The sequence below is a fragment of the Glycine max genome, chromosome 9 (assembly GCF_000004515.6).
Source record: "Glycine max cultivar Williams 82 chromosome 9, Glycine_max_v4.0, whole genome shotgun sequence".
Lineage (NCBI taxonomy): Eukaryota > Viridiplantae > Streptophyta > Magnoliopsida > Fabales > Fabaceae > Glycine > Glycine max.
In genome coordinates this window covers 39,637,831-39,700,752 of record NC_038245.2, presented here as the reverse complement: position 1 = coordinate 39,700,752, position 62,922 = coordinate 39,637,831, and the positions used below count along the sequence as shown (strand labels likewise).

The following is a 62,922-nucleotide window of genomic DNA, read 5'->3' as shown; positions in this document are numbered from 1 at the left end:
GTGAAATTAGTTATTAATATAATATTTAATAAAATTAGAAATTAACCTATTAAAACATATTTACCATAATAATTCTGCAAATACTTACAATTTTCAAATTAAAAATATATGGTTAAGAATTATATTATCATCACATACACAGGTTACACTCAAATATGCAATTTTCAAATCACTGCTTTACACATACACAACAACCTGAAAAGGAAAAAAAAAAAAAACCATTATGTAAAGGCAAAATTACCCCAAGATATACTAAACCTCTTTGGATTTGATGGTTAAACAATTGTTTCTAGAATTATCTTAAAGTTATAGAGATCTCCTGAACCTGAAACGAACATAGGAAAAATAAATTAAAAAATAGCATGGAATACATTAAAATTTGAAAGAATCTCGAAGGCATGAATGAGTTGAATCTAAAAAAGTTAGCAAAGAAAAAAATATAAAGTTAAAAACAAAAATAAAAACATTACTAATTTAAGCAACAATAATATCAAAATATTAGTAATGTTGCGATAAGCGAAAGAAGACAATGATTGTCTGAAAAAGAAAAAAAGGTAGAAGCAAAATAACAAAAGTTCGAGGAGTCGAACATTTACTGGAATGATTTGAGAGAAATTAAGACATAGTCAGGAAAGTGTGAGAGAAGTAGTAGTCATACCTCGAGGATATATAAAATAAAATATGGTGAGAGTGGTGGTAGTAATTAACGTATTTATGGGAGATGTAGGAGTTATATTCTAATAAAAGTAAGATATTTAAATAAAATTAAACAATAAATAACATAATTATAATAATTTTATTTTCGTTCAAGTTATATAATCCGTCAAATATCCTTTTGAATAATCACCAATGCATTTGTTTCAATTTTATAGTTTTGGTTTTGTAATTATTAGGTGTTTAATATTTATAGTTAGGTATATTGAAGGTTTTACTAAAATAACTTTGAAATTTTATTTAATATTCAAATATTACAAATTTTAGTGATTTTTAACTTTGAAAATTTAACTTTATAGTTTATACAGCTACTTCAAATTTAAATGTTATTTAAATTTATCAGTATTAATATTATAACTATTACTATTCAAACCATAATTATATTATGATTATTTTGTTAATTTTTAAATTTATTTATCAAAAAGGATTATAATATCATTTTAATTATTTGTTTAATTTAAGTGTATAAATGGAATCATTTTTAAATTCTTGAACCCATATAGCTACTTTATGCTTTTAGTTTTGATAATTAAGTTCATTGATGGTTTCAATAAAATAATTTTTGAAAAATTATTTAACACTTGAATATTACATATTGAGTTCTGGCTTTGAAAAAATAATCTTGAAAATTTATTTAACATTTAATTGTTACATATTGAAGTAATTTTTAAATTTGAAACTTAACTTCGGAAATTGATTATTAAAAGAAATTTGAAAGTTAAAATTTATGTAGCTACTTGAAATTCATTTAACACTTGACTGTTACATATTATATTCTGGTTCTAAATAAAAATAAATTTGATAATTTATTCAATACTTTTTGTTTTGAGAAAAAAACTGTTTATTTTGAGTACTTAACAGTTTCAAATTTAAATAATTTTAGTTTTAAAACTTTTTAACGTTGAAAAATTTGACTTATTAACACTTGCAGACTGTTACATATTATATTCTGTTTTACATAAAAATAAATTTGAGAATTTATATAATTTTTTTTTGAGAAAAAACTGTATTAAATCCTTAACAGTTATAAGTTTAAGTAATTTTTAATTTTAAAACTTTTTACGTTAAAATTTTGACTTATTAACACTTGACTGTTACATATTATATTCTTTTTAAATAATAAAAAATAAATTCGATAATTTATTCAATAATTTTTTTATTAAGTACTTAACAGTTAAAATTTTAAGTAATTTTTAATTTTAAAACTGTTTAACGTTAAAAAAAATTGACTTTATATAGCTACTTCAAATTTAAATGCTATTATTATTATTATTATTATTTGAACAATATTTATATTATCCTTCGTTGTTAATTTTAAATTAATATAACAAAAAGAATTATAATTTTATTTTAATATAATTAGGTTCGTTTATTCAAAATAATATATTTGTGCATAAATTATTAATGTACATATATATTAAATTTAATATATTAAATAATATTTAAATTATTAATTTTAAAATGAAATAATTATTATAATTATAAAATTTTTAGTTTTTAAACCTGATTACATTATCGCTTAATTTATTAGTTTTATTTAATTTTGAAATAATAATAATAATAATAATAATAATAATAATAATAATAAATAAGATGAAAAATAGTAACAAAATAATATATAAAATTAATTTAAATATGACCTATCGTTTAAAAAAAAAAACTACAAATGTTGAAATAATAGATAGATATATAGATAGATTTGCATGTCAAGATGTGAGGATTCGGCGTTTTATTTAGTAACTCTCAGTTTGAGAACGAAAGGCTCGTCCGGCTAGTATATTTTCATTAATGGAGCAATAACCATTTTATGTTAATGTTAGGGGGGTTCTTTATATTGGCAAACTGTGAAAGACATGTGGCTTTGTTCTACTTTGTGTTGTTATCAAATTTGACAGAATTCTTAAATGGTAATCAGGATTGGCCCCGAGTCCTGTTCGAAAGTGTGTCATGAAAAGGGCTCAATTTTATTTTATTTTTAGTTATGTAATATTTTTTATATTGTTTAGGTTATTTTTATAACTAAATTAAAATATTTTTTTTTATATTTTATGTCCTTTTAGTTCAAATTAGGATGTGATATTTGATTAAAAAGTATCGTTATATTGATTGTTAGTTTTTTATTTTATTTGTATGTATTATCTTCATAAATCCATACTGAATGAATTTTCAGTTTAATGTGATATATATCAATAGGTAATTGATATATGATAATAAACTAAAAATATTTTTATTTTTATCAACATAAGAAACAAATAAAAACTTAAATTATAAATGAAAATAACTAAATATTATTATATTAGTAAAAAATAATAATATGAAATAATATTTTGCTGACGATAATAGACAATAACGATCGAAATGAAATATTTCCTCCGACAGATAAAATACAAATCTATCAATATATACGTAAATTAAAGTTATAAAAAATATGATGAGTTCTTCAACATTTTACCCAAATCTGGAAAACTAAACCGAAGTGGAGATGAATTTAAATGTTAATCTATCATGCCTTGTGCAAGGGTGAGGACGGGGGAGTCAAACTTGTCATTATGTTTCATTGTATGTCTACTTTATGTATAGATTGTTGGAATTTTTTATTCCGATAATTAACGTGGACTAATATTATAAGATAATTATATTAACTATTTATCATTAGTGGATTTAATTTTATGTGATAAAATAAAATGAATCCATTAGACAATTAAATCAAATCATATGGACTTAGATGTCAGTGTTGGTCTATCAGGGGATAATGAAAACCTTATTAGGTTAACACACTATAAAAAAGTTATGGTCCCCAATATACTGATTTGTCACATATAATTTCTCTTATTCTCATCTGAAGAGTTACGAATGTTCTATTGAAGAATAAAGAGGTTCTAGTTGAGGAAGAACCATGAAGCCACCGGTTATGCAGTTAGTCGGTTATCCGTTGTCTTTACAACATTCCGTAAAAGATTCTAAGAAGAGCACACAGATCAAAAATCACCTACGGATTCAAATTCCACTACATTTGTTTGGTCAATCATTATGAATCCAAGCATTCCTAAAACTCTTATTGATAATCTAACGTAATGTGTTCCTGGTGGTTATTGGTATTTTATAAGAATCCCCTAAAATTCCAACAAGTGGTATGAGATCCACCATTACTGTTAGATTATTAGGATTTAAAGTTCTTTTATTTGTTATGCTTGAATCGCTTTGATTATACGAATCCTAATTTTATTGTGGGGATATTATTATGATTGATATTTGCACCCAAATATAAACACTAGATTTGTATATGTCAAAAGAGAGAAGCAATTTTATAATCAATCTCGAAGGTTTCTTATAATGACAGTAGTAACTTTGAAGGTTTTTCTTATAATAAATTTTGAGTATCAACTAAAGCATGAAACATGAGAAGCAAACTTGCTAAAGCCATATTGGAAATTCATTCTGTATTCTTCATTCTCCTTAACCTGTTTAATTTCTCAAAAGTTGTGAGAATGACCTTCCATTCCAATCACAAAAGAAAATTGCAAGAGCATGTAGCCCTAGGAGCAAAACTGATTGGAAAAAGAGAGAGAAATTGATTTAAAAAAAAAATCCCAAATTAATATGTTTTTTGTTATGGTTTGTTTCATTGGATTCAAATATACCTTGTGGCATTATTGGATATATCCTTTTATGTTGTCTATATGGATCTAGTGTTATTTACGGATAAATATAATTTAAAGATATAATATTTACTTGTTATAATTAATGTTTTATATTTTTCTACTATCATGGTTGGGTGTAAATTTAACAGTAATAAATCCTTCCCATTTTACATGTCTAGTGATTTTTTAATTAAATTGATTGATACAATATATTGCTAAAGTAATTCTTATTGCAAAAATTGATTTGATTAAAATTACATAGATTTTTATATGAAATTATTTATGCAAATTGTATTCGGCCCAAAGGAATTGAAGACGTAATTTGGCCAAATAATATTGTACTTGTGATGTTAAATGTGTGACAATTATAATATATTTTTCATATGAATAATAGTCTGTTCAAAAAAAAAAACTATTATTTGAGGATTTATTGTCAATATTTAATCATTGCGTCGAGAGTACCAATTACAAATTAATTTCTTTGTCCAAAGACTAGGAATTAATGTTATACTAGGTATCTTGTGATGGGTCTGTTATGCAAAATATTTGCACGTTTTATTTTTATTTAACTTAATTATATGTGAAAGTTGTGTAATTTTAAGACCCCTCATTTATTATATTAAATTTTCTTGTATTTTTTGGTTAAATTAATTGAAACAACATGTTGCTAAAATAACCTCTGTTACTTAAGTTGATTTGATTGAATTTACATAGATGTTGCATGAAATTATTCATGCGAATTGTGTTCGATCCAAAGGAAGACACAATTTGGCAGAATAATTATATAATTATGATGGTAAACATGTGGTGATTATAAATAGTGTGGTCTTCCATCCGAATAATCAAATTTCCAAAGACAATCATTATTTGATCGGAGTAATTATCATATAAGTTTTCCATGTGAGCAATTGAGTGTCCAAAGATAACCTTTGCTTGACATGATTTATCACCAATGTTTGATCAATGCATTGAGAGTATCACTTGCAGTTAGTCCTTTTCAATACAAAGATTGACGATTAATGGAGCGCTAGGTATTTTGTTTGAGTCTTGAAATTTACCATAAAGATTATTTGTGCATTGTATGTTTATTGTCCTCTTCTTTAATTGTTGTTGTTGTTGTTACTACTACAGTTTAAATTACTCATATTATTTGAACTCCAAAACTGCATGTATCAAAAAACTGCATGTATAAAATTTAGAGTTTGAAGGGAGTCAGTTGAGAGTTGAGGATATTGCATAATTTTTATTTTTATTTTTTTTCACAAGAAGAAACAAGAGAACAAGATAAGGAATTTCCTTGTTGCTTTTGTAGGATGAGACATAAAAAATGTCTCAATTACACTATTTAGTGTGTGAAGAATGGTAAACTTCTCAATTAAACTAAAATTAAATGAGAATTTCGTCACTTTAGAACATAAATACTTAAATCATATCTCTTAATAGAGAATTTGGATGCTTGTGTTATAGGAAATTTTGGATCCTTTATATTGGTTGGACCTTATAGTCAACATTGAGTATATAAAGGAAAAATAAACAAACAAAATGGAATTAAAGTGCTGAAAGAACTAAGAATGTCTTAGAACTAATACATACATATATTAGTATTCTATTCCTTATGGATTCATGGAATGAAAAGAATGTATTTTATTATGTTCATAGAAGATTCCTCTTTATTTAAATTATGAGAAGTTTTGACCTCTAGACATTTAGTCTTTCAAAGCTGAAGTTAAACTTTAATTAGAAAAGAAAATTAAGGTTGTCAAATCTGACCGTGAGAAATACTATGATAGATATGACATAAGGTGCAACATTTGGAGTCCCTCATGTGTTTTCTTCAATAATTGTAAAATTGTTTTACAACATATAATGTTAGACAAACTTAGTATGAACAAAGTTGCAAAATGATGAAACTAGACATGTGTAGATATGGTAAGAAGTTTGATTCTTCTCCATCAAATCCGTTTTGGGAAAAGACATTAAAGAATGTAATTTATATATTTTTAGGGTACTAATTAAAGTAGTCACTAATAATCCTTTTGTCCAGCCGAAGGAATGCCTTATAGGCTGCATGAATGTGAGTTGGACATAAAGATAATTAGTTACAATATTTTTGTTATATTTAAAGCTCTCGCATGTATAAGTTTTACAATCCCACTTTAGGATCATGTTTGAGACGTGCAAGACTCCGTGAGGAAATTAAGTTTGGAGGGGAAGGAAACATAAGGAGTGTTGTCTTTGAAGAATACCTTGTTATTGATGATAGATAAGTCTTTGTATTTATCATTATTAAAGAAATGAATATGGTAATTAAATAACGATGTTACTCCTAACATTGTTAAAAGACAAGACAACACTGACATTTCCGTTCAAGCACCACCTAAAATTCAAACTCAATAGTCTCTAGAAGTGTCATTAAGAAGAACCTCTAGACAAAGAAAAAAAACTATAATTTGAATGATTAGGTTATATTTCTTTAAGAACATGAATATGACATTAGGTTGACTAAGAATGTCTAATCGACTTTAGTCAGGTCATGTTGTGCTATAACTTTCAAGTGGATTGATGTCATAAATGATGTAGTAAAATCGATGGTTGAATATGACATTTGGGATATTGTTAAATTGCCTAAAAGTGAGAAACCCATAAGTTGTAGATAAATATCTATAGTCGAAACAAATTCAATGGTAATATTGAGATATATAAAGATTGTCTTGTCGTCAAAAGTTTTACAAGAAGGAAGACATTGATCACAAAGAAACTTTCTTTTTGATTTCTTAGAAAGACTCTTTTAGGACTATAATAATGACATTGTAGATCATTTTGACCATTGTTTTGCATAGATGGATGTAAAAATTACGTTTCTAAGTGAAAACATTGGTGCAAAAATTTATACGGTGCAACCATAAAACCTAGTTTAAGATGATCCAAAGTCTATGGTATGCAAACTAAAGAAATCCAGTTATGCTTTTAAAAAAGTCTCTCGTCTATGGTATTACAAAATTCATTAAGATTATCTCTTATGGTGTTGAGGTAAATTTGGTTAATGATTGTGTATGCTAAAAGTTCAGTAGAAGTAAATTTATTATTTTGGTATTATATGTTGATGAAATCCTATTATCATTATACAGTTTATTGTTGCAAAACAGTTATATTGCAATTTATCATGTATGCTTAAGTTTATTTCTTTTATTATTTTTATTATTGTCCTAAAATAATTTTTAGTGGGAGTCCTAAGGTGATATATGAGTAATCTTGTTATGCAACACTAGAAAGTAGTAAAGCGCATGATGTGCTAATTGAAGAGAAAAAGAAACTACATGTTTTCATATCGAAAGTCTATAAGTTTAGAGATCATTGGATATGCTGACTTCAATTTTTTTTCCAGAATATCTTAATTGCAATCACTCTACATAAGGATCCACATTTAACCATATTGGCGAAGTTAATATTTTTTGTTATAAGACATGATACTAGAATTTATGACTGCTAAATTATTATAACTAGCTTGCCTGTTGTTGTCAACATTGAGAAGTCATCAGGTGTTTATTAGAACAATATCTTAGTGGTCTTATTAAGGATTCAACCAAGTTAAAGTTTGTTGACATACAATATTTGGTTGTTAAATAAAAAGTTCAGAAAATACAGATTTGTATAGAACGTATAGGGACTCATTCCATGCTAGTTGATCCACTTACTAAAGGTCTGACACTTAATTTTTTTTTCACGAGCCCATAGCTTATATGAGTGTAATTCCTGATAGTACCTTAGTTTAGTGGGAGTCTTGCTTATGTTCTATATCTTATGGTTTACAAATATTTTGTTTGGAATTTTTGCAGAAATAAAGTTGAAGTTTATCATTTCATTATAAGCTTGTTTTGTTTGCAATATTTATGTTGTGTTTGGATTGATAAAGAATTAAGTTTGGACCAATTGGAAATAGACATGACTGAGATCACATTGCATGTAATTTCCATATTGCTTATCCATATTGACCTATGTCATTGAGTGTATTGATGTGGTGGTCATTGATATCTAGTTACATTTGTTGTAGTAACGAAAGCCGTAGTGATTCCATTATTGATACATGAGATGAACCAGAATGTTAAGGTGAAAGTCTAAAGGTAAATAGCGTACGGATGCACGCTTACAGATTTTGATATAATCGTTACAATATGTAGCTCAAGTGGAGGATTATTGGAATTTTCTATTCCAATAATTAATGTGGGTTAATATTTTAAGACAATTATATTAGTTATTTATCATTAGTGAGTTTTATTTTATGTGATCAAATTAAGTGAGCCCGTTAAACAACTAAATCAAATGATATGAACTTAAATGAGCAGATATCAGTATTGACCCATCAGGGGATAATATGAACCTTATTAGGTTAACACACTATAAGAAGACTATGATCCCCAATATACCGAGCCGTGACATATAGTTTCTCTTATCTCCATCTAAAGAGTTACGAAAGTCTTATTGAAGAATAAAAATGTTCTAGTTGAGGAAGAACCATGAAGCCACCCGTTATGTTGTTAGCCAGTTATCCGTTGTCTTTACAACATTCCGTAAAAGATCCTAAGAATAGCGCATAGATCAGAAATCACCTAGGGATTCAGATTCCGCTGCGTTCGTTTGATCAATCATTATGGATCCATGTATTCCTAAAACTCTTATTGATAATTTAACATAATGTACTCCTGGTAATTATTGGTATTTTATAATGTTCCCCTAAAATTTCAACATAGATATTTATATTATGTAATTATTTTAGGAATAAATTGAGTGATAGATAATAACATAAGAGTAAATTGAATAAAATGTGATATATTATTTTGAGATTTATTAAAGCTACATTTTTAGTTTAATGTAAGAAAACATATAATTTTTAATGAAAATATGTGTTTATTTTTTATATAATAATATTTATATTAATTTAATTAAATACTTAAATATAAAAGGATTCAAATTAATTTTTCGTCATGGGCCGATAAAATCTTAGGATCGACCCTGACGATTGATAGTGTTCCTCCATGAATGGTTGTGGAATGTATATGCGAAGATACTCTGATGCCAAGTTAGCGGCACAGAGATAAAAATAAGTATCTTATAGGAGGTTGGATTAGAGTTGATTTACCTAAACCTTGATAACCCCTTTTATAGAGATAAAATTGGATATGGGATCTCAATTTCTCTCGTCAGATAATGTAAATAAGAAAATATATTATTTTGTCTTATATTTCGTTTAATAATAGATAATATATGATTTTAGGGAATATCTATCTTTTTGGTAGATAATGTAAATAAAAAAATGTGTTTTATGTTATTTTTCTCTAATAATAGATAACATTTAGTTTTACAAAATATCTTTATCTTCTTTTAGAAGATAAAGTTTCTTTTTTATCTTATATATGTTAGATTCTTTGTATTTCATGTAGGCTACTCGGTTGACCACCGATTATGAAGACTTGTTGAGTCCGAATAGAACACTTTTTTAATTTCTTTTCGTTACATAGGTACTCTCATACGTAGAGGATGTTTTAATAAATTTAGCTTATAAAAAGAACATAACATGCATGTAAATCAAACTTGAGAACAACAATAGTTGGTGTGAGTGATATTATACTCAGTCTCTTTAAGTAAAGTTTCAGGTTCAAATTTTATGAATAAAAAAAAACATGATTGAGTAACGAGAATCTCACTAAAAATAACCAATTATGTTTGCCAACAAAAATTAGTCAATAGTAAAGCAATTAGATAGTCCATACCAATATATAACATGGTCAAAAAAAAATTCAAACTTCACAGAAACTCAACATATAAAGACTGAATTAACACGAATGCTATAAAGAAAACCAACTAATTAGTTACCTATACATTATGGGAAGGAAAATGCTACACAGTACAAATTCATGTGACGAATTTTGTATATAGATCGAGTATCCACACCCTCGTCAAGTACCTTATATTTTATTTTTTAAAGATGAACTTCTATCAAATCATATTTTAACATTCGATTTTCCTACGATTTCGTGTAGCATTTGCTTTGTACCACACATTTCATTCATGCACTTATTGCAAAGGAGTTTAATTTGATCAGGCTCGCTGGAACATGACTTTGTATGGAACATCGCTAAGAGCCAAACGCCTACAGCCATTCTCATCCACAAACACACCAACATCTTTGCAGAAATGCTTGAAATAAAGGTACACGCTGGGCCAAAAAACAATCTTATAAGCATCATCAACCAGTTGTGTATGGTTTTCCATCCCGGGTAGCCAATGGCATGAAAGTGATCCAATTTCCACACTGGCGAATACTCAGCACAAATAGTACGACCAATAGAGAAAATGAAGTTCAAATCAGTGGACATAGGAATAACAACACCTTCATCAGGGTTAACGGGTGAAAATGACAACGGCAAGCCAAAAGATCTTTGCACAACCACAACATCAAGAGGGCATGATTCACCAATGCTGGCAAGTGGAAGGCCTTCAGCATTCAAGCATTCGTACTTTCCACATTTTGTGATGGTTTGCATAGCTGGAACAGTGTAGTAACTGAGACCAGTTTGGAGCTTCTTGCCTGATGTGATAGCAGCAGGAATACCTCACCTGAAGCCCATACAGAAAGGCCCAAAAGGATCGTGGCACGACCTAGGTATCTGGATGATTATGCTTAGTGCCCGAAGAAGCAGAAATCATTTGCAACCACTCACCAATTCTAAACGAATGATTGTTAGAATTCTGTTTAGTGCTAATTGTTAGAATTCTGTTATTTCGCAATACCAGTAGTGTATTTAAACAAGGTTGCAAGAAATGAAAAGCAAGAAGAAAATTATCCAATTAGTCTTAACTAGGAGGTACCTTGTCCTCGAAATCAAGGCCAAATCCCTCTGCTCGTATCATGATATGTCAAATACTGGCTCGGGGTGATACATTAGCTGCTCCAAGTAGGGGTTGTGTGCTCAAGCTCAAGGAAAAGAGAAGCAACAATGCTAGCAACATGTACTTCATTATTGATTTGTATGTAATTCAGGTGGATTCTTTGTATTTGGTTAATGATGGATGGAGCATAAGGGAAATGATGCGATGTTTGAATTTATAGAACACATCAATTAATCTATGACTTCTTCCCCGTTTCATTACAGTTATTGTGTAAGAAATATTTTTATCCTAATATAATTATTATTTTAAATTTTTAATATAATATTAATTATTTTTTTTCATTTATATTTCTTATTTATTTAACGATGAACTATAAAATTTAAAAATAAATTAATAATATATAAAGTTAATTTTATAAAATTATTATTTTTCATGCAATTATTATTATTGTCATTATATTTTTGAACAATGTACTATTGGTCATATTAACTAAGTTAATAATAAACTGATCTGAAAGCATGTAGCTATGTATCTGTTTCGCATACTATGAACACAGGGTTAGCTGGTATCAATGTCGTTCTTTGTGGTGTTGGCCTTTTATTTTGCAACTAGCAGGATTGATTTTGCATCTCTTCTCTCTAGGTGATGAATCCTCCTCTTCATAAAAGTAGGTTTTGAAGACCGATAAGTTATCTTGTTGATTCTATGGTCTGTTCGCTCATTTAAATATTTGATTAATTGATTATATTAAAAGGAGTAGGTAGTCCAATTGGGCTAACATGAACATAGCAATGGATTTTTTAAAACTTTAATCCTCGTTTGTCTTAATAAATGAAAAATATTCATTTTTTCCACATTCTTATAGTTAGACGATTTCAAATAATTTAATGCTAGTAACGGCCATTCTTAATTACTGGACTTTATCCCTTTTTTCGCAGGAAGAGTTCGTAAATTCAATTATAGTAATTAAGTACTAGTAAATTAAAGATTTCCTTTACTTGGTTTTGCTTGGTTAATCAAATATTATTATTATTTTAGTTCATTGCATTTGTTAATTAGTTATAATGAGCTATTTTAAAACCATTTTTTTTATTAGAAATCTAATCTTCAGAACATAAATGTCTTGTTAGGTATATGATCGGATGGAAATAATTTTGATTAGATCGGAATAAATTATGGTGTTTGATTGAACAAATTTAGAGTGAAATATAATTTTAAAAACTAATGAAACTCAATATATTATTTCTCTCCTATTTTCAATCATCTCTTCTCTATTTTTCTTCAACTAACTTTTAGTTTTGACTTTATTTTTCACATGTTTTTACTTTTTCTTTTTAGTCTTTTCATTATAACATTATTTATGATATAATGTTATTAAACAACGGTTGTTTATATAAACAAAGGTGCTTATAAGCAATTTCATGTCATATACTTCATTAGAAAAAAAAACTTAAGTAACATTACTTAAAGTTAAGTAACTCATGTAAGCCCTCTCATTGAAAATATTCTTAGAAGATTTCATGAGTCCATTTAATTGAGGAAAAAATGACCCAAAATTAGTTAAAGTGATTTGAATATACATAAATAAAGTCATCGAATGCACCACCAGTAAAAAAAAAAATAGATTATATGATTTTTAATTCTCTAAAAAAGAGGGAACAAGGACTAAAAGAGACAATGAAAAAAGTTGTTAAAAAAAATCTCATGTGAATAATAAATCTAAAGATTGATATTTAATTGAGCTAAAAATATCATATTTTGGTATCATGTACATCAACGTGGACAATAATGATATCATCTCAACTTTAGCTTATTACCATCTCACTTTCAACATTCAGTTTACCATCTCAATGAGTTTTCACCGAGTCACTGATCAAATTATATAAATAATTTGATGTTGATGGATTGACAAGTGCACCAATTTGTTCTTAGTAAAATTAAAACAAAAGTCCGAGTGTCGAATCCACAGAGACTTTGTTTGTACTTAGGTAGATGAATATTTAATTAAGAAAAAGATTTGAAAAGATTGTAGAAAATAGTAAATTAAATTGATAAAAATTAAATCAAACAAGAAAAAGAATTAAACATGAATTTAAATTAATTAATTAAAGATAGAAAAGATGAGAAAATCCAATAATATTGTACAAGAAAATTCAGAATATGAGAATGTTGGGAACTTAACTTACTAGAGTTACTCTTTGATGTAATGTTAATGATTTTTCTCTATTTATAATTATTTCAATTTACACTTGCATCTATTAGTATACTCTAATTTTGGACCCCCGCACGAAAGAGCCTAATTTATCTATTTTCTGTCCCAAATTTTTTTTGCAGAGCTAAAATAGTAAATTGCATTAAGAATAGAGATACATAACAGGTTAAACAAATATCAATTTATCCCTTGTGATGACTTTATTTAGATACCCTTTCCTAATTTTATTAGAAAATTACGTTTCCCAACACTATCCCTAAAACTTACCATGCAAATGAGTGATAGCCACAAATAATAATATATTAAGCACAAGAAAAGATAATGCAAATGTAATATTCATAAATAGATAGAAAGAGAAATTACATAAAAAGTAGTTAGCTGCCAAGTTCCTAACAAAAAGGGTTTTAGCCCCTCATTATCATGGAGACTTTACAATTGCAAGAGGAGAATATTTATTAAAGGGGAAAAAGATTAGAAAGAGAATAGAGAGAAGGATTGACTTCCATTGCTTGCTTCTCCTTCTTTAAGAAATTGTATTCTCTTGAAATTTCTTTGTATCTTCTCCTTCTCTCTTCATGCAGATTAGCGGGCCTATGATGATTTTCTTAATTAGTTTTTTTTCCTTAATTATTTTACTTTCATTAATTAGTCATTCTTTTCTCAATTATCATACTTTCCTTAATTAGTTTTGATTTCCTTAATTATTCTTGTTTTTGTGGACTTTATTTTACTTACTAATTTTCATAAATTCATCACTTTTAATATTCTCTTCATAAAAATTTAAATGATATTAATTTAATAATTATTTACTCAAAAACAAAAAATTAGAAGAAAAGAATTACAACTTTTTCTATAATTTAACCCCTAAAACATACTCATAATTAATTGTTATGACAATATATTTTAATTTAAAATCTTAAAGTTTAAATTTGTATTTTCTTTAATTATATGATACTTAATTTACTTATTTATATCTAATGTAAGATTTTCTTTCATACTTACTCTAACAAAGATCAACCGCGCAAATTTATTAGCCCATAACTATAGGTATCAGTTAATGTAAAGGGAAAAAAATTGAAGGGGCCGAACTGAATTGGGAAAGATCAACCATTGAGATAAAATGTATTTAAATAACTATACAACGAGAAGATATTTCTTCACTTTATTCATTTTTTTTAACAAAACATACATGTAAATACAACTTGAGAGAAACTTAATAAATGCCGAATTAACATCGGTGCTATAAAGAAAACACACTTATTAGTTATTAGTTTCTTATACATTATTGAAAATTAAGGAGCTTAATTTGATCAGGCCCTCTGGAACTTGACTTTGAAAGGAACATTGCTTAGAGCCAAACGCCTAAAGCCATTCTCATCCACAAACACACCAATATCCTTGCACATGTGCTTGGAAGAAGAGGAAGGGAACACGCTGGGACAATAAACAATCTTATAAGCACCATCGCACTTCTCAATCTTGAACCAGTTGCGTATAGTTTCCCAACTGGGGTTTCCCATAGAGCCACCAGTGGAGACAAACCACTTTCCTTTAGAGACATCAAAGTGATCCAATTTCCACACTGGGGAGTACTCAGCACAACTGGTATGATCAGTGGAAAACATGATGTTCAAATCAGTGGAAACACGAACAACACCTTTCTTAGGGTCAACGGGTGAAAATTGCAATGGCAAGCCATGAGATCTTGGCACAACCACAACATCAAGAGGGCATGATTCACCAATGCTGGCAAGTGAAAGGCCTCCACCACCCATGCATCTTTCATACCTTCCACATCTTGTTAAGGGCACCGCCGGAACGATATAGTAACTGAGACCAGCTCGGAGCTTCTTCCCTGATGTGTCAACCACTTGCTCAGGTGATGCATCAGCTACTCCAAGTAGTGGTTGTGAGCTCAATGCAAAGAGAAGCACAAATGCTAGCAATATGTTCTTCATTATTAATTTGTTTAAAATGCAGGTGTATATATAGGTACTTTGTATTTTTGTTACTGAAAGGATGAACTGATGAAGCTTAAGGGAGATGAGAAGTATGAATTTATAGATATCTTCAATTATGGGTAACTCTACCTTTGGATACTTAGTAGTTAGTATATAATAGATATAATATATATTTTCCTTGTAGTATTTGAACATACAATTGGCCATATTTAGTTAATAAATTGATCTGAAATGATGAGGCTATGCTACGTATCTAGCATCTCTCTAGGTGTTTGAATTCTCTTCATAGAAGTAGGTTTTGAAGGACAACACATGTTATCTTGCTGATTCTATGGTCTTCTTGCTCATGAAATTTGATTGATTGACTTTTACAAAAGGTGTAGATAATCCAAACTGTGGGCTAATATTTAAGCATAGTATTGGATTTTTAAATTTTTGTTAAGTTCATGTTTATCTTAATAAATGAAGAACCTTTATTTTTCTACTACTCTTATAGTTAGACGTACGAAGATTTCGAATAGTTTAATGCTAGTGAATTCTATTTTTATTGTACTTTATCACCATTTTATCGCTGAAAGAATTCATCAGTTCATGTATGTATATATAGACTTAGTTTCCCCCTATTATATATTATATATAAATTAGTATTTAGTACTAAAGGTTATCTCTACTTGATTGGTTGGTTAATAATGATGATGGAAAAGAATTCATGCGTTATTGACTCTAGCTAGCATGTTCAAAAACAGAAGTCCATCTCAGCAAGAAGTCCATTGGTGCTGACTAATCACGTATATAGACCTCATAGATTTAGATATAGAGAAACTTGATTTGAGAACAACCACTACTATATATTATATTAATTATTACATTACTCTTCTGAAAAGAATACCGGTAGAAAATATGTATATATATTTTTTTTGGAAAAGGAAAAATATATTAATTGTTGGAGTACAAGGATACCTCTCGTGTCCTACATCTTAAACTTGTACGTTCAAGCGATTACAAAAACAGGCCATACATTAAACAGGATTAGACTAACCGGAAGAAAATATTGAAATAATAGCAGAAACAATTAAACTTATCACCCATTTTTAGTTAAAGTGAATTTCTTATATTGATGAAAATATGGACCCAACTGTATTGTGCAAATCAATGACCTTATCCGGGAATATGTTTATCCTGAATCCCATAGATAACAATCCTCCTAGCAACCTATATATAATATTGACACAAACATTCTCCCTTAAACTCCATCCAAATATATAACCAAAACACAAATTACTTATCGAAGAAATAATACAAAACAATGAAGACCGCATCGTTAGCATCATTGGTTCTTATTCTCTTAGCCTTGAGCTCACAATCACTACTTGGAGAAGCTGAAACTTCACCTGAGCAAGTGCTTGACACATCAGGCAAAGTTCTCCGGGAAGGTGTCAATTACAACATTCTCATATCCATGCCCTACACAAGTTGTAGAAGTCCACAAGGCCTTGGCCTCTCAAAGATTGGTAACTCATGCCCTCTTGATGTCGTGGTTGTGGATATAAACCATCGCTTGCCACTTAGGTTTATACCTGTTAACCCTAAAAAAGGCGTTATTCGTGTGGCTACTGATCTCAACATCATGTTCCCTGATCGTAACGTGACTTGTCCTCACCATTCCACAGTGTGGAAGGTTGATAATTTTCATGTTTCTAAGGGACATAGGTTGGTGACCACTGGAGGTGTTGTTGGATACCCTGGTAGGGAAACTATTGGCAATTGGTTCAAGATTGAGAAGTATGATGGTGCTTATAATTATAAACTAGTGTATTGTCCCAGCGTATGCCCTTCATGCAAGCACGAGTGCAAGAATGTTGGGATGGTTGTGGATCAGAATGGGAACCAGCGTTTGGCACTAAGTGATGTTCCCTACCAATTTAGATTCTTCAAGGCATAACCAAAGCTCCTCTATCTTGTTATGCACAAACAACTATTTATATGTACTTCCTAATAATGATGTGTTCGTTCAAAGTTTAATTTATCTGGACATACCTATGATGGGTTTCCTTGCTAAGAAATAAATAATAAATAAGTATTTGGATAAAATAAAAAAAGTGTTTTTTCTAATATTGTACTTTTAATTCTATGTTTCTCTAGCTAGGCATATGATCGAACCACAGAACTAACATGTCTTTAATTTCATGCAAGTGTTGGTAATTTTTAATAAACTTTATAAAATATCAAATGAGCACCAAAACACATTACGTCAGATTATTCAGAAGTTTTAAAGAATACCTGGACTATAGAGCTTGATCAACACGTAGCAGAATCTTGCAGCGGTCACAAACAATTGGTTTAATGACCTTCCTCAACCAAATAACCTTCTTCCTTATGAGACCTTCGTTTTCTCGTCAGATGGGGAGAGGAGAAACTATTTCTTGATTTGGTGTCTTGGAGACCATAATCATGCCTTAGGTTTTAACCTATTAGGGTTCCCATTATCCCCTAACGGACCAAACTAGTTTCCGCTCATTAAACCCATATCAATTTTGTGTTGGTAGTCTAATGGACTTACTGAATTAGATTACTTTATATTGAATCCATCTAAATGTAAATAACTAATATAAATGTTATAATATAATATGTAGCCCATATTAATTAATTAGGAATTATAAAATTCCTAACAATCTTCCACTTGGATTTCATATTAACTTTAGACATTTATATCACAAAATTCTTTAGGCGCGCAACTGTATGTTATTTACTTTTAGACTCTTTTTATACAATCTAGTTCATCTCATATAGCAATAGGAAATCACTGTAGTTTTCATCATAATTTAGCGTGACTAAGCCACAATGATTACCACTGTTACTCATACTCGATGACATAGATCAAATATGGATAAGCGGCATGGAAATTACATACAATGTGATCTTAATCATGCATATTTCCAACTAGTCCAAACTTTATTCTTTATAGAGATCAATCCAAAATGCAATACAAATATTGCACACAGAGCAAACTTATAATGAAATGATAAATTTTAACTTTATTTCTGTAGAAAATCCAAACAACAAAATATTTGTAAACCATAAGATATAGAACATAAGTAAGACTCACACTAAATTAAGGTACTATCAGGAATTACACTCATATGAGCAATGTGCTTGTGAAAAACTTTAGTGTCATACCTTTAGTAAGTGGATCAGCTAGTGTGTAATAAATTCCTATATATTCTATACAAATATGTATTTTCTAAATTCTTTATTTAATAGCCAAATACTTTATGTCAACAAAATTTTACTTGGTTGAATTCTTAATAATACCGCTAAGATATTGTCTCAATAAACGTCCGATGGCTACTTAATGTTGGCGACAACAGGCAAGCCGATTACAATGATTTAATAATCATAAATTCTAGTATGATGTCTCATAGCAAAATATTAACTCCACCAACATGGTTAAAGGTGATTGCTTATGTGGAGTGGTTTCTATTAAAACATTCTGAAAAAATCAAAGTCAGAATATCCAATGATCTCTAAACTTCTAGACTTTCGATATGAAAACACATAGTTTCTTGTTCTCTTCAATTAACACATAATACGCTTTATTACTTCTAGTGTTGCATACCAAGATTACTCATATATCACCTTAGGACTCCCTTTTCAAACTCTAAATTTTATACATGCAGATTTGGGATTCACATAATATGAGTAATTTAAACCATAGTAGTAACAACAATAACAATTAAAGAAGAGAACAACAAGCATGCAATGCACAAATAATCTTTATGGTAAATTTCAAGACCTAAACAAGATACCTAGTGCACCATTAATCCTCAATCTTTGGATTGAAAAAGACTAACTGCAATTGGTACTCTCAACGCATTGATCAAGTATTGGTGATAAGTCCTGTCAAACAAGGTTGTCTTTGGACACTTCATTGCTCACATGGAAAACTTATATGATGATTATTCCGGTCAAATAATGATTATCTTTGAACATTTCATTATTCACATGGAAAAATACACTATTTATAATCATCACATGTTTACCATTGCAAGCATGTAATTATTCTGTCAAATAGTGTCTTCCTTTGGGCCGAACACACTTCACATGAATAATTCCATGCAACATCCATATAAATTCAATCAAATTAACTTACACAATAGAGATTACTTTGGTAACATGTTGTTTCAATCAATTTAACCAAAAAAATACAAGACAATTTAATATAATAAATGGGGGGGTCTTAAAATTACACAAATTTTCTTAAAATTACATAATTTAACCAAAAGAATCCTTTGAAGATACTGGAGAAAAGGTTTCTTTATAGTTAATGCCTTCCTTCTGAGTAAAGCTTTTAGCACTAGACAAGCCTTATATCTCTCGATATTACCCTTTGAATCCTTCTTGGTTTTAAATATCCATTTACAACCAATAGGTTTCACACGTTCAGGAAATTTGACTAGATCCCAAACTTCATTGTCATTCATAGACTTCATCTCATCCTTTATGGCGTCAATCCAATTTTGAGAGTTAGAACTGCATGTAGCTTGATAGAAGTTGATTGGACCATTCTCTGTTAAACCAATGCCATCCTCATGTTCTTGGAGAAAAATAATATAATCATTTGAGATTGCACTTCTTCTCTCTCTAATGGATCTCCTTAATGGCACTTCTTGAGATTGTTAAGGTTGCTCTAAAGGTATTTGAGGGAGAACCTCATTGTTGTCTTGTTCTGGAACAATGTCAATAGTTTGGACATTGTCTTCTATCACTAGAGTTGTGTCTTGAACAGTAACAAGTATGAGGACTTGATCATTGTAAATAACAGGTTCTTCCTCAAAAACAACATTCCTTATGTTCTCTTCCTTCCCAAACTCAACTTCCTCAAGAAATCTCGCATTTCCCATCTCGGAAAAAGATCTTAAGGTGGGATTGTAAAATTTATAGCCCCGAGAGCGTTTAGCATAGCCAACAAAATGGCAGCTAATTGTTCTTGAGTCCAACTTTCTTTCATGTGGCCTATAAGGTCGTGTCTCAGCCGGACAACCCCAAATGTGCAAATGTTTAATGCTTGGCATTTTACCAGTCCAAAGTTCATAAGGGGTTTTGTTAACTGCTTTACTTGGCACCCTATTGAGGATGTAAATTGCGGTCTTTAAGGCTTCTCCCCAAAGTGACTCTGGCAAAGAGGAATGACTAATCAGACTTCTCACCATATCCTTAAGAGTTTGGTTTCTTCGTTCTGCTACACCATTCATGCTAGGTTTACCCAACATAGTGTATTATGGAAAAATTCCACACTCTTTGAGAAAAAGCGCAAAAGGTCATGGACGTTGTTCTCCTAATCCATCGTATCTTAAATAGTACTCACCACCACGGTCAGATTTGATAGCCTTAATTTTCTTTCCAAGTTGAAGCTCAACCTCAACCTTGAAGGTCTTAAAAAAAACGTCTAGGGATTGAAACTTCTCATGTATCAAATATAGGTAACCATATCTAGAGTAGTCATCTATGAACATAATGAAATATTGTTGTCCATTCCAAGAAGTTGTAGGAAAAGGACCACAAATGTCTGTATGCACTAGTTCTAAGACGTCTTTAGCTCTTTCGACACCTAATTTCCTTATGTTTGTTTGTTTTCCCTTTATGTATTCAACACAGACTTCAAAGTTCGATAAATCCAAAGGGTCAAGAATTTCATCCGACACAAGTCTCTGAACTGTTTAGAGATATGGCCTAAACGCTTATGCCATAAGGTGGTTGGATTCTCATTCAACTTTCATTTTGTACCACGTGAACTTGTTTGCAGTATTTCATTATAGGAACTAACAACATCAAACATGTAAAGATTATCAATTAAAGAACCAAAATCAACCATATTTGAATTTTGGTAGAGACTAACTTTATTATTTCCAAATGAACAAGAAAATCCAAATTTGTCCAAACTAGAAATAGAAATCAAATTCCATCTAAAAGACAGTACAACAAAAGTCTCAAATAAATCCAAATAAAATCCATTTTTTAACTGCAATCTAAAAGTTCCAATAGCTTCCACTGCAATCTTCTTGCCATCACCCACAAAGATGAATCTTTTATCATCACTTGGCAATCGGCTCCACAGGCAACCCTGCATAGTCATACTTATGTGAGTAGTAGCATCAAAATCTACCCACCAAGTATCTTTAGGTACAAAAGCTAAATTAACTTCTAAACAAACTAGAGTAAGAAATTTACCTTTCTTCACATGCCATGCGACATACTTGGGACACTCTTTCTTCACGTGTCCCGACTTCTTGCAGAAGTAACATGTAAATTTCTCATCCTTGTTTTGTTTCTTTTGCTGAGAAGTCTTTTCCGCAGCACCCTTAGTCTTCTTCCTTTTCTTATTCTAAGAGGTCGAAGTCAAGTGAGCACTTTCAATCCTATCTCTTTGCAACCTCTCCTCCTCTTGCACACAGTGAGATATAAGCTCATTGAGGGACCATTTGTCCTTCTGAGTGTTATAGCTCACTTTGAATTGCCCAAAATGTGTAGGAAGCGAGATCAAAACCAAGTGCACGAGCAGGTCTTCACCAAGCTCTAACTTAAGTGACTTGAGTTTTGATGCGAGATTGGACATCTCCATAATGCACTCCTTTTTGTTCCCTTTGCCTTTATACTTCATGGAGATGAGTTTAGCCAAAAGGTTACTCATCTCCGCTTTTTCATTTTTGGCAAAGTATTGCTCAATTTCCTCAAGAAATTTCTTTGCACTTTGACCCTCAGAAATAGAGCCTCGAAACGCCTCAGGAATAGAGCGCTTCATGATCATAAGACACATTCGGTTGGACCGATCCCACTTCTCAATGCCAAGTCCAAATTCATACAGTTAAGAATAATTTCTATGACTTCCTTCCAGACCTTAAAATTTGTCCCATTCAGCATTGGGATAAAATTCACTTGGGCAGTAACATTTGCAGCACTTATAATATTAACTAAACAGAGAACAAAAATTAATAACATGTTCACAAATAATCAAACAAGTCATATAAAGTATATATAACAAGACATGTAAATATTTCCCATAACAGGTCCATCACAAGATACACAACACAACATTAATTCTAGTCTTTGGACAGATAAATTAATTTATAATTGGTACTTTCAACACAATGATCAAATATTGACAATTAGTTCTAACAAATAATAATATTTCTTTGGATCGACTATTATTCTCATGAAAAAAAAAACTTTATAATTGTCACATATTTATCATCGCAGGTATGTTATTATTTGGCCAAATTGTGTCTTTCTTTGAGCCGAGCACAATTCACATAAACAATTACATACTAACATCCATGTAATTTAATTAAATCAATTTATATAGTAGAGGTTACTTTGGAAATATAATGGCTCAATCAATTTAATTAAAATTACCGGACACGCAAATAAATTGAAAGGATCCGTAACAATTAAATTTGCACCCAATTATGATAGCAGTAAATATTTGAAAACAACATCATGGTAAACTAATTATGCATCTGAAACAAACATACCACGGTACTATAAAAAATTTATACTAACCACATGAATATCATAAACTATCAGCTTATCACTGATTCATGAAGAAAAAACAATTGGCCAAAAAATCAATAAATTATTCATATAAGACAAAAGACCATTGTCTTATTACTGATTCATATAAACAAAAAATATATATATTTATGAAATTGTGCCATGTACTAAATGCCAACACCGGATACGTAGAACCTTTATTCCAAATAGAACAATATGTGAGCACATGCGACACAAAAAAAATGTACAAACTCGTAAATCAAATGTAGAGGCCTTTTATTCATTTTAAAGAAAAGAAAAACTTTATGACCATTACGTTATATTATCAAGAGATTAACTTGATCAACACACAACGAATATGGGACCTTTGTTTTCTCTTCAGATGGGGAGAGAAGAAACTATTTCTTGATTTGGTGTCTTGGGAACCATAACCATGCCTTAGGTCAAAAAGAGGCTGTTTCCGGATTCGAACCCATGACCAACAAGTCACCAAGGCACAACTTTACCGCTGCACCAGGACTCGCCCTCACTCATTTAAATATAAATAATTAATATAAATATTATAATATAATATATAGCTCATTAATTAATTGAGAATTATAATCCTAACCGCAAGAGTTAGCCGAATTATGCGAGTAATCATAAAATTCTTACAGATATGTAGAACTCCCAAAATTATTCGAAGGAACTCAAACTGAGATAAGAGAATCACGACACTGATGAATCTGTGACTGACATGGGTGTTGAACATTGATCACTTGAAATAGTGTTACACAAACAGTATAAAATGATTAAGCCCCATCAACAAAAGTGCTTGACCTATTTCTGCACGTGTAGGCCATGGAACATTATTTAGTCAACTTTCAGTATATACTTATGCACAAAAGTCTTTCACTTCAGTAAGTTGTATAATAAAGATTTGCAAGAAGGTTAACATAAATTACCCGAGATAAATTAACTTCTTCATTTTTAATTGAAAAAAAACACCAAAAAACCCTATAAAACTATATTTAATTAAACTTTGTCGGCAGGGATTGCCTTCCCACTAGCCACCCTCATTAATTCTTGTCTTCTCATTATTTTCTTGTCTCCATCACCAATTCACAACAGTTACTTTTCCCCTCCATCAGTTTTTGTTCCATACTATTTTTTTAGAGTAAATTTTAATCTCTAAAAATATAAAGCATTATCACATTAGTCCTGTAACTATTTTTTTTTCTAATATTCATTGAAAGTGCAGTTCGTTAATTACATTAGTTCCAAAATAAAAATAGATGACTTAAAAATGCTAATACACCATATATTCATAAACCAAAATGTCAATATAAATTTCTAAATTAAGGATTTAGGTTAAACAAGTGAAAATTTTCAGACTTATTTAAAATTTTCTTAAACTCAATTAGTAATGTGGCGTTTAAAATTTTCAGAGATTAAAATGATTATTTACTCTTAATTTTTCATAGATCCTTGATATTATAAAAAAAATAGTAAAAAAATAAAAGTTTATTAAGAAAATTTAAGCATCTTCAAACAAAATATAAATTTACACACTAAATTATGATCCATGTTCTTGTATAATCCCCGATCCTGTTCTATATACAATTTGTGCAAAGACTGATTGTAAGAATGGAAAACAAAATTCCATAACTTTGTGCAACCTCCACCTGTTGGTTCTTTATTGCCTGTGTGCGGTACACGATTTTTGGCACTATGCGTACCCCACAAGGCTTCCCTTTCTTTTATCTTAATAAAAAATTCAACGAAGCAAAGTCTAAGTACATAGGCTTGTGTTGAAGAATTCATTCCATGCATAACTTCAAAAATACAACGGGAGCTGTGTCAGTCAATAGCTATAAAAACTCAGCCACCCATTTCATTTGATGGCTTCAAAAACAATTGATGCTGACCATAGTAACTTACTAACATACTTGGTATTCATATATATATATATATATATATATATATATATATATATATATATATATATATATATATATATATATATATTATTAATGTACTTCAGTAACTAAAATGTATATGTGAGAGCAAAGTTATCGTTAAGTGTTGGCCGTAAAGTAGCATTCAAACATAAAAAGCAAAGCAGCCAATTAGGCTTGTGATTTCTTTTGATCGAGCGTGTAAGTAATTGCACTTTTTTGTGCATATATGCGTCCACGTACAGTATATTTATGTGAGCCTGAGGCGGTGTATTTGTGTTTAAATTCATTCACTTTTTCTATCACCTATACACCATTAATGCAGTCCAAAACAAATTAGCTAGAAGCATTCAGTTCACAATAAAAACAATGAAGATCACATTAATCCCGTTGCTCCTTCTTTCTGTGTTGGGAATAAAATCACTGCTTGAAGGAGCTTATGATTCACCTCACCAAGTTGTTGACACATCTGGCAATATACTAAGGGTAGGTGCCAACTACTACATCATTCCCAACCCTACTACCAAATGTTCAATTTTTTCCAAATACAAAGGTAACAACGGGCTTGTGCTAGCAAAAGTAGCAGCTAACAAGACCTTCCCTCTTGATGTTTTGGTTGTGGAGGGACAGCAATTAGGCCAGCCACTAACTTTTACACCGATTCATGACCAAAAGAAAGGTGCACCGGTTCGTGTCTCTACTGACCTCAACATCGAGTTCTCCATGCAAACAAGTTGTTCACAATCAAATGTGTGGAAAATTGATCACTTTGATAGGGCAACGAGGAAGTGGTTTGTTACAACTGGTGGTGTTGTGGGGCACCCAAGTTGGAGAACTATCAGCAACTGGTTTAAGATTGAGAAATATGATGGTGACTATAAGCTGGTTTCGTGCCCAACTTTTTGTGCATATTGCAAGGTTCAATGTAGGGATATTGGTGTATACGAGGATCAAAATGGGAACAAGCGTCTAGCCCTCACTGATGCGCCTTACAAAGTTCGGTTTCAGAAGGCCTAAGGAGCATTTAATACACAAATACAATTGAACGGCTCTGTAAGAATTAATCTTGTCTATGGTGCTCCAGAATGCACAAGACATTGTATGTATCAATCATTAATTGTATATTTTGGGGACCAAACTACTAAAAATTAGAAAAAGACTCAAGTTATTCTAAAAATAATACTAAAATTTATTATTTATTTTTCTGTTCATTTTAAAAAAAAATTAATTATTATAATAAAAAATAATCTTAATCATTAATTTTTTTTAAAATATGATGACAGGTGAGTAACTTTGTACAAATATATTTTAGTTAATGGAGGAAAAAAATAAAGAAATGATTGGAGCAAACAACCCAATCAGGGAGTACTGAAACAATCATTGATTCTCCATTTCACGTTAGAGGACACGTGAAGTAGAAGATGACTCGCAACAAAAAATTAGGTTAGATGACATCTGAGTCGACATGCCCAATTGTTGATAGATAGTAAGTTAATTTTTAGTTTCAATGGTCATTGTATATAATAACAACAATAGTTTGTAAACAATTTCATATTTTGTTGATTGCAAGATTCCCTGAAAAAGCAGTCCGCATAGGGTAGCTTTGTAACCCATAGACATCAGGATGTACTGACTACTGCCATTGGGTAACCAGAGCACCCTTATCGTGTCTATGCTGTAGGAGCCGATGTGAAAATCAGATAATAGTTTGGATCCACTTTAGCAGGTTCCCGCACATCTACGTCGATTAGCCCAGAAGAGTTGGATTGAATCAAATAAAATCTTAAGGAGGAGCTGACATAGAATATTAGGGATGAACTTAAGCAGTTGATCACTAAAAAAGTGATGAGACAACTAATGTTGTTCTTTAACCAGATGTAGTCTTATATTCAATCCCAGGGAATCGTACCTTTTGCCGAGCCTGAGGTAGCTCCTTCTACTGCCCGTGTCAGCACAAAGGGAAGCTATATCGATCCCTCGGGGCAGGACCTAGATATGACTACATCAGACAGGCATGGGTTGTATATTGATGACAATCCTTCCTGCTTAGTTTTGTTAACTCGTTGGCAAGTGTACCAAATTATCACAAGTAGTAAAGTACTTGGAAGTCCGAGTGTCGAATCCACAGGGACTCTGTTTATACTTAGATTAATGCAAACCCAATTTAAAAGCAATAGATAAAGAATTTAAAATAAAGATAAAAAATATATTAGATAAGATAAAGATTTAAAAGAAAGGATAAAAGATTTAAAGATAAAAATAGAAGATAGAGAAGATAAAATATTTAAATTAAGATAAGATAAGAAAATTAAAAGATAAAAATAGAAGATAAAAATAAAAAAAATCAGAATGTGATAAGGTTGGGACCTGGTTTGCCTAGGATGTATGAGTTTATGATTTTTCTTGATCAATTTAGGTGATTCTATTCTACCCACATTTGTTCAATTACTTGCCCCTAATTCCTCACAATGATAAGCCTATTTTATTTATCTATCTTCCAAATTCCTTTGCAAAGACCCAACAAATAAAATGCATGAAGTATGAATTCTAGATGTTTGTAAGAATGCATGGGCATACAATTATCATTCTATTCCTAGCAATGACTTTCTTATGAAATCCTTTCTTTTTGTTCTATTAGAAGTTATCCTCTCTCGAGTGTCTAACCCCTAAAATTAATGCATGCATATCTTCTTTAAATCTTATTTAGAAGTTACCATCTCCTGAGCGTCTAATCCCTAACAGAATATAAAGATGAATAATGCAAGATAAAAGCAGAAAAGATAATAGGATAGAAAACACCTTTGCATTGATAAATAGTGAGGTGAGTATATCATACATCGCTTGGCTTTTAGGCCTGCCAGGCCCTAACTAGGGTTTAGCCACTCATGACCAAAAAATAATAAAAAATAGAAAATGAAAACTAATTGCTTACAAATTGAAATATGCAATTAATCAAGTACGAAAAAAAAAGTCCTCGGCAACGGCACCAAAGAGCTAACAAGTTTTTGGATGAGGTATAAGAACTGATGGGATAAGAGGGGTGAAAGAAAGAAAGAGAGTAAATGAAACCCCTATTAGAGGGGGGTTCTGTGGTGCTTCTTTACTGCTTGGCTTGACTCCATTTTTATAGTTGTTGTAGTGGACTTGGGCCTGGTGCTAGAAATCTTCCTTTTTGATATTTTTGATATCTTTTGGACTTGTTATGCTTTTAATCATATCTTCCTCAGACTTCCTGATATTTTGGATATTTTCTCAATCTTTTTCTCTTTTAATCTCTCCTTTTCACATCTGCAAGTCATAAATAAGAAAAATATCAAATCTTAATATTTAAGCCAAAGATAACTGCTAAATAAATATTTTTAAAGATATTTTCAATATATTTTTATTATCAAAATAACTCATATTTAGCGGTTATCAAAATCCCCCAAATTAAAACTTTGCTTGTCCTTAAGCAAAAACAAAAATGAGAGCAGACTCCGAATGCTCCAACACTTTCAATAGCTGTAATTTTTTAAAATTCTTTCAATTGGACCTTTTTGCATTTCACAATGGAAGCACAAACATCATCGAGATGAAAATAGTTAGTATCGGAAATTAATCAAGTTGGCTTGCCTCACTTTCCTCACAAGGTTAGTGTTTCTCTCTGCGCACAAGTGTCTGGGGTGAGTGTTTGAAATTCTATGACCTGCAATTAAGATTTCCAAATTTTGCACTTCTTCTCAGTTAAAGTTATTTTTACTTACACTTGGTGGATCACTAAGGACTTTTATTGGCTTGTAACGGGGCCAGGCTGAACAAGAAATCATGGTTTTTCTGGGATTTCAAAAACTTAGGATTATAAGAGAGCATGCATCCTTAGAAAAATTTTCACTTATTTCCTGCCTAGGCTTATTTGTTTTTCAGCCTTTATTCCTCTTACAACACTTTTCTTTTTGGCATTTATGACACCTCTCTTTTTCTGCCCTTATTTCAATTTTTTTTAACTTTAGCACTTATGGCATTTTTTTTTGCCCTTATTAGCAATTTTTTTCTTTTTTTTTGTAAGAATACTTTGGGCTTACAAGCTTCTGAGGGTGCCCTATTGTGTGCAACTTTTTTTTTATAGGCAAATTCCCTTAGCAATCCCCCAAATTAAGGACTTATCATAACTTGAAACCCTTATGCTCTCTTAGAACCCTAAAACAAGGTCAAGGATATCAAAATTAGGCTCAGGGGTTTATTCAAACAAATCATTATTACTTTTGGCTTAACAGAGGTGCAAGGGATAAATTCATCACAGGTTGGCTTTTTGGCAGAATGACTAAAATAAAAAGAAACATGGCCTTGATCATATCCACCTTATGCAAATAATCTAACAGTCTCTCATAATTAAGTTCACACAGCTCATCGGGATAAGATAAAGTTATCAGCTTACCAGACCATGATCTATTTCCATCAAGCTAACCTTTTCTCTCTTTGTGATTCATGTTCCACTGTTTGACTGACTCTTGCTTCCAGGAAACCAGTATTTTCACAATTGTCATGCAGTATTTCAAGTGTTAAATCCTTCAGAAAAAGCCTAAATAATGACTTCACAAATATCATGCAATTTTTATTCAATGACTAAATTTAAACTACTGGAATTAAATTGCTGAAATTAAAATGCATAAAATCAAAATAAAGAAAGGAAATAACACAACTATCCTAAAAAAAAACAAAACACATAATGCAATTAACTAAAAGAAAGATAGGGTAAGAAATTTTGGGTTGCCTCCCAGTAAGCGCTTCTTTAACGTCATTAGCTTGATAGGTCCAATGCCTTCAAGGTGCCATGAAGGTCACATAAAACACACATCCTCCTTGCATTTTCATCTCTTAGCTAGAGATGCCATAAAACTCATGTATTCTGGAAGCACCTTCCACATTATTGCAAGAGAAATGGTAGCGATCAAGGAAAAAATGACACTTAAGGTTTTCTCATGTTCTTCATGTCTTTCTTCCTTGACAATCAGTTGATGAGGAGGAATATTGACTTGGAGAATAATTTTTTGTTGAACTTCTACTTGTGAGCACTTCTCCCATTGTTGTGCTTTCTTCTCATTTATTTCTTTTTTTTTCTCCTTCCTCATCACGCACATCTTCCTCAGTTTTCTTTTTCTTCTCTTCTCTCTTAGTGAAAATTACCTTGCAATCCTCTTTGGGCTTCATCTCAGTATTTATCGCAAAGGTTTCAGTGGGCGTTTCAGCAACTGACTCAGCTAGTTGGCCTATCTTTACCTCCAATTTTTTTATTGCTGCATCAGTTCTCTTCAGATGTGACCTTGTTTCCTGCATGAATTGTATTAACAATTCTTCTATGTTAGTGGGTTTCTCTTGATGACTCGGTCCCTGGCTATGATGTTGATAAGGTGAACCCCCTTGCTTGAAGTTATTACTTGGATAATATCTCCAACGTGGTCCTGCAAAAAATTATCACTCTGATAGAATCCTAATGGTCCTCTTTGATGGAATCCATGATGATTATGACTGCCTATGTAGTTAACTTCATTGGATGCGTCGTCTTGGACCATGCATAAGCCTAACTCATGTGTTCCTCCACATATATGACATCCCCCTACCTGCATAACAGAAGAGTGAGAAGGACTTACCGCTTGTAGTTGCTATGGAAGCTTGTTGAGGGTCTCTGTCAGGGCTTCTATTTGTTGGGACAACAACTTATTTTGAGCCCAGGTTGCATCTTGAGTAGTGAGTTCTAGAAGGCTTCTCTTTGTTGGGGCATATGTGCTATCACGAAGGATGACATGATCACTAGCCGCCATGTTTTCTATAAGTTCCATTGCCTCCTCCGGTGTCTTTAGCTTGATCTTCCCTCCTGCGGATGCATCCATTAATTGCTTTGATTGTGGTCGTAGGCCATCTATGAAGATGTTCAGTTTCACCGGTTCACTGTACCCATGTGTAGGTGTCTTCCGGAGTAGTCCGTGGAAACGATCAAGCGCCTCGCTGAGGGACTCGCCAAGAAATTGATGGAATGAAGAGATTTCCATCTTCCCTTCAACAGTCTTTGATTCTGGGAAGTATTTCTTCAATAATTTCTCCACCACCTCATCCCATGTTCGCAGGCTATTCCCCTTAAACGAGCGAAGCCATATTTTTGCTTTACCGGCCAAGGAGAAAGAGAATAGATTAAGGCGGATGACATCTTCTGACACTCCTGCTATCTTCACCGTGTTGCAAATGTTGATGTATGTGGCTAGATGTGCGTATGGATCTTCACTTGGTAGGCCGTGAAATAGATTTGAATCAGCTGGATAAGGGAATATGGATATGAGAAGTTGGCCGCCTGCACCTCTGGTCTGGCTATGCTGGCGAAGTATTGAGGTATAATAGGACTAGAGTAATTCTCTAGCGTCATCCTCTATGGACGATCTTCTGCCATGATGCATTCTTTAAAGAAGGAATGTGCACTGTTCACAAAAAAAAAACTACCAGAATAAAAATTAAATTGAAATATTTTTTTAATTTTTTATTTTTATAAATAAGAAAATAATAAAATAAGAATGAATAAAGAGAAAAAATTGAAAAGTAGAATGAAGCAACTAAAAAAAATAATAGATAAAAAAGAAATTAAAATAAAAAATAAAAAGTGAAAACTAATTGCTTTAAAATTGGAATATATAAATAATCAAGTACGAAAAACAAAGTCTCCGGCAACAGCGCCAAAAACTTGTTAACTCGTTGGCAAGTGTATCAAATTGTCACAAGTAGTAAAATACTCGGGAGTCCGAGTGTCGAATTCACAAAGACTCTCTTTGTACTTAGATTAATGTAAACCCAATTTAAAAGCAATAGATAAAAAATTTAAAATAAAGATAAAGAAATATATTAGATAAGATAAAGATTTAAAAGAAAGGATAAAAGATTTAAAGATAAGAATAAATGATAGAGAAGATAAAATATTTGAATTAAGATATGATAAAGATAAAAGAAAATAGAAGATAAAAGATAAGATAAGAAAATTAAAAGATAAAAAATAAAAGATAAAAAAAATCAGAATGTGATAAGGTTGGAACCTGATCTTCCTTGTTTTCGTAGGATGCATATGAGTTTATGATTTTTCTTTATCAATTTAAGTGATTATGTTCTACCCACATCTGTTCAATTACTTGCCCCTGATTTCTCACAATGACAAGCCTATTTTATTTATCTATCTTCCAAATTCCTTTGCAAAGACTCAACAAATAAAATGCATGAAGTATGAATTCTAGATGTTTGCAAGAATACATGGACATAAAATTATCATTCTATTCCTAGCAGTGATTTTCTTATGAAATCCTTTCTTTTTGTTCTATTAGAAGTTACCCTCTCCCGAGCGTCTAACCCCTAAAAACCAATGCATGCATATCTTCTTTAAAGATTATTTAGAAGTTACCCTCTCCCGAGCGTCTAACCCCTAACAGAATATAAAAATGAATAATGCAAGATAAAAGCAGAAAAGATAATAGAATAGAAAACACCTTTGCATTGATAAATAGTGAGTACATCATACATCGCTTGGCTTTTAGGCCTGCTAGACCCTAACTAGGGGTTTAGCCACTCATGGACATTGAGGGCTTTACAATGGATGAGATATAAGAACTGATGGGATAAGAGGGGTGAAAGAAAGTAAATGAAACCCCTAGTAGAGGGGGTTCTGTGGTGATTCTTTTCTGCTTGGCTTGACTCCCTTTTTTATAGTTGTTGTAGTGTGCAGTGGACTTGGGCCTGGTGCTAGAAATCTTCCTTTTTGATATTTTTGATATCTTTTAGATTTGTTTTGCTTTTAATCATATCTTCCTGAAACTTCTTGATATTTTGAATATTTTCTCGATCTTTTTCTATTTTAATCTCTCCTTTTCATATCTGCAAGTCATAAATAAGAAAAATATCAAATCTTAATATTTAAGCCAAAGATAACTGTTAAATAAATATTTTTAAAGATATTTTCAATATATTTTTATTATCAAAATAACTCATATTTAACAGTTATCAGGTTTCCCTTGGAAGAGTTTATGAGAGGTCAACAATTGTGCACAACGTCCCTTTGGGCAAAGATCAGGTAAAGGTGATGTTGAGGAAGTTCGAGATGCTGATGCTCGCGTCCCTATACCCATCGAAGAGGTTTAGTTAGTGGGACACACCCTTAACACCTTCCTTACTTGGCCGACACATCTTGTATAGGCTTTTTCAGAAAGAAAAAAAGGTATCTCCTTTTTGTTGTGTTTATTATTATTAAAAAGGGATTTGTTATAAATGAAGTGTTGACTATCATTCACTTATGTTTATTAAATGTGTAAGATAAACCAGGACCAAGGGAATCGATGAAGCCTGTTGATAGGCTGGAACCTGACGACGATCCTATATACCAAATGACGTTGATGATCTCACAACTTCTCCTCAAGCCTATGCAAGTGCCGTGAGATGCAACTGTGTTTGGGGTGTACAATGATAATGTCCCCTTGTACATAAAGCATGAAGATCTTGGGAAAATAAAATGTCTGAACATCATTGCTATAAAATTGTGGATTATGTAAGTATATCTAAATTACAGTCCATTATTTAATTGATTATTTTAAATTGATGCTTGATTTACTTTATTTTAACAACAATACGCATATGAATGAGTTAAGTCTGCAATCAGGAAATGCCTCTGTGTATGGATTCATTGAGCCACAATCCATACAGAAATCTGAGCAATCACAATTTGAATATGAGGATTATATTAAGAAATGGATGCAAAATTCAAAGAGAGATGACTACTTAGAAGCCTATTTGAATGAGTAAGTAAAACTAAACAAATCAATTTAAATAATATATGCATTATAATAACTTAATGTTCTCCAATGTAGTGGGCATTAGCACATGGTGGTTATATATCCTAAGGACAATACTGTCGCTTGGTTTTGTTCCTTGCAGAATAAGTCCGACAACTACTTGAAAGGAATCACTAACAAATCAGTTCTAATTTGTAACACATTTACTTTATCATTAGTATCTGACATCAATATTTTAATTGTACAATATATATGCATGTTTCTCTTAACAAGTGGTTTGAAGGGATTAAACGATAATCATGAAAGTAAATCCAAGGCAACTGTTAAATCGATTCCAATTAAAATAAGTCATTTAAACAATGTTTCATCTCTTCAAAATGAAATTTTAGTACTTTGTACATTAATTTTGGGATAACTTTGAACATCTTACCGAATTTAGTGTAATAAGAAAATAGGAAGCACTGAGTGCAACTATTACGTCATGCATTGAATTTCAATCATAATCCTAGTAGGCTTCAAGGATAATTGAAAAATGATAATTGTTTATTTCAAAACTAATTCCATTTGTTATAGTTGTTATTATTTACATTAATAATTTATATTTTATTTTATCATGTAGTACTTTATTGATCCAAGACAATTGAAACCTGAGAGGATAAAGACAATTCACATTCAGTGGGTAAGATGTTTGTTAAGAGTTAAAAATGAAGCACTAAGTAGTATTTAAGAAATTTTGTAAATGTTAGACTTATGTAAATCTTAGGTTATAGATGATGTTTGTGTATTGACTTTATTACAACATTGATTCTCCCCAAAAATGATGTTGTATGATGTATTATAATATTGATTTTTCCCTAACTAATGTTGTATAATACTTACAACATCGATTATGGAAAAACTCATGTTGTATAGCATAATACAACATCGATTTTGTCAAAAACAGATGTTATAAGTACTATACAACATCAGTGTTGGTAGAATTGATGTTGTTTATGCCTTTTTTTCTTTCTATTTGTTACTTCTATACTACATTGGTTTTGGGGAGAACCAGTGTGGTATAGTGGATTTTAACATTGATGTTAAAAATGGCATACTTTTAATGATGTTCATTTCAAAATTGCTTTAAAATTGATGTTAAATGTCTAAAATAACCAATGTTAAAAGTGTTTTTTCTAGTAATGACAACACACTGATAAGGACATTTTGATGCGATAATATATATATATATATATATATATATATATATATATATATATATATATATATATATATATATATATATATAATTTTTTGGTTAAATTACTCATTTGGTCCCTATAGTTTCATGATTCTTACATTTTTAGTACATATAGTTTGAAAGTGGTTTTTAAAAGTGTTTTTTTTAGTCTTTATAGTTTGTATTTTAATTATCTTTCAATTTCTATAGTTTGAAAGTGATATTTTTAGTACCTATAATTTGTATTTTAATTACATTTTAGTCCTTATTATAAAAAAATATATAAAAATAATTAGTTACAAATTAGTTATAAATTATCAATTATTTTTTTTATTACAAATTATCTTATGATAAATTAGTTACGAATTACTTGTTAATATTAGTTTTTGTAGTTAATTGTAATTAATAATATTATTCATATTTTGATGGTAAGAACTACAATGGAATTATAGTATAAATTATAAGACTAAAAAAACTACTTTCAAACTATAAGGACTAAAAAAGAATTAAAATAAAAAATTATATGGATTAAAAAAATCACTTTCAAAATTATACGGACTAAAAAAGAATTAAAATATAAATTATAGGGACTAAAAACATCACTTTCAAACTATAAGAACCAAAAAGATAAAAATCATAAACTATAAGGATCAAATGAGTAATTTAATCTAATTTTTTTAACCATTAGAGCATTGATTAGATCATTTAAAAATAACAAGAGACTATATAACTTGTGTATCTAAAAGTGCAACATGTAATTTATCCAAAATAGTAAGGCATATACCTAATAAAAAGAGTATTGGAGAGGAAATTAAAGGAGAGAGGTTACGTACTTTTTTTTTTTTATCAGAAAAACAATTTTATAAAGTAATTAAAGTTCTAAGATTCATAGGATTTGTCACATATAAAAACTCAATGAATTCTATAAAAAGAATGGGATTTGCCCCCCTTTAATGGTTCCTATAATTCAATAGTGTAATATATATAATAAATATATAAAAAAATTCAATGAAGTGAACAAACTTTAATTTACAAACTATATATATATATATATATATATATATATATATATATATATATATATATATATATATATATATATATATATATATATATATTACAACTAAAGTAGTGGGAAAATCTGTTAATTAAAGCTCATAAGAAATACTGCGTGCAGAATTCATGGTTCTCGTAAAAAAGTTTGAATTTCTGAGAGACGACGGCAAAATAATGGATTGCTATCAGATTGAATATCCACATCTTTTTTCTGCCCCCACCTGCCTAATTAAATTGGAAGACAAAAAGAAAAAGTTAATCTAAAAAAATGGAAAATTCGTTAATCTCACAATAGAGAGCTTAATTAAAAAAATGAAAATGCAGTAGTCTGTGTGCGTCCTTATACTTTTACGTACTAAACAGACGAAACAGACTTACTTGATCGTAAACATGATACAAGATGTTAGGCACTGAATGACTGTGTGTAAACCTCGAAGTTCCTCTGAAACTTAGAGTCCAGCCAATCAGATTATGTGGAACTTTCCAAATCTTGCTGACAAACTTGAATCTTAATTTATAGGCCAATTGTATAAGCGAAAATCCATGACTTTGGTGCACATGGGTACATGGATTAGAAAATCTCCCTTTGTACATGGATTATAGGCCAATTGTACAAACTTGAATCTTCCTGACCTATATATAAATCTCCCTTTTCTTCCATATCCATCACAAGTTACAAAAACATAAAACTAAAAACAGAAAAATGAAGATGACATTGGTAATATTGGTCCTTATAGTTGCCTTGAGCACAAAGGCACTTCTTGGTGCAGCTGGTCCTGCACCTGAGCAAGTGCTGGACACAGCAGGGAAGATAGTTCGAGCTCGTTCGAGTTACTACATCGTTCCGGCTTCCCCCGATTTAGGTGGCCTTGATATGGCAAGCACAGGTGCAGATTGCCCACTTGATGTTGTAGCTGTTGATGGTTACCAAGGCCAGCCTTTGATCTTTACACCTGTTAATTTTAACAAAGGTGTCATTCGTGTTTCCACTGATCTCAACATCTATTTCCCCGTTGGCACAAGTTGTCCACAGACCACAGTGTGGAAGCTTAAGGACTATGATTATTCAACATCACAGTGGTTTGTGACTACTGGTGGTGATTTCGGCAACCCCGGTTCGCAAACCGTGGCGAATTGGTTCAAGATTGAGAAGTATGAGGATGCTTACAAGTTGGTGTACTGTCCAAGTGTGTGCAACGATTGCAGTTATCCATGCAGTGATATTGGAATATACCAGGATGAATATGGCAAACGTCTTGCTCTAAGTTCTGAACCATACAAAGTGAAGTTCCAGCGGGCTTGATTATTGAATTGATAACAAAACTAATTAAAGAATAATGAATAAGTGTAATGAACTACTTTATGCTTTTGCTGCATATATGGTAATTCTCATGTTGAGTTCCTTGCCACGGACTTGATAATAAATAAACAAGTTACTTTCTATTTTTAGTCTTTTGAAAATTTCTAGTTTCTGTTCGTCTTTGTCATTGTTTGCAATTGGCATGCATATTCGTGATTTACAATGGAGGCTTTTACATTGCAATGAAGGTGGCCGTTAGACTGGTGGAAAATGGATAAAACACTTTGTTCTGGAGTGGTTTCCATGGTAAATGGAGGGAGAGCGTATTTATGGGAGTGGAGATAGCAATACCACAGGAATAGCGTTGTTTTTAGTTTCCATTGTAAAATGTCCCCAAACCTGGTCTCGTTTTCTCGGTTGGTGTATGAATCCGCTTCTGTGCTTGTCCACATCTCTTAGCTTCGTGGGAGGCTCTGTTTTATTAGCCTGTGGGTACTATAGAAATAGCATTTTGGAAGGCTTTTTGTGTCTATAGTTTTTTAGTTCATGTTTTTTAGTGTATAGCTTTCTGCGTCTAGAGTGACTGTACAATTTAATGTTACGAGATCAATTCAAAGTGAATAAGAAAGTAACTTTACAATCACCTAGCTCGGTCGCCCACTAGAAACATATAGTATTACAAATGAAGTAAAACACAAACAGCACTGCCTAGCTATATATGACTAAACATCACAAATGAAGTAAAACCTAGAGAGAACTTACACAATAAATTAAGTGGCGAGAGTACCGCTTGCCCAATCCATTAAAACAAAATAAACTAAGTAAATATTTTGTTACAAAATTAAAACATTAAACACCCAACAAAAGCTCTACCAAGTTGAAAATATAACCACAAACATCATAACAACTAACTACTACTTAGCCTTTGTAACAAAGTACTACTGAGTATTGATATCTAAGTAGCTTGAGAATTCCTGTTCCACTCCTCAATTTGTCTCTTAATAATAACCTCGCAACTCCCCCCAACACCACCAGCCGCCTTCCTAGCTGCCTCCATTTCTGCAGCTCTTACCGACCCTCAGAGATTCATTGTTCATCATCTCTTTGATTCTCTTTGCAATCTCCTCTCCTTTCATGAGGCCAAATCTTGTGCTCCCCACCTCTTGTGCTCCCCACCCCCATTCATGAGGCCAAATCCCTACCCCACTTATCCTTGGGGTCTCTCAAGTTATCTTCTAATCCCCACTCTGAGGCCATGATAGAATAGGCACTTTTTTTGTACATTTCGTTTTTCATCAAATAAATTAAAAAGTATTTCATTTAAAAATAAATAAAGTTTTAAAAAATAACGAGGTTTTTATAATTAAATACATAAGGAAAAATAATTTTATTAATTAAAATAATAATTTTAAGGTAAATAAAATAAATATGTATTTTTAGTAAATAAAAAAGCTGTTATATATATTCATTTAATAAAGAGAAAATAGAGTTTATTTTTATAAAATAATAAAATAAAGAAAAATAGAGTAAATAATAAGTTCATAATACTCTAATTATAAATAAAGACATATTGGGTCAATTCTTACATTAAAATATGTTTCTACCTTTAATCTTTCTTTCAAATTCGTTTTCTCTTCTTCCACTCCCAAAATCCTCTATTTTTTTCGCATACACTCAAACTTGTTCCAATAAAATTATGATTCCAGATTCATTAACCGTTGGATCGTCCTGAAATTCGGACACTAGATTCATAACTCATTTTGCACATGTGTGCCCACCATTAGGATTTGCAAACTAATGTCTATGGAGAAAGAAACTTCCCTAGCACGGAGACAGTGAAATTACGACTCCAATCTCTTCTTCTTTTCTCTAATGCTTGGAAACCCTACGACTCCAATCTCTTCTTCTTTTCTCTAATGCTTAGAAACCCTAACAAAACAACAAGAGGAAAAACTTCATGAATCTTAGGGAACCACTAGAGATATCGTTATCACTGTCGGACTACGCACGTGAGCCCACTTAGAGGTAAGAGATGAGTTACCCACTCTTGGGGATTAAAATGAACATATATAGAGATCTCTACAGGATAAATTTTGGATTATTTTGGATTGTTTTATGAATTTCAATTATGTTCTTATTCTATTATTTGCGAACTGACTGTGTTTGACGGACCAATTGATATCTCAATGTGAAACTGTTGTGAAATTGATACGTTCTTGTGTTAGGTGTGAAACCTAGAAATTTGGTATTTTATAATTAGCATGAATTGATAAAATTAAGTAAGGAGAGATTTTCCGTAAGAGGGAGCGAGATATTGATTTTTTATTTTTCCCCTTTTCATGCTTTTTAGGGGTTTTTTTTAATATAGTTTGGAATTAATATTATAATTTGGAATTAGAATAGGCAAACCAAATGACATTATCAATTATTGTTTTAGTTTTAATATTTAGTATGAGTTTATATGTTGTTTCATATTGTTATTCTTTAAAATTGGTCAAAGTCTATTTAACTATAAGGTTCTTCGAAAGTTTTAGTGAATCCATGATGTAGTTTTGTTTGATTATATTTCACTTCATAAATTCATGATTTGAATATATGTGTGTTTAGTCATTTATATACCATGTATGTTTATATATGTAATACTATTTGTATATTTTGAATTATGATTTAGATTGAGTATAAGTGAGCATGTGTTAATTTGTGACGTTGGGAGGTGTTAAATTATAGACATGGGATATGGTTGCGAATGAGTGTGTGGTTAATTCTTGATTGATGTGATATTACTTATGTTTTGATTGTGAATTATACAATAACTAGGTTGGTGTTTATCTTGAGAAAAGTGTTTTATGCGCGATGTGTTAAAAGGAAAATGCAGGGTTCCAAGTTAGGAACCTGGGAAAGTGTAGGGTTTGAAGTTAGGAACCTGAGGTGTTAAATTGTAACGCATTATGTTAAACATGTTTTGAAACTAAGTGTGAGGTTGTGAATATTATATAATTCATTAGTAGTGTCTGCATGCAAAAGTTATTTTAAGGGTTGGACCTGAATCAGGAAGCTGAGACCTTAATGGATTCTTCGGAGTCTAGGCCTTGGGGGTAAAATAAAGTGACCCTGACTGGTCACCTTATGAGTTCACTTAGTGAGAGTGGCCTGACATACCCATTGTGTGATGTGTCTTGTTATGTACTCTTAGGCGCCCTGGTGTTGTTTTTCACTGACATTGTATCACATTACATATAAGATTGAGTCTTAATATATCTGTTGCATAATGCTTGTGGAATGATCATTGTGACTTGTTACGTGATGGTGGATAATGAATTGTGTGAGTGTGGGATGTTTTGTTGTATTAGAGATGTGTTGTTCTGAACATGTGATTAATGAGAAAGTGTGGAATGTGATTTATGATTAAATTCTTGGGGACGAGTGACATTATGCTATGAGTGGTAAAATGATGCGAATTGTGCTAAGTTGTGCTTGTTATACTTATATTATATGTATATATGTGCTTTCGTTTATCTCTACCTGTTTAGAAATATGATAACTCACTCCCTATGTGTTGTTTATATCTGAATCATGTGATGATCGTGGGCCTTGTGTTTGCGGGAGCAGATAACTAGGTGAATTGCTTTAAGGAATCTTATGCTAGAGGATGTTAAGACATAATACTTTGATAGGATGTGACATTGAGACATAGATTTTTATTTTAATTACATGATGTCTTAAACATGTTATTTTACTATATTTTATTTTGTTGCTTAACTTAAGTTCTTTTGTAAACTTGAACAACCTTATTTTGAGCCAAAAATATTTTTGATAAGTTTTATTTGATAACAGTGAAGTAAATGTGAATCCTTTACCCATGTGAACTCTTTTATGCTTAGAAAATAAAATCTCATTTTATGTAATTTCGTATTTTCATATACTTTATTGTATAAATATGTATATCGGAGTAGAGAGTATCACACCTTCCCACACAATCTCCATTATTATTGAGTTCCACCCTCCATGTACTCACAAACCCTCCCACTTAAGGGTAATAAAGGTATAAAAGAATACCACTAGACATGACAGACATGAATTTTCAATATTGTCTATCTATACACCTTCTCATTGCAGTAATTTACAATTGCATAAGTTTATTGCACATTTGCAGGATTCTTCTACCTTGTTTTGCTTGAGGCAACGCAACACATATCAAGCAAGCTCCTCTGTTTTGTCATTAAAGCCCAAGGCTAATATTGATGATCCATGTGATCCAGCCAGCTCTTCAAATTGTTTGGCTTGCCACAACCAAGAATCTATATCTCAAAGTTATATAGCTGAGATTGTCGAAAGTAGTAGAAGAAAAGCAAGAACAATGGTTGTTCTAGCCACACAGGTAAAGATAGGAAGCTAATTGTTTCTAATTAGTAAATGGGACATTCAGAGTCAATTTTATGTTACAAACTTAAAGAAAACAAAGCACTTAATACTCAGTTATTTATGGAGTAATATTTACTGCTAAAGCCAAATAATCGATCTTCATGTTTTTCTCATTTTTATAATTAACATGAACTGTATACACTGCACAGGATAGTCACAGTTGGGCCACCATCTATAAAAGGTCTATTATGTCTCCTTTTAGGGAAAATTTCACTTGGATGGATAAAAATATAAAAAGATTAAGGATTTGATTAATATATAACAAGAATACAGGGTAAGTTTGAGCAAAAATATTCATGAAAATATTCCTACTGACAGATCTATTTAAAGGTTCACTTTTATGATAGGATTTCCATATCTTCCTTAATGAGCCTTTCAACCAAATAAATTAATAACACGACATTTTCTTAGGATATCATTTTCAATTTTCTAGCTGACAATAATCTAGTGTTGTGCTTTGATTGTAATTTGTCATAAAAACCATTGCAGGCAATGTCAAATTTAATAGACAGAAAGTAAGGTTGAAAGAATTGAGGATACAATAAAATTTATCAATAACCAGCTTTCAATGGACAAACCTACTACTTCAGCTACAAAATTTCTTCCTGCAGATTCTTTTTCTCTGGCTTCTCTAGATCAATTGACTGCTAGCATATTAAATCTGTTGGCAAGTTGTCATGTACAAGATGCTGAACTTAACAGTTCATCTGATCAAAATGAAATGAAAATTCCCTCAAAACTCATATCTCATTGCCTAGCTACATTGTTCATGATTCAGATAAATTGCATCCTACTGAATTTGATTTTTACTAGAAAAGTTTTCATTATCAATCTCCCCTCACTACTTTCAGCTGCTTAGTCTTTTGAACATTGTGTAGTTCAACAAAACTGAAGTCATGCTAACCAGAGATCATGTTAATAGAGAACTGCAATCTAGTACTGACCTGTTTCTGGACAAGGTTTGTATATTGTAAACTCTTTGCTAAAGCCTTAGTTCAACAAAGCTTCATGGTCATTCAATTTCTAATTATTAATGCAGGCCTAGTTTCTTAGTGATCAAAGAGTAACAAGAAGCGGATCCTCTAAATTGCGGTACCATTTCCACACCTTGTATACTTTTGTTCTTCAAGATCATGTTTACAAGAGACACTTCAAGTGACCTCCTTGCACTATATTAGCTTATCTGTTGGTCTCTTCATTACTAGATCCTCATGTTTTAGATTTCTACTTCTTTGTTGCTGTTGTGAGTTACTACTCATCTGTTTGCTAGTAATTTCTTTGGCTTTCTTTGCAGGCGGAGGTATACTGAAATGCAAAATTCTCAAACAAAACCAGGAATGGAATCTATGAGCATGGCCCCTCAGCATGGTGTGGACACTACAAAACAAGAAATTGCACATTTTAATTGTTTTGGTTACATTACTATGACCGAGATTCCAAGCCAAAAGGGATCATTCATTTCTCCATCCAACTCATCTTTATCTACCTTCCACACTCATTAATTGGTTAATGAAGATGAAGTCTCATCTTGTGTAAGTATGCTAAAGGGTACATAACAACACAAGAGACTCGGCAACCAAGTGGAGATTGAGAGAGAAGCTGCAGCAGATAGCTTAAATGGACATTATGGTTCTCAAGAACCTCTTTTCCAAAATGGTTTTCATGAAGGATTAGAAAATTGGAGTCATCAAAAGCCAATAAGTTTTCAAGGAGCCTCTATTGGTCAAATTAAGAATCCAGGAGTTTACATTGTGTCAGATGGTTTGGCAAATCAGACAAACCAAGCATATGTGGGAAATGCTGTCACGACCCACCCTTGGACCATGACTGGCACACAGATTATGATTTTCTTAGTCTGGCTAGCCTACCCTATATTAAATAACCTGTAAAAGAACACATAATATATCTAGACCAATCTCTCTCTCTCTCTCTCTCTCTCTCTCTCTCTCTCTCTCTCTCTCTCTCTCTCTCTCTCTCTCTCTCTCTCTCTCTCTCTCTCTCTCTCTCTCTATATATATATATATATATATATATATATATCCCATTCCATCCATTTAATATCAAGGTCTTGGGTCATAACACAGACCCTTAACATATTATCCAAAATATCTACTAAGAACACTGTTGATTATAAATATTAATCATCATACCATCATAAGTACATCATCAACATACTTATAAGAGAGAATCACTTAAATTTCAAAATAAAGGAATTCCCTCTAAATCTATTACTAGCTACCCTTATCCCTAAAGGTGCATTATATTGGAGTCATAAACAAAATATCCATCGGACGCAATGGAGGCCTACCAAAAGATAATCAAATTCTTGGGTAAGTGTTGGATTTCCCCTGTAGTTGCTTTTTGTTCCACTTTTTCTTCATTCAAATATATTCAAGGGAAATCCGGTTTGCCGAAAAGCACACCGAATCATCAAGTATTTAAAAATTAAAATAGATGAATCCGAGTATCGAACACAAAGAACTAACGTTAGCTTGAATTAAGTTAAGAAATGAAGCATTGTTTAGAGAACATGTATGATTGATAATTTCAAACAGAATTTAAACTAAACTTTTATGCTAAATCTATAAAATGCAAAGTAAGTAAAAGTGACAGTAGTAGGTAGAAATGTTGGGTCTTTCTCACAAACAAGTTGATGCATATAAATATGTTTCTCTAATCAATCATGCTCTTGTGTTCTATGTTGTAGCCTAAATTACTAAACCTCAATCCCTCGTCAGGCCGAATCAATCCAAGCTTTGTCCTTAGATCCCTCTTGTTGGACTAAGCCCAATTGAGACAACCCTCTTAGGTTTAGACTAACTTAAACTGAGTTTCGTCCGCAGATCCCTTTTGTAAGACTAGACTCAGCTCAAGCAACTTATGAAAGTTTAGCCTAATTTAGCCTAAGCTTCGTCCGCAGATCCCTCTTGTAAGACTAGGCCTAGACTAAACAACATTATTGTAACAGCATAATTAAAACCAAAACTTAATCCGTAGATCCCTCTTGTAAGATTAAGTTTCGATCCTGCTTCAATCAAGTTCTAAGGCAACAATACATTTCCCAATGCTAAAGTCACCTAACTATGCATACAAATGGATGATCAGACCAAAAGCATACAAACATTAAGCATTGAAGGAAGCATTGAACACAGAAAACATAATCAATTAGATATTAGGTATTTGCATCAACTGTTCATTAGAAATCCCCAACTAGGGTGCTTAGCCCTCCATTACAAAGAAACCCAAACAATAATAATCTTACAAAACCTAGGTTTCAATGCACAAGCTGCTCCTCTTGATGCTTCTAGGGCTCTTTTCTCCAAATAGGCACTGTGGTGTGCTCTGAAATCTATGCCCTTTCTTCTGCCTACAATTTGTCCAAAAGTCTGTAAAAGTGTGTGTCAAAAAAATGTGTACCCTAATTCTGCACAAGACAGGCTTTAAATAGGCTCTGAATTCACAACGTTGCGCTTAGCGCAGGTAAGTGGATTCAAGCTTAGCTCCAGTCATGCGTTGAGCCTGGCTGAAGGCACCTGCTGTGCTTAGCGCACTAATGTCGCGCTTAGCGCGTAACCTTGATGCCGATGCTCTGCCAGATTCTCCTTCGCGCTAAGCGCGCTGAAGCTGCACTTAGCGGTGGATGCACGCTTAGCCCAATTGCTGAGCTAAGCTCAACTGTCACTTTTTGCACTTCATGAGGCCTCTTTTTTACCTGAAAATGCACAGATTTCATCATTAAATCCAATGGACATATTCTAAAGACGACTTTAACCATAAAACAAGATTTATTTACAAGATTACTCCAAAACAACCATAAATTGAGGTACTATATAAGTTTTGGAAAATAATTTCTATGCAAAAGTTAGTCGTATAAGGCGACTAACAGTAAGTCAACAAATCTCAGGAAGTCAGTTACTCCACTATCTGTGTATCTAAGAAAATAAAATAAGAGGATAAGTCACAAAGACTTAGTGAGAGCATAAAATACAAAGCGAACAGGAAGGAGAGCACAACATAGCACGAGTTTTTACTTCCAAAGAAATTTAAAATGACAATAAATAAATAAATAAATAAATAAATAAAATACAACTTGCTTTTAAAAATCAATATACTAAAAAATATATAATTTCAGAACTACTCATAAACTGGTATTTAAGAATAATAACTTTATAATCAAACTTTCATTCCACTATGTGCACATAGACCACATTATTTCTTCGTTGTGGTGAACGGTAATTATATAACTATAACATTTAGCTTGTAGGCTGCATTATCTCTCCGTTGCATTGAACGGAAAATATAAATATACTATGAGTAATTGACTCATAGGCTACATCATCTCTTCGTTGTAGCAAACGACAAATATAAATATACTATGAAAAATTGACTCATAGACTACATTATCTCTTCGTTGTAGCAAACGACAAATATACATATACTATGAAAAATTGACTTATAGACTACATTATCTCTTCGTTGTAGCAAACGACAATCAATCAAGAACTCACAATAAATAAAATAGAAAATAATCCAACATTCATCTTTATATATCATATCAAAATCTCAAAATAAATTTCAAGATCACCAAAGAATATATATATTTTGAAGTTTACTTGCTTCTCCTAAAAGAACTTAAAAAAATGTCGCTAAATAAATTAGCTACTCACTATAAATAATGCAATCAATGTTTTTCAATACTGTTGGGAGGATCAATTACCCTATTTTCCGCAGGATCTAGGCATTTAAGATAAGAGAACAAGAGATTAGAGAGAATCCCCAATTTTAGCAAACCTAGGGTTTTGAGGAAACCATAATAATCCCTAATACTTAGTTTCTAATCCTCTTCACACAACCCATAACTAATTAATGCTATAAAATACTCATCTAACACAATGGGTTATAAATTTTTACCTTAAAGAGATCAAATAAAAAATTTAAGGAAATGAGTGGTGTTTCCTTTTTTTTCAATCACCTTCTTGTGCTTGGAAAAGACACCAGGATGCAATAAGCTTGACAAATTTTGGAACAATGGAAGAAGATAAGTGAAAGTTTGAGAGATGAAAATTTGGGAAGAAGAAATAGGATTTAAGAGATGTGGGGTGGGTTATTGAAAAGGAAGAAGGAATTTGGAAAATGGGGGAGGGGTCTCGGGAGTAATTATAAACTGATGGAGGGGGTGGGCTTTATTTTTTCTTTTCTCTCTTAAGTGAAACGGTGCGTTTCAAATGCTTCCCAAGAACCTTCTCAAAGTGAATCCTCTGTTGTTGCACCAGTAATCTCCTCTGGTTAGGATGCCTGTGAAGATCCCAACAATTCAAATCAAAATCTTTGCGAAAGCTCGTGGAAACCAGTGGGAGTGAGTAGCAGTTCAGAAAATACTCAAAATAGAGTCAGAGGTATAAATATTACATGATGATGGAGTTGCATTAGTTTGCCTAAATGGCTAAATCATTATTCACTGCACTTGCATCATATTCATAATTGATTATTTTTTGCCAGTTGTATGAAGTCTACCAAAGATTGATATAAGCTTGAGTTGCCCCACTTTGGGCCATTCTTTTAGCATCTTGCTTAAATATCAAGTTTTGGAAAAAGTATAATGGATGTAAGTGTAATTCTATGCTCAGAAATTAAAATCAGTTCAATTTGGTAGCATTTCATGTGAAAACCAATGCATCAAAGCAATGACTACTAACTCGAAGCCCCATCCCCCACCCCCACAATTACTCCTGATTTAGTATATAATCATACTTAGTACACAAAAATCATATTAGGTAAAAAAAAATGAATATGTTCTTTGATTATTTAAATTTCTACCTATGTCAATTTTATTTTTATTAAACTAAATGTTTTTATGAAATGCAGGTATCAGAGAACAGATAATGGATAATATATAAGATGATCAGAAGGTATAACCTGTTCTTAGATGGTAACCTATTTTCATTAGAATTATGATTTTACCAAGAGATTTTGACTTCTACAACAAATTATGGGTTATTCTGGCTAAATTTTGCAGAGGAAAAGTCAAGAAAGATATGGATCTATAACATCAACTATTTCAGGTAGCCATTTATTTCAAGATTAAATAGAGTTATTGTGCTCTAAATCATACATTAGATTTTTGATTCCCTTTATTGCTTGATTCGTTTTGAAGCTTCTGACCTTAATTATAGAAAGATAAGGTTTGTTTGCCATAGCAATTTGTGTGTGTTTATATACACAAAACATCAGAACTCAGAAGATTATTAGTCAGTACTCAGTATATATAACAATTAATAATAGTTTTGCTAATAGCTCTTTCGTTTTGATGAACACTACTGCTAATAGCTTTATCTTGTAAAATCTTGCAAAATGGACATTTTTTTCTTATCAATCCAAAGATTTAATACGATTGCAAAATTTACCTTCTGGTCAACACCACACAGCATTTGAGTAATTATCTTGGCCACTTGACAAACTGTAGAGAAAATGTGGACTAAATGCTTGAGTAGAACTTTTGGTCATTCTTTTAATAATTTAACTATCTATGTCCCTCAAATCAAATGACTGTGCAGAGGAAAAAGGAGACACCACAAAAAACGAAGAGTGGAGCACTTAACGAAGTATGTGGAAATATCCCTAGAAACAGATAAAGTCTCTTCCTATATAATATTGTATTGGATGCTAGTTTAAACTTTTGTTATGCTTATGTTAACAACATTGTGATGCAGAATGGTTGTGGCAAAGAAGAGAAACTTGACACCATCAGTTCCCTCTATAAAGTTTGCTCTTAATTTTACAATTGTATTTGTTTTATTAGGGTCGATGCAATTGTTTCTGCAGATGCTTTTGAGAATTTGAAACCTGCTCCTGATATTTTCTTAGCTGCATCAAGAATATTGAATGTGCCCCCAATGAGGTATATGCTACTAGATTGCGCTTATCATTAAAGGCCTAAGTTGTGTTTCTTGGATGATTGACTTTTAAGAGTGGTGGTGTTTTATTGTTAAAGATGTAATAAAAAACCAATCACGTGTCTTCATCTAAAATCTTCAGCTTTTGGGATAGTTGGTCTATGACATGGTATTGTACTAGATACTTTGCATAGCTTGGTTCGATGCATCTTAGGAAGTGAAGATAATTGCTCTCTTGCAAAATGTAGTTGTCAATGATTATCTTTGCAATACTTCTGAATATAAATAGATACATTAAAAAAAGCATTGTTTCTCATTTGTTTCGTTTTATGTTGTTGGCAGGATGCAGTGAAACCGAATAAACAACCAGTTATTGTTTCTGTACCAATATGCCATTATGATGGTCAGTTACATTTTATGATATACTGCGGTGGTGCTAATAAGAAAAGAAAAATGAGTACAACATTTAAATTAAGAACTTTAACCCAACTGTTATAATTTTCAGTTTTAACTTCAGCTATCATATTTATTTTATTTCTTTGTTGTACATAGTTGTTTTTTGGTTTTTCTGTATCAGAGAAAAACAACCCTTTGTCACTGTGGTATTCTCTAGACGTGTTCTTAGCGACAATCTTATTCCTGGACACAGTCTGGACTTTCCATTTCAACTCTTATAATTTCAACAAATAATACATAGTTTTCCTTCCTATATGATTTCCGATGTACAATGCTAATCTATTTCTTCATTCCAGATACCGAATCAGCCAAAGTATCAAGACAACAGCTTAAAGAAGCAATTTATGCTTCCTTGTTTGACATTAATGTCCCTGTTGTTTGTGCTATCAACCAGGTAATACATATTTATACTTCCTTGTTTGTTTGACATGAATATTCCTTTACATTGAATATATGAAGAATTTGTTTCTGCTATTGAATATATTGAGTCACATGTTAATTATGATTTTACTGTCATCTTCTATGTATTTGGTTCTCCTGTTGAAGATGTAAGAAAGTGAGAGCGCCAAAGCACTTGATTAAGTGTAGTAGAATTTTTACTCTCTGTCGACTTATGCTTCTGTTATTTCTTGTTATTTTCAAGTGTATCTACTATATATATTGTAAAATGCAGGCCATTCTAGCTCTGTGCGCTGCGAAACGAACTTTTGGAATAGTTGTACGTCAGAAAAACAATTTTATTAAGTAATTAAAGTTCTAAGATCATAGGATTTGTCACCTATAAAAACTCAATGAATTCTATGAAAAGAATGGAATTTGTCACCCTTTAATGTTCCTATAATTCAATAGTGTAATATATATAGAAAATTCAATGAAGTCAACAAACTTTAATTTACAAAACTTATTATATATATATATATATATTACAAGTAAAGTAATGGAAAAATCAGTTATTAAAGGTTATAAGAAATACTGCATGTAGAATTCATGGTTGTCTTCAAAACGTTGGATTTCTGAGAGAGGAGGGCTAAAGATTTGATTGCTATCAGATTGAATATCGACATCTTTTTCTGCCCCCACCTGCCTAATTAAATTGGAAGACAAAAAGAAAAAGTTAATCTATAAAAAGGGAAAATTCGTTAATTAAAAAAATGAAAATGCACTAGTCTGTGTGCTTCCTTATACTTTTACATACTAAACAGACGAAGCAGACTTACTTGATCGATGATACAAGAAGTTAGGCACTTAATGACTGTGTGTAAACCTCGAAGTTCATCTGAATCTTATAGTCCAGCCAATCAGATTATGTGGAACTTTCCAAATCTTGCTGACAAACTTGAATCTTAATTTATAGGCCAATTGTATAAGCGAAAATCCATGACTTTGGTGCACATGGGTACATGTATTAGACCAAACCCTGACCTATATATAAATCTCCCTCTTCTTCCATATCCATCACAAGTTACAAAAACACAAAACTAAAATCAGAAAAATGAAGATGACATTGGTAACATTGGTCCTTATAGTTGCCTTGAGCACAAAGGCACTTCTTGGTGCAGCTGGTCCTGCACCTGAGCAAGTGCTGGACACATCAGGGAAGATAGTTCGAGCTCGTTCGAGTTACTACATCGTTCCGGCTTCCCCCGATTTAGGTGGCCTTGATATGGCAAGCACAGGTGCAGATTGCCCACTTGATGTTGTAGCTATTGATGGTTACCAAGGCCAGCCTTTGATCTTTACACCTGTTAATTTTAACAAAGGTGTCATTCGTGTTTCCACTGATCTCAACATCTATTTCCCCGTTGCCACAAGTTGTCCACAGACCACAGTGTGGAAGCTTAAGGACTATGATTATTCAACATCACAGTGGTTTGTGACTACTGGTGGTGATTTCGGCAACCCCGGTTCACAAACCATGGCGAATTGGTTCAAGATTGAGAAGTATGAGGATGCTTACAAGTTGGTCTACTGTCCAAGTGTGTGCAACGATTGCAGTTATCCATGCAGTGATATTGGAATATACCAGGATCAATATGGCAAGCGTCTTGCACTAAGTTCTGAACCATACAAAGTGAAGTTCCTGCGGGCTTAATTATTGAATTGATAACAAAACTGATTAAAGCATAATGAATAAGTGTAATGAACTACTTTATGCTTTTGCTGCATATATGGTAATTCTCATGTTGAGTTCCTTGCCACGGACTTGATAATAAATAAACAAGTTAATTTCTATTTTTAGTCATTTGAAAATTTCTAGTTTCTGTTCGTCTTTGTCGTTGTTTGCAATTGGCATGCATATTCGTGATTTAAAATGGAGGCTTCTGCATTGCAATGAAGGTGGTCATTAGAGTGGCGGAAAATGGGGAAAACACTTTGTTCTGGCTTGACAGTGGATGGATGGGTGTCTAACTGTGTATTAAAGGAGAAGTATCCAAGGTTGTTCCAAATCGCAGAAAATAAATTAGCACAGATTGCTGAAGTGGTTTCCATGGTAAATGGAGGGAGAGCGTATTTTTGAGAGTGGTGATAGCAATACCACAGGAATAGCGTTGTTTTTAGTTTCCGTTGTAAAATGTCCCCAAGCCTGGTCTCGTTTCCTGGGTTGGTGTATGAATCCGCTTCTGGGCCTATCCACATCTCTTAGCTAGTGCCTAGCATTGTTTCCTGTTTAAGATTTAATATATATAATAATTTTAATTTTTATAATGATAACCACAGATAATTATAGTAATATTGGATAATGATTTGTAAGTTAATTTTATAATTGTATTTTTGATTTTAAAGTTAATTTGATAGTAATTTCGATACAAACGATAAGTAGAGATTTTAAAAGTAAAAGTTTCGGGAAAAGATAACGGTTGAAAAAAGTAAAGGGTTTAAAAATATGCAATAATGCAAAGAAACATGAATTCGTAAAAGGTGAGAATGAATACCTGCACAATGGCCTTTTGAACCAGTAGCTAATTTCGATGTCGGTGTTGTCAGTATTTGAAGAGTTAAGTGATAATGATTCAATCCATCATAAATTAGCAATCAGAACTCTTATTTATAAACTTCTAATATTAACGGTCGAATTATATGATTTCGACACATGTACAACAATATTACTAACTACATAGATGTAACGTTCATTTGATGATTTTGTGTAATTTCTTTTATAACTGCTTCAATTAATATTTTGAATTTCGAATAAATCCTGCTTCTAAGTGCCCTCCAACCCCACGTGCCTTGATGAACTGGTTGAAATCCTCAATTTTGATTAAAATGAATTCCTTTGAGGATGCATTCAACTTCTCGAATTTTATTCACTTTTTAATCAATTTTGAATGTTATCTTCTTTTCCTACCAAACAAGCTCATTGAAATTGATAAGTTCCATAACTTAGACAAATTTTACATAATAGAGATAACACTAAGTATAGTATTACTTTACAAATCTTGTTGACAAATTCAATCTTTATAGGCCAAATGTATGAGCGGAAATCCATGACATTGGTGAACATAGGTACATAGATTAGATCAATCCCTAGTCTATATATACATTGCCCTTGCTTCTTTCTTATTCACGACAAGTCAAAAAAACACAAAACTAACACTACCACATAAAAGTGCTTTAACATTGGTTCTGGAGGACTTTCAACATCAGTTTAAAAATTGATGTTGAAACTGCCTTCGTTGAAAGTAGGCCCTTTCAACATCAGTTTTAAAAATTGATGTTGAAAATCATTATCTATATCAGTTCTGGCTAAAACCAATGTAGAGATCTGGTAAACATTATGTATTTTGAATCGCTTTCAACATTGGTTCTTAAAAAACTGATGTAGAAAGTATCTTTACAACATTAATTTTTGGCAAAATCGATGTGGAATGTGCTTATCACATGAGTTTTGGCCAAAACCGATGTAAAAAGTGTTTTTACAACATCAATTTTGGCTGTTTTTGCATAAAGAAGGCAGGGTACTTTTAGGCATGCTACATAAGAAGTTTTCAAAGTTTGTATTCTAAATATACTACCTTTTCCTCAAGTTGAATAACTTTAATCTTTGCACATTTTCAAAAGGACAGGGAAAATGGCGAACAAAAACTATTTATAAATATATCAAATTCTTCCAATTGCATTAATCAACATCATTTGCTAATACAATACTAGACACCAAATGTCTCTTAGAACTTGGATGAATAAGTTAGGCTATTACGGATGTTTCAATTAAAACCTTTCTAGAGCACTTGACACTTTTAGGCTTCTCATTGGTTTCCCATAGTACTAGAAATGCCACCTTCATATTATTGATGTTTTCTAAGGCATGATCCACTCCCGTTGTTCGAACGGATATACCCACCAGCATACGTGCCACATTCGATTTCACATTTAAATTCAAATTTCATCATATATTATTTTAATTGAGATGTGATGCATTTTGGTCAAAATTAAAGCCAAGGGAATTTATAATTATACCTTCTTAAAGCTAATACAACCATAAAATAGTAATAAGAACACGTGCATGCATAGAATTGTCAAGGTTTCAAAAATTTATACTTGGAAGTTCCATTCAACTTATGAGAAAGATTTAAATGTAAAAAACTAAAAGTAGTTCTTATGATTAGTTCTATATGCTTCCTTTTATGCCCATTCATGATGATTTTGTGAGGTTAAGGTTACTATATGCAATTTGACATCATTACCACGAGAAAGAAAAGAAAAAACTAAAATAAAGTTCCTATGACTAGATTTTTGCGACGTACCAAGACAATGTGAAGGCCAAAGGATTTTCCCATTTATAAATTGTGGAGATTGTCACTGCTACAAAAAAATATTACCATGACGCTCAATTCTTATTAGTTTATAAAAAATCGATGCCAAATATCACACGGTGGCAATTTTGAAAATTTGTTGCACAACTCAACATTGGTTTTGTAAAACATATTGTACAATATGAGTTTCAATGATAGTTTTGTTAAAAACTTTAGTGAAATTCACATCGATTTTTAAATAAACCGTCTTGGAAAAGGTTCCTCATTTATATAATAGATAACATGTTGATTTGCTACTTCTTCCCTGTCACTCTCGACCCCTCTTTCCTTTGGGTCTCTTTCTTCACTCTCCCTCGCCATTGCTGTTTTCGGTCCTCATTGTCGTTGTTTTCCCTTTGCATCCTCGATGTTGTTGTGGCCCACTTGCTATCACTGACCCCATCGCAAAGCTCGTTGTTGTCGTCGGTGCTTCGAAGGTTGTCTACAATTGGTTTCTTTCTCTCTTTGTTTTTCCAATCTTTCTTTAAATGTTAGAGGTGTGTGTCAGTCTCTCTCTCTCTCTCTCTCTCACACGCACAGAGATCTGAGTTAAGTTAGGTTTAGGGTTCACGATTGAGTTATGCCTAGACCTAGCCTTGGAGAATCAGGTTCTGAAAGCATGAAACGTTCTCGTGTGAAGACAAATTCGCACACACCTGATAGAAATGGAGTCTCTCCTAAAAGCTCCCTTATTTTTCCCTCCTTAATTCATAGTTTTTTTCTTCAACCTCCAAATCACAATTGAAAGTTGTGTGCAATGAGATTGTGATTGGTAATGCCCAATCAGCATCAAGCTCTCAACCTTTTGTGTTTGGATCTTGTGATGATATCAAATTTTGTGTTCGTGAGAGCAGATGGTTAGGTGAATGACTGTGGAAAATCTCATGCTAGAAGATGTTGGAACACAATGCTCTGATAGGAAATGACATTGGGGCATAGGTTTCTATATTAATTGCATGAAGTCGTGGATGATCTTTCTTTGAGAGCCGAGATGATTTTATTATTTATTTGGACACATTCTATTATGATGTTAGAAAGATGAATGTGAGCCTTTTACCATTTTGAAATGCTTTTATTTAAATGTGTTTTAAATTTTTTAATTAATTTTGCATTCCTATTCCTTTTATTATTAGTACATATATGTATGAGGTAAAGGGTGTCACAAAATCCACATAAGCTCTGTAGTAGTGTTGTATTGGGCAACTTGGGGTGGAGTGGACACGGTTCAGTTTGGACTGGAGAACCAAATCTCTAATGTGGTTCAGATTTTAGAACCAAACTGTCTTTATGGTTCATAAATTGGTTTGGATTTCAATAAACTATTTCATAACAATTTTGGTTTAGGAAGCAGTTTTAGAACTGGTTTCAGAACCAGTTTCAAAACAGTCAAGAACTGATTTTTAATGTAGAACCACTTTTTAAACTCCCAATTGGTTTTAAGTTCAAAACTAGTTTTGTAAACCCATATATGGTTTTTAATCCCCAAAAGAGAAAGTTTGCAAGGAAAGATCTACAGCTTTAGGAATTTGTACAAGAAAATGGAAAAACAAATAGATCCCATAATCAAATCAACAAGGTGAACGTCTGTTGAGATTCATACATGATCCACCTAACTGATGGTTAGTATCAAATTAAACTATCAATACAAATGAAGAGTGAAAAGTCACAATAATATATATATATATATATATATATATATATATATATATATATATATATATATGTATGTATATATTGTTCTTGAAATTTATTTTACTCATAGTTTTATTAAAAGTTTACCAAACTCATAGCAACCCTTACTGGCTCAGAAAAAGAAAGTTGCAGCGGGCACATATATTGAATGAGAACGAATAATTCTTAACTTGGATAAAGGTATGATGTGTTGTATATGTATTTTTCAGCCATTATTTGACATGTAGAGATATGTATATTTCTAGCATAATTCGATAACCTTGCATGTATCAAATAACGACTTAAGCGTCTATATTACAAAATTTACCTAAGAATTAGATAAGAACCTAAGTACAAGAATAATAAAGTGTAAAATTTAAAATGTATAAAAACATCATACAGATTGTCCAGTATGTACCTGAAATACCATCATCATGAGTTCATGATCAAAAGGAACTTCACTTTTCAACTCATGACAATGATAAGCAAACCCCTCCATCTCTCGAGCAACAATTTTGAAACTTCCAGAGGAAAAACCGTGGTGTTAGGAAGCCTTGACACAATAACCTTCTTCAATCTGCTACCAAAGAAGGCTAAACTGGGAACTGAAGATCTAGTCCAAAGCTATTCAAGCCTCAACCTTCACTGTAGCTACTCTTTCATACTATTCAAACTAATTTTAAAAGTTTACTAACTTGTCACATGTTTCCAATTTACAAATAGGGAATAACACATTAACACCATTCAAAATCTGCTATCAAAAGGAGTCAAAAACAATTTCAATATTAGGACATACCACCCAATCCCCATACCCGTGCAACATAGGACTCATTGGAAGAAAAACCAATACCAGAATTCAAAACATAAAATAGAAACTCACTACTCAGCTTCAGCCTCGCAAGACAAATCGTGACCTCGCAAACATATTCAAAACTTCTATTGGAGACCAATATCTGGAAACCCTAGCAACGAGGTGCATGCGTAAAACAAACCAAAAGGCAGACACATATTCCATTATACCGTATGTTCTCTATCAATTCACTCGAGCAAATAATCAAACATGCGATGCGCTGTGTACGCACTACTAAAAATATCCTATTTTACGACGCACATTCTACGTCAGTCATTCAGTAGCCGACGTAGTAGTCAACGCGGTGGCATTTACGTAATTATATACGATTTTTAAACGGTACATTTCGTAAACGACGACGTTTGAATATAACCCCGGCTTTGTACGTTTGGTTCAACTTATCGAAGACGGTGCTTTTGAATACACCGTCGTAGAAATAAAAGGATACAAAGACGGTGTTGCTTATACACCGTCTTAAATTTTGTACTATATATACTCGTCTTTCCATTGATTCAACACTTCATCTCCTGTATTCGAAAACTCTACGACGAAAACCTAAAACCTAGCGCACATTCTACTCATCCCACTCGATCTCTTTTGTGCCCACCCTCACATCGCCGTTCCCTGACCTCCGTCGTGCCCACCCTAGCTACCTGTTGTTCCCACCACCGCCATAGCCGAAGTCGTGCTCTTTGGAGTGGTGTCGCGATCTTGCTACTGTCAAGGTAAGGATGTCGAAGTACTCAGAGTTCTTGTTTGCTGATATATATGTGTTATAGTATTAGGGGTTTACTTAAGTAAGACTTTTAAAATGTGATTATTAATGTGTTGAGTTGCCCTAACAATGTCATCGTTGAATATGCCAAAAGGATTATCTAGTCTTGATATATATAGTGTCAGATTAATGGTTTCAGCCATGATACATATTGAGTTTTATCTAGTCTTTATTGTGAATTGAAAAACTCAACTACGTATCACGTAGAGATTGACTAAAACTATAGATACATAGATCATATCATAATTTCTACCAGACAATAGTATAATTTTCAAAATGAAGAGCTTCCGGTGAACATGAATGTAGCCAACATGAACAGTAGAAGTTGAAAACAATTTCAGTTGTTTTTTTGCTATATTGTCACTTATAAATGTGAAAATCCAATCATATATATTAAGAAACAAAACAGTGAAAAAAGTTTGGTGTTTCTTACTTGCAAGCCTAGCAACAGAGTTCCATCTGCCTTCACCATGCAACCTGACATACTCAACAAGCAACCTGTCCTCTTCAGCAGTCCAAGGTCCCTTCCTCCATACCTGCTCCTCTATGACACCTCTACCCATATGGCCAGCCATAACTTCCCCCCAATACATGGAATAAGGCTTGAAGTTTGTGCTTGGATAAAATATTTTCTTCCAATTTCTGTGACACTGATTTAGGTCTAGTGTTTGTTGCATATTTTGAGTCTAGTATTGCATATTTATACCTGCTTTGTTTTGATCAATAGTATGACACTGATTGTTAAGCTTGAACTGAAACTTAGAGTCCAACAACTGCTATTCGAGTTGGATAATTATTTGGCACTAGGTTTTGGAAAAGTCTAAAAGAAATGCTCTTGGGTCATGGCTGGAATAGAACTTTGAGAAAGAAATATGTCTGAGCTTGGTCCTAACAAATTAGAGTCATTAATTGTAGTTATTATTCAATTGATACCATTGTTAGGAACAACATAGTGTTAGGAACAGCATAGTGTTAGGATGCAGAGATGGCAATGCTGGTGGTTGGCTCTAACTTGGTCCACTTGGAAGCTTAGGAACAACATAGTGTTCTCTAATGCAACCTTTAATGCTAACAAACTGTTTGAAGATGCAATATTCACTCTATGGACGTGGCTCAGGCACTTTGAGAAAGATTTTACTATCCATTTTAATCAATGGTCAAGTAGCATTAGACACGGCTTTTGCATCAGTAGAGGATACATATTTTTGACTAATAGATGTACATTTACTGTACCCATATACTGGTTCCCTCTCAGACCTGTTTTGTCTGACTTTGGAACCATTTCTATGGTACCCATACTGCTGTAATATAGTACCTCTGGTAACTCTTTACATATCTATAAAATAATATCTTTGCTGATCAAAATAAAAATTGATACCATTGTTTTTGTATTCATATAGTGACTCAGAATTTATTTTTAACATATCATCATAAAAATCTTATACTTTGTAGCTTCATAAATTTAAAGTGTATAAATAGTAATGTGCTTAACAACAAACAATTAAATATTGTTATATGATTAGGGATATTATTAGAAGAACTTCAATCTCGGTAATTTGAAGACGCGACTTTCTTAATGTGGACTTGGCTCCATAATTTGGAGAAGGACTTTACATTACATTTTAGTCAATGGTCTAGTAACTTGAGACATCATTTTTTGCAGCAGTAGGGGTTTCATTAGGGAGTAGGGATCAATATATGTATACTTTGCTTCCCATATTTTGGTTCCCAATCAGACTTATGATGTCTGACTGAGGAACCATTTTTATGGTGACTAACTCTGTAATCAGTACCTCTGGTACTTCCAGGTTATATATATATAATTTATCTTTGCTGATAAAAAAAAAGAAGACTAATAAAGCAGAAATTTGAAACTACAGTGAACAAAGCTTCTTATTGTGGGTTTGAATTAATTTCGTTACATTTTTTCAGAGGAAGTTATATCAATTGGAAGAGTTACTCAAGAAGTTTTTGAACGTATTGCTGCCACAAGCATAAGGACTGAACAAGCTTTTGAATCTATTGCTGCCACAACCACAAGGTACTTTTTGTTTATTAAATATACTTTGTGCGTTTAGAAATGATTAAAAATATAAAATTTTCTTATGGGTTGTTATTGGTTGGTAACTTTGTGTATCTTAGTTTTTTTTGTTGATTGGTAAGTTGGTATTAAATGCATGCGTGTCAATTTTGATTGATGCTTTGCCAAGTGATTCAGCAATATTACTGCCAATACAGTAAGATGTAGACTGAATGGTTACCATGGGGTTGATTCAGCAATCTTACTGGCAATACAGTAAGTTGGTATTAAATGCACCCATGTCAATCTTGATTGATGCCCTTTCACCTCACCAAACTCAACACTTTTTCCTTTTGTGCTCTTCTCATTTATGTCTACTTTTTTCATCAAATCTTGTATGGTGATTTGGAGGTTTCTCAACTCCTGTGCATCACAATGAAGTGTTTCTAAAATCTTGCTTTGGTTGCCTATTTCTCCATTCTTTGTGAAAGGAAAAATCTAATTATTTCATATTTCTCCATTAGGGGTACAAATAATTTGAAATGTAGAAGAAACTAAAGGCCTTCTCTTTTAGTAGTGATTAAGTCAAATTGAATACATATATTATAAGTGGAAAAATTCTTGCTTAAAGTATTTAGCCCACTTCCATATACTTAATACTTGAATTTTAAGACTATTAGTTACTCCATACACTTCATTGATAAAAATGTCTGTAAATAAACCTCTAAAATGAATAGAAGTTCTTTGAAGTATCAAGCACACCAAAATATACTATACCTCTTCCTTTCTTTTTTGTTAGTTTTTCCCTCACTCTCTGACAGACTCCACATGCTCCTAGAGAGAGGCCCAAGCCAAATACCCACCCACGTTATTGTGTCTGCATACAAGTGCTATCAAATGACCACGGCATATCTGCCTCATCTCTGACCCACGCATTCACACACCTCACTTCCCTCCTTTTTCTTTATGTTCTTGGCAAAAAGTTTGTCTCCTTTTTCTCCGCTTCCCTAACACCTTAGACCCTTCACCTTTAAAACGAACATTATTGAGACATGACAAAGGCTCGACAATACAACACATCCTTTTACATCTATTTATGCCACTTGACCCAATGGGTATATAGGTGAGTTCGACATTAATTATGAGAACTGGATTTTTTTTCTATCTTTCCTTCTCATGGATTATGTTTGCCAAATGAAAATTTTCCTCTGCAAGGGTTTTACTTTCTTATTTTTTCAATGTGCTGCGTAAGGTTGCATATTTATCTTCTTATTAATTAGAAGCAAATAACAAATGCAACCTATAAAAAACTGCATTTTTATTCATTTACTCCACCCTCCCCCATCATTTCCACTATCATTTCCCTTTTTTTTTTTTCATACCAAGAATATTTGTGATAGTAGAACTAAGATCCTTTTAAAAGATAGATATATATTATCACTTTGTTTTTTTCCCCCATCAAATTAATTTTTTCTTCCTAACATTCAAAAGTAGAAAGTATTGTTGAAAGAAATGTACAAGATTAGTTATATCATTTAATTTGAAACATCCACGAAATCTCGATAGTAAGATTTGTTAGGCCGAATTGATAACGAACAATATATACATATGGAATTAAAGAAAAAAAAATGTTATTATATAGTTTGTAATAACTACTGATGCTGACTCTAGAAAACACATATACAGCTAACTTTGCCAATTATTTGTTTATTTTGAAATAGTAGCTCAAGCCTCAAAGTGTATTGGTAAGTCAAGAAGTGAAGAACCCCTGAAGCTATTTTTTTTAAAATAAAAATTTCCTTGCTTATTTGTGCTCTAACCAGATCACTGGAAGTAAAAATTATTTTCAGCATTGATTCAGCAAATGATTTGCAGTTAAAAGTTAAACATACATGTTATAGAATAAAAAATAGTTTCACCCTTAATAGTAACTATTTAACTAAAAAAAATATGGCGAATCTTAGTAAGTTTCTTTTTGCTGATTATCTAGAAACCACATTCCTAACAACGTAGGGTAGACAACTCTGACTCCACCTTCTCCCGTTGCGAAAGGTTAGCGATGTGAGGCCGTTAGCTTCTTTTATTGAAACAAATATCAAATTTTCAAATAATATAATACTACTTGAAAATTTAATGTGAACAATATAAATACATGTACATTTTTCTTTAACTGGAACTAGTTTCACACAACCCTTGATAAGTCCAGAACTGGTTTCTTATGTATTTTAACAACTCTTATTTGTGTCATGCACTCAGATTTTGACACCCCAAATTCCACCCTTTTTTTCTTACGTAATGTAATTAAAAAAATAATCATACATTTTTTTATGATTAAAATTAATTGTAGGTGAATCATTTTTCATTTTAAATACATCATCAATATTTTTTTGCTATCACATTATAAATTTTATTATATTTATATTTTTTATTTCTTTTTTATTTTCTCTCTAAGTGTAGGATAATATATGGAGTATTTATGAAACATTTTCTTAAAAAAAAAAGTTTTCACTGTGAGTTTTTTATTCTTCCGACCCAATTTTTTCAACACTTGCCTTGCCATCTTCATATATATAGACCCCATAACTCCTCTCTCACACACTCTTTAGGCTCCTTTATAGCTGTTTTGTTCCCTCTGCAAGAGAAAAAAGCAAAAAATTAAACATAGAAAATAAAAATATTCCTCTGGTCAGTTTAAAGAAAGAAAAACATCTCTTCTTGGGTCACTCAAATTTTTCTCTCTTCTCTGTGCATCATCACTTTGGAATTGCTTGGTTTCCACTTCTTTTTGTTCCTTCTGCTTCTACAGGAGATTGACACACACTCACACACATATATATATATTCTCTCTTCCTCTATTATGTGAAAGCCCAACATCATCCAGTTTTATGCAATTTTTCTACTTTTGTATCTCTTTCCTCCATTCAAGGTCATGGACATTCTCTTCTGTTTTCACATGCATACACCTGTAATACATGTAATGTAACACACATAAGCATGATGAAATTTGCATGACCAAGTCTAAAGCAAGTTCTAGTCAATGCACTAGTGTTATCAAATTGTCATCCTCATTAGCATCTTCTCTGCCCAGAAGGCCAATTTCTACTTATATTTCAAATTATTTGTACCCCTAAAAGAGAAGGTCTTTAGTTTCTTCTACATTCTTTGTGAAAGGAAAAATCTAATTATGTCATATTTCTCCATTCCTGTTCAGCGAGTCTATGCTAATTGCTAAACATATATATTTCCAATGAGTGTTTTTTTTGTTGTCAAGCCAATAAGTACTTGGTTTGTATTCCATGGACCGTCCTTACCTATGGCCTAAATAAAGCTATTTTTACAAATTGTGTTGCTTTGCTGCTGCTTGAAGATAACCTTGAGGTCTTTCCACCAAGGAGAGTCTAAACTGCAGTTCCTATGAGAAATCAAATCCCTCCAACCACTATATCTACACAATAGAATTGTGGCCCACAACTGATTCTGATTATTTGCCAACTCCCACCCCCATTTAGCAAGCAAAGCCTCGTTGAATTTAATCAAATCTTTGATCCCTAACCCACCTTTACTCTTAGGTAGGCAGACTATGTCCCACCTCACCCAAGGAATCTTAATGGAGTCTTGGAGGCTGCCCCATCAAAAATTCCTTTGTATAGATGTAATCTTTTGCACCACAAGCTTAGGAATCTTGAAGAAGGATAGCAAATAAATGGGTAAGGCTGTTAAGACTGAATTAATGAGGGTTATTCTACCCCCCATTGATAGATTTCTTTGCTTCCATTTTGT

General features: G+C 32.1%; 6 protein-coding genes, 1 non-coding gene and 1 pseudogene across 7 annotated transcripts; 5 read left to right on the top strand and 3 right to left on the bottom strand.

Moving 5' to 3' along the window:
• Nucleotides 1-10,451: 10,451 nt before the first annotated feature.
• On the bottom strand, nucleotides 10,452-11,063 carry LOC100798429 (kunitz trypsin inhibitor 5). Its single transcript, XR_003262956.2, has one exon. It is a non-coding gene; the product is annotated as a kunitz trypsin inhibitor 5 (transcript).
• A 3,529-nt stretch (nucleotides 11,064-14,592) lies between these two features.
• Nucleotides 14,593-15,468, bottom strand: LOC100779841 (miraculin). Its single transcript, XM_003534035.4, has one exon. The coding sequence runs from the start codon at nucleotides 15,411-15,413 to the stop codon at nucleotides 14,766-14,768; it is 648 nt and encodes a 215-aa protein (XP_003534083.1). The 5' UTR covers nucleotides 15,414-15,468; the 3' UTR covers nucleotides 14,593-14,765.
• A 1,254-nt stretch (nucleotides 15,469-16,722) lies between these two features.
• LOC100779308 (miraculin) lies at nucleotides 16,723-17,360 on the top strand. The gene has a single exon (XM_003534034.3). It carries the CDS (start codon nucleotides 16,723-16,725, stop codon nucleotides 17,356-17,358), a length of 636 nt encoding a protein of 211 aa, XP_003534082.1. The 3' UTR covers nucleotides 17,359-17,360.
• Nucleotides 17,361-21,798: 4,438 nt separating this feature from the next.
• On the bottom strand, nucleotides 21,799-22,215 carry LOC112997899 (uncharacterized). Its single transcript, XM_026123929.1, has one exon. The coding sequence runs from the start codon at nucleotides 22,213-22,215 to the stop codon at nucleotides 21,799-21,801; it is 417 nt and encodes a 138-aa protein (XP_025979714.1).
• A 3,055-nt stretch (nucleotides 22,216-25,270) lies between these two features.
• Nucleotides 25,271-25,918, top strand: LOC100778784 (miraculin). Its single transcript, XM_003534033.4, has one exon. It carries the CDS (start codon nucleotides 25,271-25,273, stop codon nucleotides 25,916-25,918), a length of 648 nt encoding a protein of 215 aa, XP_003534081.1.
• A 10,717-nt stretch (nucleotides 25,919-36,635) lies between these two features.
• Nucleotides 36,636-37,513, top strand: LOC100527782 (kunitz family trypsin and protease inhibitor protein). Its single transcript, NM_001250383.2, has one exon. It carries the CDS (start codon nucleotides 36,669-36,671, stop codon nucleotides 37,266-37,268), a length of 600 nt encoding a protein of 199 aa, NP_001237312.1. The 5' UTR covers nucleotides 36,636-36,668; the 3' UTR covers nucleotides 37,269-37,513.
• A 3,689-nt stretch (nucleotides 37,514-41,202) lies between these two features.
• LOC102666341 (protein CYCLOPS-like) lies at nucleotides 41,203-49,798 on the top strand (annotated as a pseudogene).
• A 183-nt stretch (nucleotides 49,799-49,981) lies between these two features.
• Nucleotides 49,982-51,227, top strand: LOC100778241 (miraculin). The gene has a single exon (XM_003534032.5). The coding sequence runs from the start codon at nucleotides 50,529-50,531 to the stop codon at nucleotides 51,126-51,128; it is 600 nt and encodes a 199-aa protein (XP_003534080.1). The 5' UTR covers nucleotides 49,982-50,528; the 3' UTR covers nucleotides 51,129-51,227.
• The last annotated feature ends 11,695 nt before the right edge of the window (nucleotides 51,228-62,922 follow it).

Excerpts from the sequence above, each read along its gene's own strand:
- LOC100779841 (XM_003534035.4), bottom strand. The coding sequence starts at position 15,413 with ATGAAGAACATATTGCTAGCATTTGTGCTTCTCTTTGCATTGAGCTCA.
- LOC100779308 (XM_003534034.3), top strand. The coding sequence starts at position 16,723 with ATGAAGACCGCATCGTTAGCATCATTGGTTCTTATTCTCTTAGCCTTG.
- LOC112997899 (XM_026123929.1), bottom strand. The coding sequence starts at position 22,215 with ATGAAGCGCTCTATTCCTGAGGCGTTTCGAGGCTCTATTTCTGAGGGT.
- LOC100778784 (XM_003534033.4), top strand. The coding sequence starts at position 25,271 with ATGAAGATCACATTAATCCCGTTGCTCCTTCTTTCTGTGTTGGGAATA.
- LOC100527782 (NM_001250383.2), top strand. The coding sequence starts at position 36,669 with ATGAAGATGACATTGGTAATATTGGTCCTTATAGTTGCCTTGAGCACA.
- LOC100778241 (XM_003534032.5), top strand. The coding sequence starts at position 50,529 with ATGAAGATGACATTGGTAACATTGGTCCTTATAGTTGCCTTGAGCACA.